At 46.7% G+C, this 64,096-nt stretch overlaps 1 protein-coding gene across 3 annotated transcripts; it reads left to right on the forward strand.

Annotated features, from left to right (window-relative positions):
- Positions 1 to 22,262: 22,262 nt before the first annotated feature.
- On the forward strand, positions 22,263 to 60,035 carry GMEB1 (glucocorticoid modulatory element binding protein 1). Of its 3 annotated transcripts, none has more exons than XM_073564094.1 (10): positions 22,263 to 22,419; positions 22,599 to 22,757; positions 34,111 to 34,190; positions 34,269 to 34,393; positions 34,988 to 35,091; positions 35,176 to 35,330; positions 35,441 to 35,569; positions 56,034 to 56,171; positions 58,869 to 58,991; positions 59,232 to 60,035. In XM_073564094.1, the coding sequence occupies exons 2-10, from the start codon at positions 22,630 to 22,632 to the stop codon at positions 59,759 to 59,761; spliced, it is 1,512 nt and encodes a 503-aa protein (XP_073420195.1). In that variant the 5' UTR covers positions 22,263 to 22,419; positions 22,599 to 22,629; the 3' UTR covers positions 59,762 to 60,035. The 3 variants fall into 3 exon arrangements, with proteins under 3 accessions (XP_073420195.1, XP_073420203.1, XP_073420210.1); XM_073564102.1 differs by having other exon boundaries at positions 22,273 to 22,506; XM_073564109.1 differs by lacking the exon at positions 22,263 to 22,419 and adding an exon at positions 33,820 to 34,005 and having other exon boundaries at positions 22,632 to 22,757.
- Positions 60,036 to 64,096: the final 4,061 nt, after the last annotated feature.

The raw sequence follows: 64,096 nt of genomic DNA on the forward strand, positions 1-64,096 counted from the left end.
CGGGGAGCGGGTTTATATGATGGTTTCCTCCAGTCCCTGGAAGCGGAGGGCCGGTCCTTCTGGGATGAATCTTCTGTGGAAGCGAAGGGGCGAAAGGACCTAAAACGGCCGAGCAGCCTTTTTGTTGAAAAACCTTCTAGGCCGGGACTGAGGAAGAAAGGTACTTTTACCACCAGTGGCATCTGAAATTATCTGATCCAGCTTGGCGCCAAAGAGCCTAGAGCCGTGAAAAGCCAGGTTGGTGAGCGACTTTTTAGAGGTGGTGTCCGCACTCCATGACTTCAACCAAAGGATGCGGCGTATGACTACTATGTTGCTGTTAGCTCTTGCTACACATCCGGCCGCGGCCAAAAGGGATTTACCTGCATGATTAATTTGATCTGCCAAGTCTGCCAGCTCGTCCTGAGGTGCTGCCGCTAAGATGCCCTTGCGATGAATTTGTGCCCAAGCTGAAATGACCTTGGCCACCCAGGCGGAGGCGAAAATAGGACCTGGATGCCTCAAAAATTGACTTAGCCACAGATTCTATTTGCCTGTCATAACATAGTAACATAGTTTTGAAGGCTGAAGGAAGACCTTATGTCCATCCAGTTCAGCCTATTTTTAGTGCAGCTGTTCTGCAGTGTTGATCCTGGGGAAGGCAAAAAACCCACAGAGTAGAAGCCAATTTTCTCCATAGGGAAAAAAATTCCTTTCCCTAAGCTGGGTCAACTATCTACCTATAATATTCTGTTATTCGTAACCTTCTATACTGTTACTCACAAGAAAAGCATCCATTCCTTTCTTAAATTCATTCAGTGAGTTGGCCATCACCACTTCCTCAGGAAGAGAATTCCAGAGCCTCACTGCTCTTACCGTGAAGAACCCTCTTCTATGCTGGTGCAGAAATTGTCTTTCCTCCAAACGAAGAGAATGCCCCCTTGTTCTTGTCATAGTCCTTGGTACAAACAGTTCATTGGAGAGATCTCTGTATTGCCCTGTGATATACTTGTACATATATATTAAATCTCCCCTAAGTCTTCCCTTTTCTAGAGTAAATAGACCTAATTTTGATAACCTTTCTGGGTATTGTAGTGAACCAACTCCATTTATCATTTTAGTAGCCCGCCTTTGAACCCTTTCAAGTCCGTCGGATCTTTAAGCGAATCTCCATCCGGGAGGGATAAAACCGTCTTTGAGGAAAGACGGGAAACTGGAGGATCTACCTCAGGAGCTTTGGTCCAGATCGTGACTAGATCCGCCTCAAAGGGATATGGCACATCTAAGTACTTATGGCCTGAAAAACGTTTCTCAGGGTGTTCCCAGTGATTGGCTAAGGAGGTGTCGAACTCCTTGTGATTAGGAAAGGTTCGAGGGGGAGGCCTCGCTCGCTTAAAAGAGACAAAGCATTCCTGAGGAGGTGCCTTATCTTCCTTTATTTTGAGGGTTTGGAAGATAGCTGATATGAGACTATCTACCATGTCCCGAGTTCTAGCCATGTTGTCCACCTCTGAGTCAGATCCGGATTGGGAATCATTGTCTGACCTATGGTCGTCTGCTGATGAGGGAGACGAGGAGCGTAGCCTGGGTGAAGCGGAAGGACCTTGCGAGCTGGAAGAAGAGCTAGACAGAGCCCGCTTCCTAGAATCTCTACCCGGCCTGTCTGCTTGAAGGTCATGGTCAGGTGCAAGCGACTCACCGTGAGGGGCGGTCGGCGCACAGGTGGCTGTAGATAGCTGAGGTAACCGTTCTAAGACCTGGACCAGAGACTGAGAAACTTTAGTCAAATCAGAGACTGACTGAGACATTGCAACAGCCCACTCAGGGGGTGGCGTGCTCTCATTTCGGGACTCGGAGTGCTCCTGGGGGGCAGACATGGCGGAAGGGCTGCAGGACAGGCAGAAAGGAGACGACTGACCTAATGCCCACTTCTTTTTACAGTGCGCGCAGGCGTAGTGAATAGCAGTGGGTCTGGAACAGAGATCCCTTGCAGAGTTGGGAATAAGTCTCTGCGGCAGTAGCACTAAGCTGACAGGGAACTGCCATGGGGAGCTAAGTGTAGCGTCAAACTATAGCAGCGTCGAACCTACCGAGGTTCAGATGCGGAGCAAACACCTTGTGTCCCCCAAGAAGAGATCCGGAGAAGGGAAAGAAAGTGATCTCTCAGAAATGCCAGAAAAACGCTAGCGGTGGGCGGAGCTTAACGGCTGAGCCGCATGATTGGATGAAGACCGAGGGGGGCGCGGCTAGAGGGGGAGACTGATGGCGCTGAAGAGAAAGCAGCCCCATGATGGGCTGAAAAAGGCACGAATAAAGCGTGCGCAGAGAGGAGGGAGAAGCTTGCCAAAGTGAAAGTTAAAGCGCGTCTCCCCCCGAGGCTAATGTCGGACGGGGTACCCGGCGCCCGCGATGCTGCGGACATATGAAAGAAGGTAACTGCTGCCCGCCGAGAAGAAACACCAGAGAACTCCCTCAGAGCAGAGCGATGGCAGGGGAGCCGCGCGCCCGGGGGAAAAGGGGGCGGGAAATTCAAACCGGCTATTATAGGAGCCAGTCCTGAAAACTGCCATGTGAACAGAACGCAGGGTGGGAGATTCAAACAGGGGCCAGCTCCCCCAGTGACTGCTACTAGATGCCTGTGTCACGCTGCGGTACTGAGGGGGTCAGCATAGGTCCAGGTGAATGCGAGGCTGTAGGGGACATTCAGACAGCTTACCTGATGTTCCTGAGGAGGGTGACCGCAGGGGCCCACTAATAGAGAGCAGGCCGCTGGGCGCGAAAGTCCTCTGTACCCGCACCATGTCCCTATAAACTGTGTTCCAAATTATTATGCAAAAAGAGTTTAGGAGTGATAAGGATAATTTTTTTTGTTTGTCATTTAAACTAATTGATGGTGATGTGTGTCAGGGCTCTTTATATCACTGAAAGCAATTGCAGATACCTGTGCAAATTAGTTTGGCAGGTGTGTCCAAATAAAGGCAAGACTACTTAAGAAGGCTGTTCCACATTATTAACCCCTTCACCCCCAAGGGTGGTTTGCACGTTCATGACCGGGCCAATTTTTACAATTCTGACCACTGTACCTTTATGAGGTCATAACTCTGGAACGCTTCTATGGATCCCGGTGATTCTGACATTGTTTTCTCGTGACATACTGTACTTCATGTTAGTGGTAAAATTTCATTCAAATAACTTGCGTTTATTTGTGAAAAAAAACGGAAATTTGGCAAAAATTTTGAAAATTTCGCAATTTTCCAACTTTGAATTTTTATGCCCTTAAATCACAGAGATACGGCACACAAAAAACTTGATAACTAACATTTCCCACATGTTTACTTTACATCAGCACAATATTGGAACCAAAATTTTTTTTTGTTAGGAAGTTATAAGGGATAAAAGTTGACCAGCGATTTCTCATTTTTACAACACCATTTTATTTTTAGGACCACATCACATTTGAAGCCACTTTGAGGGGTCTATATGATAGAAAATACCCAAAAGTGACACCATTCTAAAAACAGCACCCATTAAGGTGCACAAAACCACATTCAAGAAGTTTATTAACCCTTTAGGTGCGTCACAGGAATTTTTTTGAATATTTTTTTAAAAAATGAACATCTAAATTTTTTTCACAAAAAAAATACTTCAGGTTCAATTTTTTTTATTTTACCAAGGGTAACAGGAGAAATTGGACTGCAAAAGTTATTGTGCAATTTGTCCTGAGTACGCTGATACCTGATCAGTGGGGGGGAACGACTGTTTCGGCGCATGGCAGAGCTCAGAATGGAAGGAGCGCCGTTTGACTTTTTCAATGCAAAATTGGCTGGAATTCAGATCGGACGCCATGTCACGTTTGGAGAGTCCCTGATGTACCTAAACAGTGGAAACCCCCTACAAGTGACCCCACTTTGGAAACTAGACCCCCCCAAGGAACTTATCTAGATATGTGGTGAGAACTTTGAACCCACAAGGGCTTTACAGAAGTTTATAACGTACAGCGGTACAATTAAAAAATCATATTTTTTCCACAAAAATGATCTTTTCACCCCAATTTTTATTTTCTCAAGGGTAACAGGACCCTAAAAGTTATTGTGCAATTTGTCCTGAGTATGCTGATACCCCACATGTGGGGGAAAACCACTATCTGGGTGCATGGCAGAGCTCGGAAGGGAAGCAGCGCCATTTGACGTTTTTGGCTGGAATTGAGATCGGACATCATGTCGCGATTGGAAAACCCCTGATGTACCAAAACAGTGGAAACCCCCCACAAATGACACCATTTTGGAAACTAGACCCCCTAAGGAACTTATCTAGATGTGTGGTGAGAACTTTGAACCCCCAAGGGCTTCACAGAAGTTTATAACATAAAGCCGTACAATTAAAAAATCATATTTTTTCCACAAAAATGATCTTTTCACCCTCAATTCTTATTTTTCCAAGGGTAACAGCACCCTAAAAGTTATTGTGCAATTTGTCCTGAGTACGCTGATACCCCACATGTGGGGGTAAACCACTATTTGGGTGCATGGCAGAGCTCGGAAGGGAAGCAGCGCCATTTGACGTTTTTGGCTGGAATTGAGATCGGACACCATGTCGCGATTGGAAAACCCTGATGTACCTAAACAGTGGAAACCCCCACAAATGACACCATTTTGGAAACTAGACCCCCCAAGGAACTTATCTAGATGTGTGGTGAGCACTTTGAACCCCCCAGTGCTTCACAGAAGTTTATAACGCCCGGGCGTGAAAATAAAAAATTCGTATTTTTTCCACAAACATGATCGTTTAGTCACCATTTTTTTTATTTTCCCAAGGGTAACAGGAGAAATTGGACCCCAAAAGTTGTTGTCCAATTTGTCCTGAGTATGCTGATACCCCATATGTGGGAGAAAACTACTGTATGGGAACACGTCGGGGATCGGAAGGGAAGTAGTGACGTTTTGGAATGCAGACATTGATGGAATGGTCTGCAGGTGTCATGTTGCCTTTGGAGAGCCCCTAATGTACCTAAACAGTGGAAACTCCCCACAAATGACCCCATTTTGAAAACTAGACCCCCTAAGGAACTCATATAGATGTGAGGTGAGCACTTTGAACCCCCAAGGGCTTCACAGAAGTTTATAATGCCAGGGCATGAAAATAAAAAAATCGTATTTTTTCCACAAACATGATCAATTAGTCCCCATTTTTTTCATTTTCCCAAGGGTAACAGGAGAAATTGGACAGCAAAAGTTGTTGTCCAATTTGTCCTGAGTACGCTGACACCCCATATGTGGGAGAAAACTACTGTATGGACACACGTCGGGGCTCGCAAGGGAAGCAGTGCCATTTTGGAATGCAGACTTTGATGGAATGGTCTGCGGGTGTCAAGTGCGTTTGGAAAGCCCCTGATGTACCTAAACTATTGAAACTCCCAACAGGTGACCCCATTTTGGACACTAGACCCCCCCCACGGAACTTATCTAGATGTGTGGTGAGCACTTTGAACCCCCAAGTGCTTCACAGAAGTTTATAACGCTCGGACGTGAAAATAAAAATTTTTTTCCCACAAAAATGATATTTTTGCCCCCAATTTTTTATTTTCCTAAGGGTAACAGGAGAAATTGGACCCCAAAAATTGTTTTGCAATTTGTCCTGAGTAGGCTGATACCCTACATGTGAGGGTAAAACACTGTTTGGGCGCATGGCAGAGCTTGGAAGGGAAGGAGCACCATATGACTTTTTCAACTCAGAATGGGCTGGAATTGAGATCAGAGGCAATGTTGCATTTGGAGAGCCCCTGATGTGCCCAAACAGTGGAAACCCCCAATTCTAACTCCAACCCGAACCCCAACACACCCCTAACCCTAATCTCAGCCCTAACCCAAGCCCTAACCCTAACCCTAGCCCTAACCCTAATGGAAAAATGGAAATAAATACATTTTTTTAATTTTATTATTTTTCCCTAACTAAGGGGGTGATAACGGGGGGTTTGATTTACTATTTATAGCGGTTTTTATTTTTGGCAGCTGTGGCACGCTAAAAGACGCTTTTTATTGTAAAAATAGTTTTTGCATCACCACATATTGAGAGCTATAATTTTTCCGTATTTTGACCCACCGCGTCATGTGAGGTCTTATTTTTTGCGGGACGAGTTGACGTTTTTATTGGTACCATTTTCGGGCACGTGACTTTTTTGATCGCTTTTTATTCCGATTTTTGGGACGCAGAATGAACAAAAACCAGCGTTTCATGAATTTCTTTTGGGGGAGTGCGTTTACACCGTTCCGCGTGCGGTAAAATTGATAAAGCGGTTTTATTCTTCGGGTCAGTACGGTTACAGCGATACCTCATTTAGGTCTTTTTTTATGTTTTGTCGGTTTTATGCAATGAAAACTATTTTATATAAAAAATAATTATTTTTGCATCGCTTTATTCTGCGAGCTATAACTTTTTTATTTTGTCGCTGATGATGCTGTGTGGCGGCTCGTTTTTTGCGGGACAAGATGACGTTTTCAGCGGTACCATGGATATTTATATGCGTCTTTTTGATCGCGCGTTATTGCACTTTTTGTTTGGCGGTATGATAATAAATCATTATTTTTTGCTTCGTTTTTTATTTTTATTTTTTAAGGGGTTCACTAAAGGGGTTAACTAATGGGACAGTTTTATAGGGCGGGTCGTTACGGACGCGGCGATACCTAATATGTGTACTTTTATTGTTTTGTTTTTTTTTATTTTCAAAAAATGAATTTATTGGGGAATATTTTTTTTTTTTTTTACTAATTTATTTGGCGATTTTTTTAAAATTATTTTTACACTTTTTTTAAATTTTTTTTTTACTTTAATACATAGTCCCAGGTGGGACATCACTGTCCTGTGACAGATCGCTGATCTGTCACATCACAGATCACTGTGACAGATCAGCAATCTGTCACAGGCAGTGCACAAGGTTTCCTCATGCCTGCGCTTTGCAGGCACTGAGGAAGCCAGCTTCCTCCAGACCCCCGTCGCCATCTTGGATCCGGGGGCCTGGAGGAAAGGAGTCCCCCGCAGCAGCGCTGCACATTGCGCTGCCGTGGGGGGCTCAGGGAAGCACGGAGGGAGCCCCCTCCCTGCCGATGCTTCCCTTTAACTCCCGGTACACCGCGATCATGTTTGATCGCGGTGTGCAAAGGGTTAACGTGTCGGGGGCGGTCCGTGACCGCCCCTGACACATAGTGCCGGGTGTCAGCTGTGATAATCAGCTGACACCCGGCCGCGATCAGCGGCGCTCACCACGTGGGCGCCGCTGATCGCGCTAGACGTACTATCCCGTCCGTGGGCATAGGGGCCCGGGTCCCATGGACGGGATAGTACGTCTGATGTCAGGAAGGTGTTAAGCAGCCTACATTTTTTGCCAAAATGGGAAAGAAAAAGGATGTGTCGGCTGCTGAGAAGCAACAAATTGTGAAGTATTTAGGTCAAGGCATGACTACAATCAACATTGCCAAGACACTTCATCGTGATCATCGCACAATCAAGAAGTATGTAGCTGATTCTCAGCACACACGTGTGCGTGCTGATAAGGAAAAATTGAGGACTCTTTCCAACAGGCAATTGCGTCAGGTTAAAAGAGCAGCTGCAAAAATGCCTGGTCATAGCAGCAGACAAGTTTTTGAAGCTGCTGGTGCCTCCAACGTCCCCCGAACAAGATGCAGGGTCCTTCAGAGGTTTGCAGCTGTGCGTAAGCCATCCTGTCGACCACCTCTATCCACTGCTCACAAGCAGAAACGACTCCAGTGGGCCAAACGATACATGAAGACTGACTTCCAAACTGTTTGCTCACCGATGAGTGCTGTGCAACGCTCGATGGTCCAGATGGATGGAGTAGAGGATGGCTGGTTGATGGACACCCCATGAAAACACGGCTAAGGCGCTAACAAGGAGGAGGTGGAGTAATGTTTTGGGCTGGAATCATGGGGAGAGAGATTGTTGGCCCCTTTAGGATCCCTGAAGGGGTAAAGATGAACTCCATAATCTATGTGGAGTTTCTAAAACAGCACTTCCTGCCATGGTTCAAGAGGAAGAACCGTGCTTTCCGCAGCAAGATCATTTTCATGCATGATAATGCACCGTCTCATGCTGCAAATAACACATCTGCATCTCTGGCTGCTATGGGCATAAAAGAGGACAAACTTATGGTGTGGCCACCATCTTCCCCTGACCTCAACTCCATTGAGAACCTCTGGAGCATCATCAAAAGGAGTGACTATGATGGCGGGAGGCAGTTCACATCTAAGAAACAGCTCTGGGAGGGTATTCTGTCCACATGCAAAAACAATTGAAGCACAAACCATCCAAAAACTGACAAATTCAATGGACGAGAGAGTTCAGAAGCTTCTTTTGAACAAGGGGTCCTATGTGCAAATGTAACATCACCTAGAATAAAGTTTTGACTTGAAAACTGTTTGATTTCATTTTGTAATAAGTTGATAATGCTTATAATTTCACAATTGACCATTTTTTGGTTCAAAATAAAAATAAAAAGGTTGAAAACTCTGCTGTGCATAATAATTTGGAACATGCATTTTGAGTGTTTCTTATTTTTAAAAATATACTGTTTTCATAGGCAGTTTGTTCAAAAACATTGCAATTATACTAGAATATTAGATGACTGGAAAATAACAATGACTGCAATTCATATAGGTAATTTAGAGAAAATATGAGGAAATATTTTTTGCATAATAATTTGGAACACAGTGTAGTGCAGAAGACGGCGCCATTTCTTGCTGGAAGGAGGAATGTCACTGCTGGTGACCGCCGTTTTCCTCTCAGCCCTGTCCCGGGAGAGGGGTGAGGAGGGGAATTGGCTAGGACCGGCCACCGTCATCAGCCCATAGCACCCGAGGGTGATAGGGGAAAAGTCCTGCCTGCGGTCCTGAGAGTTGCGATGTGGGCACTACCACATTGCTCGCTCAGCCGCCTGATATGGGAAAGCAGGGTGAACTTACACCCTGTTTCCTGATGCTGAATCTGAAAAATATACGGAAAAGATTAATACACACACAACTAAAGCCTAAAAAGAAATCGCTAAGTGAGAATCTGGGAGATCCCGATCCGCCTCCTACAGACACTAAGCACAAACTGAGGTACTTGGTGCCTGTCGGTGGGTGTATACTGCCGGGGAGGAGCTAAGTTTTTTGTTTTGCATAGTGTCAGCCTCCTAGCAGCAGCAGCATACACCCATGGTAATCTGTGTCCCCCAATAAGGCGATAAAGAAATGAATTTTGCTCAAATACATAAAACATAACAGTGTAACAAATATCCCCGTGTGATCGGTGATGTCTGCGACAATTAAAAATTGAGAAATTCCATAAATAAGCATTAAAAAACCGGATGAGGGGACTAGAATGGATCTGTGTGAGGATCCGGGGAGCATCTCCAATCTAGTGGTTTCAGTGCTGAGCTGACTACACCGGAGGGGATTATCTGAGGTCCTCGCTCCAGTCCAGAAAATCGGATGTAATCGCCTCAGCACTGAACTGTCTAGACTCTAGTGCGGAGGGGCTAAACTGAGGGCCACAAAATATCACCTCCAATCTAGTCCCCTCACTAGGGAGCCGTCTAGAATGGAGGGGCTAAACTTAGGGCCACACAATATCAAATCCAACCTAGTCCCCTCACTAGGGAGCCGTCTAGAATGGAGGGGCTAAACTTAGGGCCACACAATATCAAATCCAATCTAGTCCCCTCACTAGTGAGCTGTCTAGAATGGAGGGGCTAAACGGTGGGCCACAAAATATTACCTCCAATCTAGTCCCCTCACTAGTGAGCCCTCTAGAATGGAGGGGCTAAATGGTGGGCCACACAATATCACCTCCAATATAGTCCCCTCACTAGTGAGCTTTCTAGAATGGAGGGTCTAAATGGTGGGCAACACAATATCACCTCCAATCTAGTCCCCTCACTAGGGAGCCGTCTAGAATGGAGGGGCTAAACGGTGGGCCACACAATATCACCTCCAATCTAGTCCCCTCACTAGTGAGCCATCTAGAATGGAGGGGCTAAACGGTGGGCCACACAATATCACCTCCAATCTAGTCCCCTCATTAGGGAGCCGTCTAGAATGGAGGGGCTAAACAGTGGGCCACACAATATCAACTCCAATCTAGTCACCTCACTCGTGAGCCGTCTAGAGCGGAGGGGCTAAACGGTGGGCCCCAAAATATCAACTTCAATCTAGTCCGCTCACTAGGGAGCCGTCTAGAATGGAGGGGCTAAACGGAGGGCCACACAATATCACCTCCAATCTAGTCCCCTCTGTCATGATCTCAGTGTGGGTTTGACTCGCACACATGGGGTTAATGCCTGGAACCAGTGCTGATGACTGGCATTTCTGGGGTTAAAGGTTGTGATCCCGATGCAGGCTTACCTGCACACCTGGGGCTATGATTGTGGCCTCTCCCTGGTTCTGGGAGAGGCTTCTTATAGCCTCAGGACGCTCCCATCCCTGTCAGTTATACTCTTGCCCTTGGCATTGTGTGGTGACCCCTGAGTGTGTTTGTGCTGTGTTCTGGTTGCTTGATAATCTGTGTATGACTCGGTCTGTTCTCTGGATATTGCTTTGGATTCTGCTTGGTACCTTCTATGTCTGTTTGGTTTTGACTGCTGCTTGGCCCTGACTATCCGCTCTGTCTCATCCATGGTACGTTACGGCTATCTCTGTGTATGAACCCTGTTTTGCCTGACTCTGAGTAATTCTGTATAGTGTCTTTCCATCTCACTAAGGCCTGTTTCACACTTCCGTTTTTGACCATCAGTCAAAATCTGCCGTTTTTGCAAAAAAACGGATCCGCCATTTTTTTTTGGCGGATCTGTTTTTTCCCCATTGACTTGCATTACCGGCGGATCTTGACGCATGGCCATCCGTCAATTTTTTTGCGTCCGCCGAGATGCCTGGACGGACCATGTAACATTTTTTCTACTGCAGGATCCGCATTTTTATAAAGCGCATGCCCGGAGGAAAGAAGTCAGGAGGAAATTTAACCCTGAAATCATTTCTGGCGGTTTCTTTAAAATTCTTCATTCGGCGGATCCGTCAAAAAAACGGATCCGGTGGCATCCGTTCATATCAGTTTGGAACGGATCCGCTTTCCGCCTTTTTGGCGGATTTTAACTGACACAAAAAACTGAAGTGTGAAACAGGCCTAAGCAGGACGCTAAGCCCCGCCCCCTTGCAGTCACATGACCGTAGGTCCCGTGTCTGCTTGCTAAACTTCAGCATCAACAGGTCCTGTGCATCGGTACTTTCTGGCTGTACCTGACCCTGGTACCCCTACAGTGCGGGTGAGTCCCTGCTCAGCGGAGGCTGCACGCCGGCGCTGACAGGATCCTGACACTCAGGACACGCGCACTGGCTCAGTGAGCAAGTACAGTGCGGTGTTCCTGACATTATAACTGACCATTAAGTTTTTGGTCTTTTTTTTTTTTTCTCTGCTGAGAAATATGGATCCCATACAATCTCTTGCTGAGCAAATAAAAAATCTGAGTCAGATGTTTCAGGGTTTATCTCTGGAGCAGCAAGCTCTGGCTCGTTCTCAGCAGCAGGTTTCTGAGACAGTGCGGGGGGTTTTAGCTGCTGGGTCTCTGGGGGCTGGGGCGAGTGATGTTGTTTTGGTGTCCCCAAAACCACCTGTTAAACTGCCTGATTTTTCTTCTGGGAACAAAAAGGAGTTCAGGGTCTTCATGGAGGGGTGCAAACTCTTCTTTAGTTTGAGGCCACGTTCCTCTGGGGACGAAAGTCAGAAGGTAAGGGTCATTATGTCTCTGTTAAGAGGGTCCCCACAAGCTTGGGCTTTCTCCCTTCCTCCCACTGCTCCTGAGTGTCTGTGAATGCGTTTTTTGAGGCCCTCGGGCACATATATGATGAGCCGGACCGAGTGCGATTGGCAGAGGACATGGTGATGAGGGTCTGTCATGGGAAACACTCGGCTGAGTGGTTTTGCACAGAATTCCGCCGCTTGGCCGCAGAGGTCTCTTGGGACGACGACGCACTCCGAGGACTCTTTTGCAGAGGCTTGTCCGAGCGGTTACAGGATGCCTTGGCATTACATCCCCCACCTAACTCTCTCGAGGGCGCCATGACCCAGGCCGTCCGGATGGACCGCAGGCTGCGGGCCAGGGGGGTGATGCAGGCCCAGACTCCATTGTTCCCTAGTGGAAAAGAGACTGTTTCTGTACCCATGGACGTAGGGGCTCTCTCCCTGAAAGAAAAGGAGAGACAACGCCGGAGAGAAAAGCAGTTATGCTTCTACTGTGGTAAAACGGGACATTGGAAAAGGGAGCGTCCTGATTGTCCATCCTCAACCCGGTTGACGGGAAACGACTAGGTCTGGGTAGTCAGCGGGGAGACTACTCAGACCCTCAGGTACCCTTTTCGTTGTTTTCTAAGGTGTTGGTTCATGTGGAACTGTTAGTGGACGATTGTTGCTTTCCCTCTACAGCTTTCGTGGACTGCGGATCATCCATCAATCTCATTGACTCCCAATTGGTCACACGCTGTAAGATAGGGACAGTTAGACTTAAGGTTCCGATCAAAGTGGTGGCCATTGACTCCTCCCCCCTCACTAAAGAGGGAATTCTCTTTATGTCTGACTTGTTTTCACTCAAAGTGGGCGCTACCCATGTGTAAAAATTAAGTTGTTTGGTTCTGGACAATCTACCAGCAGGATTGGTGTTGGGCATGCCCTGGTTACAACGCTATAACCCAGTCATTAACTGGAAAGCGGGGGAGATTGTTCAGTGGGGGTTTAATGATTCGATGTTATGTGATAAGTCTGCACTATTGGTTGAACCTGTTAAATCTGTATCAGTGTCATCTGTTGAGCTAGAAGAATTCGCTGAAAGAATTCGAAGATGTGTTCTCTGAAAGTGAGGCCAAGACGTTGCCGCCACATAGACCCTTTGACTGCGCTATCGAGTTAGTCCCGGGGGCTAAATTGCCTAAAGTCCGTCTGTTTAATTTATCTGGCCCTGAGCGCTTGGCCATGAAAGATTACATTTCGGAGAGTCTTTGCAAAGGACACATACGTCCCTCAGTCTCACCTGTGGCGGCAGGGTTTTTTTTTGTTAAGAAAAAAGATGGTGGTTTACGTCCCTGCCTCGATTTTCGTGAGCTGAACAAGATTACTGTACGAAATACGCACCCCCTTCCGTTGATTCCCGATTTGTGTAACCAACTTTCAGGGGCAAAATGGTTCTCCAAACTGGATCTTCGGGGGGCATATAATTTGATAAGGGTCCGGGAGGGGTATGAATGGAAAACCGCGTTCCTCATGACCGAGGGACTGTTTGAAAATTTAGTCATGCCATTTGGTCTTACCAATGCCCCAGCCATATTTCAGAATTTCATCAACGTGGTATTCTCGGATCTCATTGGTCGTTTTGTTGTCATTTACTTAGACGATATTCTGATATACTCACACGACAGTCAATCTCATTTGAATCATGTACGGACCGTTCTCCAAAGACTGAGGGAAAATCACCTGTATGGCAAATTGGGGAAATGTGTTTTTTGTTCAAGAATTGTCTTTTTTGGGATTATGTCCTGTGAGGGTTTTCGCATGGACCCCAAGAAGGTGCAGGCCATTGCAGATTGGGTGCAACCCCGAGACCTTAAGGGTCTTCAGCGCTTCTTGGGGTTCGCCAATTATTACAGCAAATTTATTCGGGGGTTTTCACAGGTGGTCAAACCACTCACAGATCTTACTTGTAAAGGTGCGGATGTGAGAAACTAGTCCTCGCTCGCAAAAGAGACCTTTGCGACCCTGAAAAGAAGCTTTATGTCTGCTCCTGTGTTAGTACAGCCAGATCCGTCCAAACCATTCGTCGTGGAAGTGGACGCCTCTGAGGTGGGGGTGGGGGCGGTGTTGTCCCAAGGGCCTGCCACTCTAACCAACCTCAGGCCATGTGCTTTCTTTTCCAAGAAGTTCTCTGCTGCGGAAAGAAATTACGACATAGGCAATAGAGAGCTTCTTGCGGTCAAATTGGTGTTTGAAGAATGGAGGCACTTTCTGGAGGGGGTCAGTCACCCAGTTACGGTGATCACGGATCACAAAAATTTGTCATACATTGAGTCTGCTAAAAGACTAACGCCCAGACAGGCCCGTTGGTCACTTTTTTTTTTCCCGTTTTCGGTTTACGATTACATTTCGTCCAGGGTCTAAGAATGTCAAGGCTGACGCCTTATCGCGCAGTTTTCAGCCGGTGTCGCCCCCTGAGCCACCGTCCTCCATTCTTCACCCTGGGGTTGTGATAGCAGAGGTCTCATCTGAATTGTAACGGGAGATTCAGGGGGCCCAGACGCTGGCCCCGGTGGCCAAGCCGGAGGGGAAGTTGTTTGTCCCAGAGCAACTTCGCCTGAAACTCTTGCAGGAGTTCCATGAATCCAAGCTGAGTGCTCACCCTGGTATTTCAGCCACATGTCTGGCGGTGGCTAGGATCTTTTGGTGGCCTACCCTTGGTTCGGACATAAAAATATTCATTGCTGGTTGTGGGGTCTGCGCTCGTTCTAAAAGCTCTCATAGCCGGCCAGCAGGGGAGCTGATGCCCTTGGCAGTGCCCGAAAGACCATGGACTCACTTATCCATGGATTTTGTTACCAATCTCCCTCCATCTAAGGGTAATACAGTGGTATGGGTAGTGGTGGACAGGTTTTCTAAGCAGGCTCATTTTGTACCCCTGTCCGCACTACCGTCAGCTGAGATGTTGTCCAGGTTGTTTGTGCAGCATGTGATCCGGTTGCATGGGGTACCCCTGAATGTGGTGTCTGATCGTGGTGTGCAGTTTGTGGCTAAGTTTTGGCGTGCTTGCTGCAAAAAATTAGGGATGTCTCTGTCCTTTTCGTCTGCATACCATCCTGAGAGCAATGGTCAGACAGCGCGCACTAACCAGTCCCTGGAACAGATCCTCAGGTGTCTAACCTCTGCTCGACAGAATGACTGGTGCGATGCACTGCCGTTGGCTGAATTTGCCTTCAATAGTCGGGTGAGTCAATCCACGGGTATGACTCTTTTTTGATCAATTATGGGTTCAGTCCTCATTTTGGTGAGTTTTCTCGTCTGGACTCGGGGTGTCCCGGGGCTGAGGGCTCTGTTCAGCGATTACAGAATACGTGGGCAGAAGTTCAGCGGAGTATATCTAGGTCTCAGGGCAGGTATAAGTTTTTCACGGACAGGAAACGAACACCAGGGCCCACGTTTCAGGTTGGAGACAAGGTTTGGCTCTCCACTCGAAACATTAAGTTGAAGGTTCCTTCAGCCAAGTTGGGGCCCAAATTCATTGGCCCATACACGATTGTGGAAAAAAATCAATCCAGTGGTGTATAAGGCTGTGCCTTCCACCCTCTTTCAAGATCCCTAACGTCTTCCACAAATCTCTACTGAAACCTTCTGAAGCAGTTCGGGGAGACTCCGAGTCTGCTGCTTCTCCTGTTTTGGTCGAGGGGCAGGTGGAGTACGAGGTTGGTCATATCGTAGATTCCAGGTTGGTACGGCGGTCGGTACAGTACCTGGTTCATTGGAAGGGGTATGGACCGGAAGACAGGTCCTGGGTACCGGCCCGCTTGATGCATGCTGATCGCCTGGTGCGGGCTTTCCGTGCTAAGTACCCGGGCAAGCCTGGGGGTCCAGAGGCCCCCCGTTGAGAGGGGGGTACTGTCATGATCTCAGTGCGGGTTTGACTCGCACACGTGGGGTTAATGCCTGGAACCAGTGCTGATGACTGGCATTTCTGGGGTTAAAGGTTGTGATCCCGGTGCAGGCTTACCTGCACACCTGGGGCTATGATTGTGGCCTCTCCCTGCTTCTGGGAGAGGCTTCTTATACAGTAGCATCAGGACGCTCCCATCCCTGTCAGTTATACTCTTGCCCTTGGCATTGTGTGGTGACCCCGGAGAGTGTTAGTGCTGTGTTCTGGTTGCTTGATTCTCTGTGTATGACTCGGTCTGTTCTCTGGATATTGCTTTGGATTCTGCTTGGTACCTTCTATGTCTGTTTGGTTTTGACTGCTGCTTGGCCCTGACTATCCGCTCTGTCTCATCCTCGGTACGTTACGGCTATCTCTGTGTATGAACCCCGTTTTGCCTGACTCTGAGTAATTCTGTATAGTGTCTTTCCATCTCACTAAGCAGGACGCTAAGCCCTGCCCCCTTGCAGTCACATGACCATAGGTCCTGTGTCTGCTTGCTAAACTTCAGCATCCACAGGTCCTGTGCATCGGTACTTTCTGGCTGTACCTGACCCCGGAACCCCTACAGTGCGGGTGAGTCCCTGCTCAGCGGAGGCTGCACGCCGGCGCTGACAGTATCCTGACACTCAGGACACACGTACTGGCTCAGTGAGCAAGTAGAGTGCGGTGTTCCTGACACCCTCACTAGGGAGCCGTCTAGAATGGAGGGGCTAAACGGAGGGCCACACAATATCACCTCCAATCTAGTCCCCTCACTAGGGAGCCGTCTAGAATGGAGGGGCTAAACGGAGGGCCACACAATATCACCTCCAATCTAGTCCCCTCACTAGGGAGCCGTCTAGAATGGAGGGGCTAAACGGAGGGCCACACAATATCACCTCCAATCTAGTCCCCTCACTAGTGAGCTGTCTAGAATGGAGGGGCTAAACGGAGGGCCACACAATATCACCTCCAATCTAGTCCCCTCACTAGGGAGCCGTCTAGAATGGAGGGGCTAAACGGAGGGCCACACAATATCACCTCCAATCTAGTCTCATCACTAGTGAGCTGTCTAGAATGGAGGGGCTAAACGGAGGGCCACACAATATCACCTCCAATCTAGTCCCCTCACTAGGGAGCCGTCTAGAATGGAGGGGCTAAACGGAGGGCCACACAATATCACCTCCAATCTAGCCCCCTCACTAGGGAGCCGTCTAGAATGGAGGGGCTAAACGGAGGGCCACACTATCACCTCCAATCTAGTCCCCTCATTAGGGAGCCGTCTAGAATGGAGGGGCTAAACGGTGGGCCACACAATATCACCTCCAATCTAGTCCCCTCACTAGGGAGCCGTCTAGAATGGAGGGTCTAAACGGTGGGCCACACAATATCACCTCCAATCTAGTCTCATCACTAGTGAGCCGTCTAGAATGGAGGGGCTAAACGGAGGGCCACACTATCACCTCCAATCTAGTCCCCTCATTAGGGAGCCGTCTAGAATGGAGGGGCTAAACGGTGGGCCACACAATATCACCTCCAATCTAGTCCCCTCACTAGGGAGCCGTCTAGAATGGAGGGTCTAAACGGTGGGCCACACAATATCACCTCCAATCTAGTCTCATCACTAGTGAGCCGTCTAGAATGGAGGGGCTAAACGGAGGGCCACACAATATCACCTCCAATCTAGTCTCATCACTAGTGAGCTGTCTAGAATGGAGGGGCTAAACGGAGGGCCACACAATATCACCTCCAATCTAGTCCCCTCACTAGGGAGCCGTCTAGAATGGAGGGGCTAAACGGAGGGCCACACAATATCACCTCCAATCTAGTCCCCTCACTAGGGAGCCGTCTAGAATGGAGGGGCTAAACGGAGGGCCACACTATCACCTCCAATCTAGTCCCCTCATTAGGGAGCCGTCTAGAATGGAGGGGCTAAACGGTGGGCCACACAATATCACCTCCAATCTAGTCCCCTCACTAGGGAGCCGTCTAGAATGGAGGGTCTAAACGGTGGGCCACACAATATCACCTCCAATCTAGTCTCATCACTAGTGAGCCGTCTAGAATGGAGGGGCTAAACGGGGAGACTACTCAGACCCTCAGGTACCCTTTTCTTCGTTTTCTAAGGTGTTGCTTCATGTGGAACTGTTAGTGGACGATTGTTGCTTTCCCTCTACAGCTTTCGTGGACTGCGGATCATCCATCAATCTCATTGACTCCCAATTGGTCACACGCTGTAAGATAGGGACAGTTAGACTTAAGGTTCCGATCAAAGTGGTGGCCATTGACTCCTCCCCCCTCACTAAAGAGGGAATTCTCTTTATGTCTGACTTGTTTTCACTCAAAGTGGGCGCTACCCATGTGTAAAAATTAAGTTGTTTGGTTCTGGACAATCTACCAGCAGGATTGGTGTTGGGCATGCCCTGGTTACAACGCTATAACCCAGTCATTAACTGGAATGCGGGGGAGATTGTTCAGTGGGGGTTTAATGATTCGATGTTATGTGATAAGTCTGCACTATTGGTTGAACCTGTTAAATCTGTATCAGTGTCATCTGTCGAGCTAGAAGAATTCGCTGAAAGAATTCGAAGATGTGTTCTCTGAAAGTGAGGCCAAGACGTTGCCGCCACATAGACCCTTTGACTGCGCTATCGAGTTAGTCCCGGGGGCTAAATTGCCTAAAGCCCGTCTGTTTAATTTATCTGGCCCTGAGCGCTTGGCCATGAAAGATTACATTGCTGAGAGTCTTTGCAAAGGACACATACGTCCCTCAGTCTCACCTGTGGCGGCAGGATTTTTTTTTGTTAAGAAAAAAGATGGTGGTTTACGTCCCTGCCTCGATTTTCGTGAGCTGAACAAGATTACTGTACGAAATACGCACCCCCTTCCGTTGATTCCCGATTTGTGTAACCAACTTTCAGGGGCAAAATGGTTCTCCAAACTGGATCTTCGGGGGGCATATAATTTGATAAGGGTCCGGGAGGGGTATGAATGGAAAACCGCGTTCCTCATGACCGAGGGACTGTTTGAAAATTTAGTCATGCCATTTGGTCTTACCAATGCCCCAGCCATATTTCAGAATTTCATCAACGTGGTATTCTAGGATCTCATTGGTCGTTTTGTTGTCATTTACTTAGACGATATTCTGATATACTCACACGACAGTCAATCTCATTTGAATCATGTACGGACCGTTCTCCAAAGACTGAGGGAAAATCACCTGTATGGCAAATTGGGGAAATGTGTTTTTTGTTCAAGAATTGTCTTTTTTGGGATTATGTCCTGTGAGGGTTTTCGCATGGACCCCAAGAAGGTGCAGGCCATTGCAGATTGGGTGCAACCCCGAGACCTTAAGGGTCTTCAGCGCTTCTTGGGGTTCGCCAATTATTACAGCAAATTTATTCGGGGGTTTTCACAGGTGGTCAAACCACTCACAGATCTTACTTGTAAAGGTGCGGATGTGAGAAACTGGTCCTCGCTCGCAAAAGAGACCTTTGCGACCCTGAAAAGAAGCTTTATCTCTGCTCCTGTGTTAGTACAGCCAGATCCGTCCAAACCATTCGTCGTGGAAGTGGACGCCTCTGAGGTGGGGGTGGGGGCAGTGTTGTCACAAGGGCCTGCCACTCTAACCAACCTCAGGCCATGTGCTTTCTTTTCCAAGAAGTTCTCTGCTGCGGAAAGAAATTACGACGTAGGCAATAGAGAGCTTCTTGCGGTCAAATTGGCTTTTGAAGAATGGAGGCACTTTCTGGAGGGGGTCAGTCACCCAGTTACGGTGATCACGGATCACAAAAATTTGTCATACATTGAGTCTGCTAAAAGACTAACGCCCAGACAGGCCCGTTGGTCACTTTTTTTTTCCCGTTTTCAGTTTACGATTACATTTCTTCCAGGGTCTAAGAATGTCAAGGCTGACGCCTTATCGCGCAGTTTTCAGCCGGTGTCGCCCCCTGAGCCACCGTCCTCCATTCTTCACCCTGGGGTTGTGATAGCAGAGGTCTCATCTGAATTGGAACGGGAGATTCAGGGGGCCCAGACGCTGGCCCCGGCGGCCAAGCCGGAGGGGAAGTTGTTTGTCCCAGAGCAACTTCGCCTGCAACTCTTGCAGGAGTTCCATGAATCCAAGCTGAGTGCTCACCCTGGTATTTCAGCCACACGTCTGGCGGTGGCTAGGATCTTTTGGTGGCCTACCCTTGGTTCGGACATAAAAATATTCATTGTTGGTTGTGGGGTCTGCGCTCGTTCTAAAAGCTCTCATAGCCGGCCAGCAGGGGAGCTGATGCCCTTGGCAGTGCCCGAAAGACCATGGACTCACTTATCCATGGATTTTGTTACCAATCTCCCTCCATCTAAGGGTAATACAGTGGTATGGGTAGTGGTGGACAGGTTTTCTAAGCAGGCTCATTTTGTACCCCTGTCCGCACTACCGTCAGCTGAGATGTTGTCCAGGTTGTTTGTGCAGCATGTGATCCGGTTGCATGGGGTACCCCTGAATGTGGTGTCTGATCGTGGTGTGCAGTTTGTGGCTAAGTTTTGGCGTGCTTGCTGCAAAAAATTAGGGATGTCTCTGTCCTTTTCGTCTGCATACCATCCTGAGAGCAATGGTCAGACAGCGCGCACTAACCAGTCCCTGGAACAGATCCTCAGGTGTCTAACCTCTGCTCGACAGAATGACTGGTGCGATGCACTGCCGTTGGCTGAATTTGCCTTCAATAGTCGGGTAAGTCAATCCACGGGTATGGCTCTTTTTTGATCAATTATGGGTTCAGTCCTCATTTTGGTGAGGTTTCTCATCTGGACTCGGGGTGTCCCGGGGCTGAGGGCTCTGTTCAGCGATTACAGAATACGTGGGCAGAAGTTCAGCAGAGTATATCTAGGTCTCAGGGCAGGTATAAGTTTTTCACGGACAGGAAATGAACACCAGGGCCCACGTTTCAGGTTGGAGACAAGGTTTGGCTCTCCACTCGAAACATTAAGTTGAAGGTTCCTTCAGCCAAGTTGGGGCCCAAATTCATTGGCCCATACACGATTGTGGAAAAAATCAATCCAGTGGTGTATAAGGCTGTGCCTTCCACCCTCTTTCAAGATCCCTAACGTCTTCCACAAATCTCTACTGAAACCTTCTGAAGCAGTCCGGGGAGACTCCGAGTCTGCTGCTTCTCCTGTTTTGGTCGAGGGGCAGGTGGAGTACGAGGTTGGTCATATCGTAGATTCCAGGTTGGTACGGCGGTCGGTACAGTACCTGGTTCATTGGAAGGGGTAAGGACCGGAAGACAGGTCCTGGGTACCGGCCCGCTTGATGCATGCTGATCGCCTGGTGCGGGCTTTCCGTGCTAAGTCCCGGGCAAGCCTGGGGGTCCAGAGGCCCCCCGTTGAGAGGGGGGTACTGTCATGATCTCAGTGCGGGTTTGACTCGCACACGTGGGGTTAATGCCTGGAACCAGTGCTGATGACTGGCATTTCTGGGGTTAAAGGTTGTGATCCCGGTGCAGGCTTACCTGCACACCTGGGGCTATGATTGTGGCCTCTCCCTGCTTCTGGGAGAGGCTTCTTATAGCCTCAGGACGCTCCCATCCCTGTCAGTTATACTCTTGCCCTTGGCATAGTGTGGTGACCCCTGAGAGTGTTAGTGCTGTGTTCTGGTTGCTTGATTCTCTGTGTATGACTCGGTCTGTTCTCTGGATATTGCTTTGGATTCTGCTTGGTACCTTCTATGTCTGTTTGGTTTTGACTGCTGCTTGGCCCTGACTATCCGCTCTGTCTCATCCTCGGTACGTTACGGCTATCTCTGTGTATGAACCCCGTTTTGCCTGACTCTGAGTAATTCTGTATAGTGTCTTTCCATCTCACTAAGCAGGACGCTAAGCCCTGCCCCCTTGCAGTCACATGACCATAGGTCCTGTGTCTGCTTGCTAAACTTCAGCATCCACAGGTCCTGTGCATCGGTACTTTCTGGCTGTACCTGACCCCGGTACCCCTACAGTGCGGGTGAGTCCCTGCTCAGCGGAGGCTGCACGCCGGCGCTGACAGGATCCTGACACTCAGGACAGACGTACTGGCTCAGTGAGCAAGTACAGTGCGGTGTTCCTGACACCCTCACTAGGGAGCCGTCTAGAATGGAGGGGCTAAACGGAGGGCCACACAATATCACCTCCAATCTAGTCCCCTCACTAGGGAGCCGTCTAGAATGGAGGGGCTAAACGGAGGGCCACACAATATCACCTCCAATCTAGTCCCCTCACTAGTGAGCTGTCTAGAATGGAGGGGCTAAACGGAGGGCCACACAATATCACCTCCAATCTAGTCCCCTCACTAGGGAGCCGTCTAGAATGGAGGGGCTAAACGGAGGGCCACACAATATCACCTCCAATCTAGTCTCATCACTAGTGAGCTGTCTAGAATGGAGGGGCTAAACGGAGGGCCACACAATATCACCTCCAATCTAGTCCCCTCACTAGGGAGCCGTCTAGAATGGAGGGGCTAAACGGAGGGCCACACAATATCACTTCCAATCTAGTCCCCTCACTAGGGAGCCGTCTAGAGCGGAGGGCCACACAATATCACCTCCAATCTAGACACAAGCGGAACGCCACCCTGGACTCGGCTGCACGTTTTCTGCAGGTCACGTGATTTACCACAGGACCGGAAGTGTCGGCGACGCGCAGTGTTGTTGTCACGCATGCGCGGCTGCCTGAGATCCGGGAATCTTGGGGTGTGGAGCTGCTGGCGTCCCTGGAGGTGGAGGCTTTCAGGTGATCTTCTAGGGGGGATTGTGTTCTAGTCTCCGTGCACTTGGCACTGGCTGGGCGCCCGAAGGAGGATGGCGGACAGTTGGGCAGGTAGACATTGTGCTGTAGTATGCCTGCACATGTAATGGGGGCTCTGTGAGGTGAGAAGTCTGCAGCTGAAGTATAATTGTATTTCTCGTCAGGTCACCAACTGGATCTAACCTGATGTGACACATGGCGAACGCTGCGGTGACTATCCCCATGGGGGATGTGGTGGTGATCCCCAGCGACTGCACCGAAGGGGAAGATCCAGAAGATACCAAGACGCAGGTCATCCTGCAGCTGCAGCCGATCCCCCATGGGTAAGACGATGGCCGACATTGCCGCTGCCTCCGTGTACGGACGCTTTATGCCACTGTGACTGCGAAAAACGTCCTAATGGCGGAGTGTGACTGTATGTTAGGGCCCCTCGTTATAGGGAGCCCATCGGGTCCCCAGGTGCTGTGAAATCTCCATGGTTAGGTTGTGCAACCTTATTCCTGCATTAAAATGATGTGTTTGTTGGAGTATTTAAATGCACCTACTTGTGCAAACTCCTACATACCGTCAGGCAATATGTAAGATCATACTGACTAGTCGGAGGGATGTTTCATCTTCTGGACTAATTCCTATAATCACACCCGCAGGGTAGGATTAGGCTGGAGATGTAAACACTAGCCCATCGGGCTAGGCCACATATATTTGTATATTGGCTGTGGCAGTATACAACTGATTTTGTTCAAATCGCTGCAGATACAAGAAGCAAGATTTACAAGAAGCACATTATTAATTCAGGAATAAGGTTGCACAACCTAATGGTGGCGATTTAACAGTTCTTGTGGACCCGATGAGTTCTCTTTAACTAAAGAAAATACCAGACATACAAATGACACTGGAAATTTTTAGTTGCACACAATGTGAACTAGGTTTCATTACAGCCCTGCCTTTGAATGTACTACCCATTTTCTACAGGTACTCAAGAGGCGTAGCTAGGGGGGGGGCAAAACTTCTGAGTGGGTCCCTAACCAGGTAACCTTGTTTAAAACTGGTGAAATAGTTCAGTTTTCCAGTCTTTTCTATCTGGCCCAGATTGGCATGACAACTTCTTTCAGCCAGGACTCAGCTGCAGAAATTACAACAGACACATTTCATATTTTCAGCACTGTCCCCAATGGGACTATTCTCGACCTGCACATACTTTTCATCATGCTGATCCCAATACTGAGCAGTTTCTGCACTATATGTCCCTATTACTGCACATACTGTGTAGTTCTGTGTGACCTCTAAATTCTAAAGCAACTCTCTAGAACAGGGTTCCCCAACTCCAGTCTTCAAGGCCCACCAACAGATCATGTTTTCAGGATTTCCTTAGTATTGCTCAGGTGATAATTGCTTCACCTGGGCAATACAAAGGAAATCCTGAAAACATGATCTGTTGGTGGGCCTTGAGGACTGGAGTTGTGGAACCCTGCTCTAGAATATAATGCCATGTGCACGTGCCCTTGAAAACAGTGCCCACGTTAAGTAACAGTGCCCTTCGTGTGCCCTTTTACCAGTCACAGTAACCTGAGTTCCCCTACAGCAATAAGTGCCCACTTTACATTTAATAATGTCCAGAGTCTTCCCTCTGTACAGCTCCCCTATACACAGTATGATTCCCCCTCATTGCATATATACTGACCCTATAGTATCCCTCAAACGAATGGCTCCAACACCATATGATGGCCCAGTCACTGTAATCCCCACATTGTATGATGGCCCCCTAGATAGCCTCCATATAGTATAATGCACCAGATAGTCCCCAATATAGTATAATGAACTCCCCATAGTCCTCAATATAGTATAATGCAATCCCCATAGCATGGCTGTAAAGTCAGTAAGCCAAACCTCCGACGACTCAATTTCCCTGACACCGACACCCTCATACATGGCTCATGTTTAAGTGATAAATTTACTGTAGTAAAATGGTAGCATCAGGCTTTTAATCATTATTATGATACAATAATCAAGCCATTTAGATAGAACATAAAATATATTTATTGGAATACAACTTTAGAACAAATTTCTTTTGCACATTTACAGTTCATTATACACTATGCAGTAAGCGGAAAAAAAACAGTTTTCAACAGAAACGTACTGAATAACATTTGTGCAGTCTATGAATTCTGAGAAATAGTATCGCCTCCATCAGATCCTCCTTCATAGATGACTTCAAATCTGACCTAATAATTTTAAGGCTAGAGAACAACCTCTCTACACTAAATTGGGTTGGTGGCAAAGTAGTAACCACATGGGCAACATCTCTAACAATTTCAGGGTATAAAGGAATTGCCTCATGCACAGTCAGTTTTTGAACGATTGAACTCTTCTACTTCTTTGAGAAAAAAGTGAAAAATGTTGCTGAAATATGGTCAATCTGTTTTCTATGGGAGTGGAATCTTTTTCCCCTACGGCAACGCTTTGCCTGCTCCATGTCGTCAAAATACTTGTCGAAATAAAACTCCTCATTTGATGAGGATGAAAAAACAGCAGCAGAAGCACTGGCAAGAACCGAGTCCTCTTGCTCTTGGCCGTCCTGTAGCCCACTCATCCTAACTGCTACCTCAATCAGAGCTTCTTTTCCTTTAGTAAGCTGTTGATTATCCTGCATTATACGATGACTCTGGTCCACATGAACAGCTATCAGAAGAATTTTATTTTCTAATAGCAGTGTCTCTCCGTTTCATTGAAGCAGCAATACCATCTATGATTAAACCTCCTCTTTGGGACAGGCAAAACAACAAGTTCTTCCACTCCTTTATGAAAATGCCAGGAGTTAAATCCTCAGCTTGTAACTTTTTAGTCACTGTAAATGGGTGATGAAGCAATTCCTTCAGTTGAGCCACCTGTACCCATTGACCTTCATGTAGTGTTACCTGAGGGTTGGCCATATCTACTAGGAAGGGTTTCGGCTCAAGTAATCGCTCAATCATTAAATAGGTGCTGTCCCACCGAGTGGCTTGAACCACAATTGCCCTTTTTCCAGCATGTCTCTTCAAGATGGGTTCTGGTAGCAAAAGCCAATTTCCTCACTTTGCTAATCAGAATTCCAGCATGTTCCTCTTGCAGACTGTCTCTTATTGCCAGCTCTGCAGCGTGTGCACAAAACAGTGCATGTGATGAATAGGAAAGAGGTGTGAAGCAGCTTCAACAAGATCATCTAATTGTAAAGAATCATTTTGTTGTTCTTCTGTAGTTATATCCTGTTTGTTCCTTCATTATCGGAACAGGACGGTGGCCTTCCATCTCCAACATACTGAATGTGAAATGTTCTTCTAACTGCTGTTCACCTTCTTTATTCTCATTCATCAGTTTAATTGTACTTATCATGTTTCAAGTATCACTTACAATAGCAAGAACTTGTTCTTTTGTGAGTTCATAATCTTGCAGAACTTTTTCCACTAAGGTCTGGAGAAACTGGCTGTTGTGATGAGTTTCAGTATCTTTTACTGCCAGCATCTAAGTAACAATTTTTTTTGTTGTCACGTATCGAACGTTGATAACAAAATAGTTAACTATGTGACGTGCAGGCATCCATTTTAAGAAACGAGTCTTTTTAAGATCTTCCTTTTGGTTAAGGGCTTCTTCATTCACTAATTTTCTAAAACTTTCTCGTTCCAGAGAAACACCAAGTTTGGGGGCCATTTCTCCATTAAGAGCTGGAAAAGCTGGTCGTGCTAATAATGATAATGGTATACTGTCCTTCGCAACAAGCTCGATGAGCTGTCTTTTAAACACATCTGCTGTCGTCGTTACAGTAACTTTGTCACTTACAAAATATCTTGTAACTGATGTTTGTGACACTCGTTCCTCCTCCTTTGCCTAGCGGGAAGTGCTGGGTGCAAGTTTCTTGGTGCTGCTGTAATCTTTTTTTTAATCACAGCTTTGTAAACTTCTGGGTGGCAGCGTTGTAAATGTGTTTTAAGATTAGAAGCTCTTGAAGGAGCATTTTTACCAGTGCCTGAGCATGCACTGATTTTGGCATCACAGCATTTGTTTTCCTCTGGGTCACTTATACACTGACACACACAATGTTTATCTTGAGGCACTGTTAAATGCTCAACTACAGCTGACTTCATAAGATGCTTCTTAGACATTTTGTAATTATGTAAATTTGCTCACAAAATATTGATGTTGATTGATTGAAAATAATCTTTGTCCTGTAAAAAAAACCAATGTATATTGTAATTCTTGCAAGAATAGGGAATCATGCACTGCATAATTTAGGATAGAAATAAAACAATCTTTGCATAAATCAATAGGACAGATCAGTATAAAGTTTGTAAAATATGTTGTTCGATAGCTTTACTCTGAACTTTCAATGTCAGGCTTATCTTGGGGTACAGCTCACTAAATGCTTCACGTCATATTTCCTCACAGTCTATGAAGAGGGAGGAAGCATGTTTGTTCTGAATCATATTCCAGAACACACACACAAATGTGTATGTCCTCATCTACCCTGTTACTGTATTTCCGGATATGAGATGTTAGAAAACAGTTTTTCCCCTTATATTGTATGTATAGTGTATATAAGTCATCATAGCAGCTAATTTCTCCAAACGTAAGCTAAGAGGAAAGACAAACTAAAACATCAAGCATACAGAGACAAAAAAAAAAAATATATATATATATATATATATATATATATATATATATATATATATATATATATATATATATATATATATTATTATTTTTTTTTTTTTTTTTTAAGAAGTACTTACCTTCCTTAATCAGGATTAAGCAGGACTGCTTTTCTGTTGAATCCAGAAGTTCTTAGATGAATGCAGGCATTCCTTTCGTGTGTTTTGTTGTTTTTGCTACTTATCATGAACATAACTGCAGCACAGATTCATCTCAGTCTAGACCTTAGATCAGGAATAGGACAGACATTGATCGGACATTTCATAACTTCCCAAATTCGTATGAAAAAAATATTCCTCACAAACTGCATTGAACTACTGTACCCAATTTATTATATTTTAGGAGTCAGAGTTGGTCTATTTTTTACCGACTCCACAGCCCTGCCCCACAAGCAGACTCTACAGTATAATGCACCCCCCATATGCAGACTCTATACTATAATGCACTCCCCCCTCATAGGCAGACTCTATACTATAAAGCAGTGGTCCCCAACCTTTTTTGCACCAGGGACCGGCTTGAACCAAGACCATTCTTCCATGGCCCGGCGGGGATGGAGGTGTGACAGGGGCGGGGCTTTGGTCATAAGGGGGCGGGGCTATGGACGCGGTTGTAGTTTAGCAGTGCATATTTATCATTTAATTATAACATTTTTAATGTGACTCAACTCACCATAGGTTTTGAATGAGTGGGAGCACCTGGCTTGTTTCTGTTTCAGTGGGAGCACTGGGCTACTTCTACTGATGACCGTCACTGCTAATGATGATTGGAACCTACAAGGAAATGGAGCATTGAGCACTTAAGAACAATTGTACTGGAGTACTGTACATGCTGATTATTTTCTAATCATCAGAAAATGTATGTGTGGTCCCCCCCCGTCCAGCTCTGTGTGGCTCCCCCTGTTGTATGCATGGCTCCCCTGTCCCATCCTGTATACATGGCTCTGCTCCCACTCTCCCATCCTGTATACATGGCTCCGCTCCCATCCTGTATGCATGGCTCCGCTCCCACTCTCCCTCCCTTGTATACATGGCTCCGCTCCCACTCTCCCTCCCTTGTATACATGGCTCCGCTCCCACTCTCCCTCCCTTGTATACATGGCTCCGCTCCCACTCTCCCGGCCTCCCTTGTATATATGGCTCCGCTCCCACTCTCCCGGCCTCCCTTGTATATATGGCTCCGCTCCCACTCTCCCGGCCTCCCTTGTATATATGGCTCCGCTCCCACTCTCCCTCCCTTGTATATATGGCTCTGCTTCCACTCTCCCGGCCTCCCTTGTATATATGGCTCCGCTCCCAGTCTCCCTCCCTTGTATATATGGCTCTGCTCCCATTCTCCCTCCCGTGTATATGGCTCCGCTCCCATTCTCCCTCCCGTGTATATGGCTCCGCTCCCATTCTCCCTCCCCTGTGTATATGGCTCCGCTCCCATTCTCCCTCCCCTGTGTATATGGCTCCGCTCCCATTCTCCCTCCCCTGTGTATATGGCTCTGCTCCCACTCTCCCTCCCTTGTATATATGGCTCCGCTCCCACTCTCCCTCCCCTGTATATATGGCTCTGCTCCCATTCTCCCTCCCCTGTGTATATGGATCCGCTCCCACTCTCCCTCCCTTGTATACATGGCTCCGCTCCCACTCTCCCTCCCTTGTATACATGGCTCCGCTCCCACTCTCCCGGCCTCCCTTGTATACATGGCTCTGCTCCCACTCTCCCGGCCTCCCTTGTATATATGGCTCTGCTCCCACTCTCCCGGCCTCCCTTGTATATATGGCTCCGCTCCCACTCTCCCGGCCTCCCTTGTATATATGGCTCCGCTCCCACTCTCCCGGCCTCCCTTGTATATATGGCTCCGCTCCCACTCTCCCGGCCTCCCTTGTATATATGGCTCCGCTCCCACTCTCCCGGCCTCCCTTGTATATATGGCTCCGCTCCCACTCTCCCTCCCTTGTATATATGGCTCTGCTTCCACTCTCCCGGCCTCCCTTGTATATATGGCTCCGCTCCCAGTCTCCCTCCCTTGTATATATGGCTCCGCTCCCATTCTCCCTCCCCTGTGTATATGGCTCCGCTCCCATTCTCCCTCTCCTGTGTATATGGATCCGCTCCCACTCTCCCTCCCCTGTGTATATGGCTCTGCTCCCACTCTCCCTCCCTTGTATATATGGCTCCGCTCCCACTCTCCCTCCCTTGTATATATGGCTCTGCTTCCACTCTCCCGGCCTCCCTTGTATATATGGCTCTGCTCCCATTCTCCCTCCCGTGTATATGGCTCGGCTCCCATTCTCCCTCCCCTGTGTATATGGATCCGCTCCCACTCTCCCTCCCCTGTGTATATGGCTCTGCTCCCACTCTCCCTCCCCTGTGTATATGGCTCTGCTCCCACTCTCCCTCCCCTGTGTATATGGCTCTGCTCCCACTCTCCCTCCCCTGTGTATATGGCTCTGCTCCCACTCTCCCTCCCCTGTGTATATGGCACTGCTCCCACTCTCCCTCCCCTGTGTATATGGCTCTGCTCCCACTCTCCCTCCCCTGTGTATATGGCTCTGCTCCCACTCTCCCTCCCCTGTGTATATGGCTCTGCTCCCACTCTCCCTCCCCTGTGTATATGGCTCCGCTCCCATTCTCCCTCCCCTGTGTATATGGCTCCGCTCCCACTCTCTCTCCCTTATATTTATGGCTCCGCTTGGCTCCCCCATCCTCCCCATCATACTTACCCTCACGTCGCTGAACTTCCTTCCCGTCGCTGCACATCCCTGCATCTCGCGGCGCTTCAGCTTCTTCCTGTGCGGAGCGGTCACGTGCTACCGCTCATTAAGGTCCATGAATATGGACGCTACGCCTATGGGAGATGAGTGGCGTCCATATTCATGACCTTAAATGAGCGGTAGCACGTGACCGCTCAGCGCTGGATGAAGCCGCCGCGGGATGCAGGGTGAGTATCAGCTGCTGCACCGCCCCTCGGCTCCCCTTGTGTCCGCGGACCGGCATGGGCACTGCAACGGCCCAGTGCTGGGCCGCGGACCGGCGGTTGGGGACCCCTGCTATAAAGCACTCCCGATAGGGAAACTCCATATAGTATAATGCACCCCCATAAAAATTAAATAAATCCAATCACCTCTCCTCCTTGTTCCTCCGCTGCTCCGAGTACCAGCACATCTCTGAACGTCAGGCTCCGAGTAATGATGTCATCGCGACCCCTGTCAGTGTCTGAGACGTCAGACGCTGAGAGGGGGGTGATGGGAGAGGGAGCGTGACGCTACTTCTCATCAATGTGGTCAGGTGTATCTGCACCTTGCTGATACAGTTGCACTTGCGATGACGGCCATGGGAGGTGCCCACTGATACCACCGGGCCTCCCAGCCTGCTCAGGGGCCCCATAGTGGCCGTGTGACAGAGCAGGGAGATTGATTCTCCCTGCTCTGCTACAGAATGTAACTGTATCCGCGTGCTGTGCACGCCAATACCGTTACAGTAGCGGAGCTCCAGGTGGGCCCCCTAAGTGCGCTGGGTGTTTGCTCTCCCGGTAGTTATTCTACAGCATAGGGTGTAGATGCAGCAGAGTTGCACATGGAATATCCGCTGCATATTACTGTATGAATGTTAGGAATGATATTTCAGTCTCTTGCACCTGCTGTAGGTAAAATCTGCAGAATAGACATATGCTTCATGCATGGTGTGTATTGAGTGTTTTATATTTGTCAGTAAGACATTTACCAATAATGCGTTGAAAATTCTGCTTGCATTAGCAACTAGGAATGATGTAAGTAACCAATCTACAGCATGTCAATTTATTCAGTGGATATCATTGCAGATTTCGCCATTTGCAATACAGAAGTAGAAATGTGCGTAAATTCTGCTGAATTTCCACCAGGGCTGTGGAGTCGGTAAGCCACAGTTGCGACTCCGACCCCTGGATTTTATCAGGCTCCGACTCCGACTCCGGCTCCTTCATAAATGGCCAATTCATAACAACAAATTTACTGTTGTAAAATATTAAACATCGTGCTTATTCAGTTTCTCACCATCATATAAGTAATCAGACCACTTAGAGCAAAAACTGCATTTATTAGAATACAATTAGAATATAGCAAATAACTTTTATAAACTTTTCTAAACTGTAAGTTAATATGCAATAAACACTTTTATGCAGTTAATAAGAAGAAATCTATAAATTTGTCCTCAGAAAAAGTATTGCCTCTGTCAGATCCTCCTTCATGGATGCCCTCAAATCTGATCTAATTATTTTGAGAGCAGAGAACAACCTCTCTACACTAACTTGTGTTGGTGGCAAAGCAGTAACCACTCGGGCAACATCTCTGACAATGTCAGGATACAGAGGAATCGCTTGTTGCACTGTTATTTTTGATGAACGGTCAAATTTCTCAATTTCTATTAGTGCACATGAAAAATTCTGCTGAAATGTACTGGCTGTGTTCCTTGATGGGGATGACTCTTCTATGCGGGAACGCTTTGCACGGTCCTTGTGATCCAAATATTTTTTTAAATTAAATTCTTCATCAGTTGATGATGAGGGTGAAGATGTGGCAGGACGACCAAATTCTTCTTGTTCCTCCTGACTGTTCTGCAACCCTTTCATCCTTACTGCTATTTCAAACAGAGCTTCTTTTCCTTTACTTAGCTGTTGATCTTCTAGAAGAATCCGATGCATTGGGTCTACATAAACAGCTGCCAAAAGAATGTTATTTTGTAATAGTAGCTCCTCTCTCCGTTTCATTGATGTAGCAATGCCACTTGCAATTAACCCTCCTCTTTGGGACAGGCGAAACATCAGGTTCTTCCACTCCTTTAAGAAAATACCTGGAGTTAAGTCCTGCTTGTAATTTTTTAGTCACTGTAAATGGGTGCTCTAGCAATTTTTCCAGCTCAGTCACCTGATTCCACTGACTTTCATTTAGCGTCAGTTGAGGGTTAGCCATGTCTACAAGAAAGGTTTTCATTTCAACCAAGAGCTGAATCATTAAGTAAGTACTGCCCCATCGTGTGGCTTGATCAATAATTGCCCCTTTTCCAGCACGTCTCTTCAAAATTGAGTCAACTTTAGGGGTTCTGGCAACAGTAGCCAATTTTCTCACCTTGCCAATCAGTGCAGCAGCATGTCCTTCTTGCAGACTGTCTCTTATAGCCAGCTGTAGCGTATGCACAACACAGCGCATGTGATGAATGAAAGAACATATTGACACAGTTTCAACAAGATCATCTAAACTATTATGTTGCTGTTCATCTGAAGCAACTTCAGTTTGCTCCTCAGTTACAATACTCTGTTCCTCTATTTCAAACATTTCTGTGTCTGTGGACCCAGAATGTTCTTCTAGCTGCTGGTCACCATCATTACTCTCATTCATTAGCTTAATAGTACTTATCATATTTGAAGCTTTGTCAGTTACGACAGAAAGAACTTGCTCTTTTTTAAGTTCATAGTCTTGCAGAACCTTTTCCACCAAGACCTGGAGAAACTCACTGGTGTGATGAGCTTTGGTGTCTTTTACTGCCAATGTCTTGGTAACTATTTCATTTTTGTCACAAACAAATCGGACATTGATGGTAAAATAGTTCACTCTGTGACGTGTGCAGGCATCCATTTTAAGAAACAGAAAGCGTCCCTTAAGAGTTTTTTTAAGTTCTTCCTTTTGTTTAAAAGCTTCTTCGATTACTAATTTTCTAATACTCTCTCTCTCCAGAGAAACACCAAGCTTGCGGGCCATTTCCCCATTCAGACACATAAAAGCTGGTCGTGAAAATAATTAAAGAGGCACACTATCCTTTACAACAAGCTCTATGATCTGTTTTTTAAATGTATCTACTGTCATTGTCACAGTAACTTTGTCACTGACAAAATATCTTGCAACTGATGGCTGCAAAGTTCTCTGCTCCTTTGTTTGGCTGGAAGAGCTGGGCACTGGTTCATTGGTTTGGATGCAGTCTTTCTCATCCACTGCTTTCAGTACTTCTGGATGAAAGCGCTGTAAATGTCTCTTTAGATTAGAAGCTCTGGTAGGAGCATTTTTTATCTTTGCCTGAATATGCACTCATCTTGGCTTCACAGCATTTGTTTTCGTCTGGATCATTTGTCATACACTGACAGACATAATGTTTTCTATCTTGAGTGATGGTGAAATGTTCAAATACAGCTGATTTAATGTGATGCTTCTTTGACATTCTCAGATTTTTAATTCTGCATTCACAATCCAAATGACAATTGTTTTTCCTAAAAACAATTGTACAAAATTATTGCCAGGTCGTACAACTGATATAGTGGTCAGTAATACTGTTATTATTCCTCATGTACTCTCAGTTAACTGATGCAAAGTTTGTTGAAAGGATAATACTTCTTACAGTCTTCCTCTTCTGAGTAGCAGGCAGCTGTGAGATGCTTGGAAGACGCACACCTAGTATGATCTAGTCTAGAGGAGGAGCTTTACTACTAAGAATTTGCAACACATTTTCACTTTCAGTTTCATACATTGTAAGTAGGGGGGTTGGGGCAGCATGAGGTTAACCAAGTATAAGATTAGATAAGGGCAGTGGAGAACAGTGACACACAAGAAGTAAGAAATTGTCTCTATCTCCAGCAGAACTGCTTATCACTGTTGTTCATAGTTTGATAGAACATATATATTTGAGTAACATTTATAAAATTCATATGAAACTTCAATTATGAAATATTAATACATTTTTTTTTTAAAGCTGGAGTCGGTACATTTCTACCGACTCCGACTCCAACCAAAACTAACTCCGACTCCGACTCCACGACTCCGACTCCGACTCCACAGCCCTGATTTCCACAATGAAATGTTGGAGGTCTGCAATAGAAAGCTCTCATGGGACACATGCACATAGCAGATTCCCAACCATAGTGAGCTGCTTTGCAGGGTAAACAATAAGGCACAGTTGAGGCCAGTACGAAATAAACAATTTATTTTGTTATTTTATATCATGGACCTCACCTTAATAACAACTTCTACTGTATTTATTCAGAATGTATGAGGAGATGGCTGACACGAACGCTGCTGTTGTATCATTGGAGACTCACACTCTGAAGATGGGAGATACACTGGGTAAGAAAAAGAACACTAATCCACTTGTACTCACAAGAGGAACATTTCAATTAAGTATGTTACTGTATTTCCATGTAGATGGTTCCACAGTGGATTTGAGTGATGACATTGACATTGCATATCCGATCACTTGTGGAGACAGCAAGGCAGTTTTACTCTGGAAGAAATTTGTATGTCCTGGAATTAATGTCAAGTGTGTGAAGGTAAATTTCTCGAAATGGTTTTGTTGTTGGGGGGGGTTGTATGAAAATACTAAATAACATATATTTTATGATTTTTACTGTTAAAGATTGCTCAAAGGGGTTATCCCAACATCACAAGTTGCCAATCCATCCCACCAATGTCGACCTATGCGGCTCTTCAGAATGGATGGCTATACACTCACACCACTGTTCCATACATAGAAATAGATGGCTTTCTTTACTCCTCTACACCCATTAAAAATGTAATTTAGTGGAAGAAATTATCTATAGGACCCCCTTTTTATTTACTTGCCTTTGTAAAAGTGAGAACCCTTGGAGACTAACTCTTTAGCGGGGTATACCTGCATGGATAGTGTCTTTTTTTTTTTTTTTTCTTCAGTATGTAATGTGTTTTTCACATATCATTGATTAAAAATGGAAAGACAACCATTAAGATAAATAGTACCCTTTAGTACATATAGCAGCTCTATCACAATGTACAATTGTCTTTTAGGATAGGAAAGATATGCACTTTTTACTCGTTTATTTCAACCTATTTTTCTCGTAGTTGCTGATATTAATGCTTTTTATCCTTTTTCACCCTTCTTTATTTAGTTTAATGAGCAGCTGATTAGCCCTAAGCACTTTGTTCATTTGGCTGGAAAATCAACTTTAAAGGATTGGAAAAGAGCAATTCGCCTTGAAGGAGTCATGTTACGGTAAGGAGTTTGTGAACACTTTCCTAAGAATCTTTATCATATTTCATGTAGTTCTGTGGTAATAGTATTCCCATTACATTGCAGAAAAATGATGGATTCAGGCCAGATTGATTTTTATCAGCATGAGAAACTCTGCACCAACACATGCCGAAGCACTAAGTTCGATCTGCTCATTAGTAGTGCTCGTGCCCCTGTTCCCGGACAGAGCAATGTTGTGCAGAGCCCACCCACAGGGGAAGGTATGCATTTACGTGCTTGAAGCTCCTTGTTGCTTCTGAAGATGGCATAGGTTGTAACAGAAAATATCTGGCACACATGTCTTGGTAATACCTGCTGTTTTAATCTAAAGGGCCTCTATCTATGGTGACTTTATCAGAGGAGACTATGGAAGATGGTACTATTGACTGGGGCTCAGGACTCACTGCTACAGTACAGATGAACAGAGATGACCGAGGCAAAAAGGATGAGGAGATATCTGGTAGGAAAATTCAGATTTGTGTATCCACTGTTTGTTTATTTTTTATTGGAATCAAGTATCGTATTGGAGTGCTTGCCATCTCCTATAGTAACATTTTAAGGGAAAGTCGTCAATAAATTCCTTGTTAAAGCATTGCATAATATAAATCATTGCTAGGACATACACAAATGCGTAGGATAGCAAAGAAGTAGTGGTATATTGCTAAGATGTAACCAACAAAAAAAATAGCACTCTGTAGTGCTACAGCATGCAAACATGAAATATATGAAATTTGATTTACATTACTACTCTGGAAAATAACAAAAATTGAGAATACTTAGTGCATAAATTGGCCAAATCATGTGTACCCGGCAGCAACGATAAGGCGATTCTCATTGCTGGGAACCTGCCTAATGTAAATCCTCTTTTTAGGCCTCTTTCACACGTGAGTATCCAGTACATGTGACCGTTTTCACACGCACCAGAGACACTTACACACGTAGACTCATTCAAGTGAATGGGTATGTGCACGTCAGTGTGTTTCCACAGTCCGTGTGTCCATTGGTAAAATCCGGTGACGTCCATTTTTTTAACAGCAGCACTGACCGAAAAACATCCCACACACGGATGACATCGGTTGTCATCGGTGTGAACACGTACCAACGCCTAGGAAGCAGCGGTACTGTTAGCGCTGTTCCAAGGCGCCCGATGCTGAAGACTGCTATCACTGTCCTCCCTTTTCCCTTCACTGATGACAGCACACCTGAGAGAGGGATCTGCCCCGCCAGGACATGAACCTACCGAAATATAAGGGGCGGTACCTCTCGCCCGCTTCAGTTGGGTTCCTGTCCTGGATGTGAATCCCGTACGGCGGCGATGCCAGTCATGGGAGAAAGGTCCCGGGTCCATCCCGGCGCGGGAAGAACAGGTTCCATACTTGTAGCACTGGCCGTCGGGCATCTGGAAGCGCAGTCCACGGGTCCCCCTCGGGCTTGGTGTTCGTTAGGGCTAGGGCTGAGATTAGGGTTAGGGGTGTGTTGGGGTTAGGGTTGGAGTTAGAATTGGGGGGTTTCCACTATTTAGGCACATCAGGTGCTCTCCAAATGCAACATTGCGTCTCATCTCAATTCCAGCCAATTCTGCGTTGAAAAAGTCAAACGGTGCTCCTTCCCTTCCAAGCTCTGCCATGCGCCCAAACAGTATTTTACCCCCCCATATGGGATATCAGCCTACTCAGGACAAATTGCAAAACAACTTTTGGGATCCAATTTCTCCTGTTACCCTTAGGAAAATAAAAAATTGGGGGCAAAAATATCATTTTTGTGGAAAAAAAATGATTCTTTTATTTTCACGCCCGGGCGTTATAAACTTCTGTTGAAGCACTTGGGGGTTCAAAGTGCTCACCACACATCTAGGTAAGTTCCGTGGGGGGGTCTAGTTTCCAAAATGGGGTCACTTGTGGGGAGTTTAAACAGTCTAGGCACATCAGACGCTCTCCAAACACGACATGACACCCGCAGACCATTCCTTCAAAGTCTGCATTCCAAATCATCACTACTTCCATTCCGAGCCCCGACGTGTGCCCATACAGTAGTTTTCTCCCACATATGAGGTATCAGCGTACTCAGGACAAATTGGACAACAACTTTTGGGGTCCAATTTCTCCTGTTACCCTTGGGAAAATAAAAAAATTGGGGACTAAATGATCATGTTTGTGGAAAAAATACGATTTTTTTATTTTCATGCCCGGGCATTATAAACTTCTGTGAAGCCGTTGGGGGTTCAAAGTGCTCACCACCATCTAGATAAGTTCCTTAGGGGGTCTAGTTTCCAAAATGGTGTCACTTATGGGGGGGTTTCCACTGCTTTGGTACATCAGGGGTTTTCCAATCGTGACATGGTGTCCGATCTCCATTCCAGCCAAAAAAGTCAATTGGCGCTGCTTCCCTTCTGAGCTCTGCTATGCGCCCAAATAGTCGTTTACACCCACATATGGGGTATCAGCGTACTCAGGACAAATTGCACAATAACTTTTAGGGTCCTGTTACCCTTGGGAAAATAAAAATTGGGGGTGAAAAGATCATTTTTGTGGAAAAATGATTTTTTAATTGTACCGCTGTATGTTATAAACTTCTGTGAAGCCCTTGATGGTTCAAAGTTCTCACCACATATCTAAATAAGTTCCTTGGGGGGTCTAGTTTCCAAAATGGAGTCACTTGTGGGGGGTTTCCACTGTTTAGGTACATCAGGGGCTCTCCAAACGTGACATGGTGTCCGATCTGAATTCTAGCCAATTTTGCATTGAAAAAGTCAAACGGCGCTCCTTCCCTTCTGAGCTCTGCCATGCGCCGAAACAGTGGTTCCCCCCCACATATCAGGTATCAGCGTACTCAGGACAGACTGCACAATAACTTTTGCAGTCCAATTTCTCCTGTTACCCTTGGTAAAATAAAAAAAATTGAACCTGAAGTATTTTTTTTTGTGAAAAAAAGTTAAATGTTCATTTTTTTTTTTTTTTAAATATTCAAAAATTTCATGTGAAGCACCTGAAGGGTTAATAAACTTCTTGAATGTGGTTTTGAGCACCTTAAGGGGTGCGGTTTTTAGAATGGTGTCACTTTTGGGTATTTTCTATCATATAGACCCCTCAAAGTGGCTTCAAATGTGATGTGGTCCATAAAAATAAAATGGTGTTGCAAAAATGAGAAATCGCTGGTCAACTTTTAACCCTTATAACTTCTTAAGAAAAATTTGGGTTCCAAAATTGTGCTGATGTAAAGTAAACATGTGGGAAATGTTACTTATTAAGTTTTTTGAGTGCCGTATCTCTGTGATTTAAATGCATAAAAATTCAAAGTTGGAAAATTGCGAAATTTTCAAAATTTTCGCCAACTTTCCGTTTTTTTTTCACAAATAAACGCAAGTTATATGAATGAAATTTTACCACTAGCATGAAGTACAATATGTCACGAGAAAACAATGTCAGAATCACCAGGATCCATGGAAGCGTTCCAGAGTTATTACCTCATAAAGGGACAGTGGTCAGAATTGTAAAAATTGGCCCGGTCATGAACGTGCAAACCACCCTTGGGGGTTAAGGGATTAATCTTTATTTCCAGGACGTCCCCCTGATAGCACCATGGAGGACGTCTTCCTCCTCCTTACAGGGACAGGAAAGCACACGAGAGGTTAAAAGGCCCCGTCCCACCCCTTTCCCTCAGTGTCTTTCCTGTCCCTGCACGGAGGGACATACGAGAGGAGCAGGAAGATTACCCGAGGGCGCAGGGGGATCGGGCGGCCGGTCCAATCCTTCCCCCTGTCATGATGCCCAGGGCCGACACTTCCCGGGGGGGGAGTCCCTCTGCCCCAAAGCCAGGAGCAGGACGTCGCTCCTGGAGGAAGCCGCTCCTCCCGGTGAGAGGCTCTCAAATCCAGGCCGCGCGGCAGTTGCGGCTGGAAGCGCTTGCCCCGCACGCAGCCGGCGGTGTGGGCGCCGGCGAGAGAGATCCCGGGGCAGCTGGAGCCGGGTCCCTGCAATGGGCGCCGCCATTGCAAGACGCTCGGGGGGGCGGGGCTTCAGAACAGGAAGCGGAAGGGGCCGGCGCGCGGCGATGACGTCACGCGCCGATTTGGAAACAGCGCGCCAGCAGCCTGGGACGCCAGCAGCCCGCCGCACGCCAGCAGCTCGCCGCAGACCAGGAGTTCACCGCACGCTAGCAGCTCACCGCAGGCAACAGCTGCTTCACTGGTATGGACCCAGAGGCGTCAGCCGACAGAGGGGTAAGTGCGCCTGGCGCAATCCAACCCCCACACGGCCTTCCCCGCAGCCCAGGACAACTGACCCGACTATCCCTGTTCTGTATCGTACAGGAGAAGGGTACCCCAGCCCCCCCCGACAGAGGTTAAGGACTCTGTAAAGGCCACATCTAAGTCTGTCAGATGCCCGGTTTGCAGGGTAAAGCTGCCAGACAACTATACCAAGACTCTCTGCGGACCCTGCAAGTCAAGGGTCGTAAGAGACGAGCAGCCGTCCCTCCTGGCCGAGATGCGATCCTTGATTCGGGAGGAAGTACAGGCCTCCAGATCCAGTCTCTCACGGCAGCAGTCCCCTAGTCCGGGGCCAAGCCGGAAGCGGCCGAGGTGGGAGATGGAGCTAGCCTCGGAGACAAGTTCGCCTGAAGGGTCAGACCCCCGGAACTCGGATCCCGAGGAGGGGGAGATCCCGACTGACAGGAGGGACCAAGGCAGGAAATACCTGTTTAAGTTAGAGGACACCGAGGACTTGGTGCAGGCGGTAAGGAACACCATGCAGGTAGAGGATGTTCCAAAACCGCAGTCCCGACAGGACCTGATGTTTGGGGGACTGGTCGCTCGGAAACAAACTGTGTTCCCCGTAATCGAACACATTTAGACAATGGAAGAATGGAAAGAGGCAGAACGGCGACTTGTACTGTCTCGGGACTTTAAGAGCCGACTGCCCTTTGACCCAGAGGAAACACGATTGTGGGAGGAAATTCCTAAAATCGATGTTCCTGTAGCTAGGGTAACCAAAAAAAAACGCCATCCCCTTCAAGGACTCATCAAGTCTCAGAGACCCGATGGATCGGAAGGCGGATATTCTGTTAAAGAGAACATGGGAATCGGCAGCTGCCCTTACTAAGGTTAACATAGCAGCCACCTCAGTGGCCAGGTCCATGTTCCTATGGGTGGGGCAGTTGGAAGAGCATTTATCCAACAAGACCCCTAGATCTGAGATCCTAGCTTCCCTCCCTCTGATGAAATCAGCCACTGCGTTCCTTTCAGCTACATCGGCCGAATCAGTAAGATTCGCAGCCAGAAACGGCTCCCTTTCCAACGTAGCTAGGCGAGCGGATTGGCTGAAGTCTTGGTCTGGGGATAACGCTTCAAAGGCAAAGCTTTGCTCCATCCCTTTTTCAGGCTCAAGGGTGTTCGGGCCAGCTCTAGATAGCATCCTAGAGCAGGTGTCTGACAAAAACAAGGGGTTTCCAGAAGGAAAACCCAAGCGTCCCCAGTCCTTTCGTAGAGGGTCCTTTTTCAGGAGACAGACCGATTTTAGGAGCCAGGGTAGATCCAACAGGGGCTCCTTTAGAAACACTCAGAGCCAAGGGGGGAGAAGCAAGGCCCCTCTTTTTGCGTCATCCTCCAGGTCTAGAAGGCAATGACGCCATAGGTGTCGGGGGAAGACTGCGACGATTCGCAGCAAGGTGGCGCCAGGTAACCCAGAACCGGTGGGTCCTCAGAACCATCACAGAAGGGTACAGCATAGAATGTTATTCCCCTCCCCCCGACAGATACATCGCCCCCACCGTAGTCCCGGAAGACTCTACCATGTGGGCAGACCTACAGGACCTGCTCCGGTCAGAGGTCATAGTGCCAGTTCCGCAGCAGGAGAGGGGAAAAGGTCATTACTCTTCCCTATTCTCCATTACAAAACCATCTGGCGAGGCCAGAACAATTATAAACTTAAAACCCCTAAATGCTTGGGTGGTATACAAAAGGTTTCGAATGGAATCAATACGCTCAGCAATTCAACTTATAGACAGGGATGCTGTCATGTGTACTCTGGACCTGAAGAGTGCATACTATCAGGTCCCCATCCATCCCGCATCTCAAAGCCTATTAAGATTCGCAATCAGTCTACCTTCCCGGACCTGCCACTTCCAGTTCCAGTGCCTTCCGTTCGGGCTGGCTTCGGCCCCCCCGAATATTTACAAAGCTGGTAGCAGAGGTGGTAGCCTACCTGAGAAAGCAGGGAGTCATTATAATACCGTATCTAGACGACTTTCTCCTAGTCACAGGATCAGAAGAGAGGCTCATCCAGGACAGAAGCCGAACGATCAGAACACTGGAGTATCTCTGGTGGCTGATCAACGACCAGAAGTCAGACCTAAAACCAGAAAGCTGGAAGATCTTCCTGGGAGTCCTTCTGGATTCAAGAGACAGAATATCCCGGCTACCGAGAAAAAAGCAGCAGACAATTCAAGACAGAGTCAAGGGACTACTGAGACACCGCTCCTCCATAAGAGGTGCAATGGAAGTTCTGGGTCTGATGACTGCTTGCATTCCATGCGTCAGATGGGCCCAGTCCCATTCGAGGTCCCTGCAAAAGGAAATCCTCGCAGGATGGAACAGGCGTCACGATTCTCTCGACGGGCCCATATTCTTACCAGACACAGTAAGAAGATCCCTGAGGTGGTGGATACAGCCCCAGAACTTACAGGTGGCGTGCTATGGACAACTTTGCCGTACGTGGTAATCACCACAGACGCCAGTACGTGGGGATGGGGAGCCCACGTAGAAGGGAGAATTTTTCAAGGAAGATGGCCGGTCAGCATCAGAAGCAGATCCTCCAACTTCAGGGAGCTCTATGCGGTCTGGGAAGCCCTGCGTCAGAACCGGTCGGTAGTGAGAAATCGACATGTCCGGATATTGTCCGACAACACAACGGCAGTCTCATTCCTGAAACACCAGGGAGGTCCGAGACATCGACCACTCCAGGCACTCGCAGGTCGAATATTCACCTGGGCAGAAGAGGTGGTCCTCTCCATAACGGCAATCCACCTAGAGGGTTCTCAGAACGTAGTAGCAGACTATCTAAGCAGACGACGGGTCAGCCCGACAGAGTGGGAGCTAAACGAAGAAATCTTCCATCAGCTTTGTCAGCGTTGGGGAACCCCCAGTATAGACCTGTTTGCAAACCGGAAGAACTCAAAGGTCGCTAGATTCTACTCCTTGAACCCAGCAGATCACCCGGAAGAAGTAGATGCCCTGAGCCAGGCCTGGACGGAACCCCTCTTGTATGCATTCCCGCCACTGGCGCTGATACCGGCGGTACTCAGGAAGATCTGCGAGGACCGCGCATCGGTGATATTAATAGTGCCATACTGGCCAAAGAGAAGCTGGTTTCCGCTGCTAGGAGCCATGGCAGTAGGAAACCCAGTCGAGCTACCCCTGAAGGGAGATATTATCCACCAGGGGCCGATTCGCCATCCAGACCCAGCAAGGCTACGCCTCTCGGCATGGATCCTGAAAGGGACATCCTGAGAGCAAAGGGCTTATCTGAGCAGGTCATATCCACTCTACTGGCCAGCAGGAAACCGGTAACATCCGCAATCTACAGAAAAATATGGAAGAGATTCTGCCTGGAAGGTGGCAGGTCCGACCTCTCGGCAGGTACCCCTGACCTCCCTAGTGTCCTAGACTTTCTGCAGTCGGGATATAATAAGGGGCTTAAACCTAGCACGTTAAAGGTCCAGATCTCGGCTTTGAGCGCCTTCTTCGACTACCCTTTAGCCTCCCATACTTGGGTGGTAAGATTCATAAAGGCCACGCAGCGTCTTCGCCCCACAATTAAGCAGCTCACCCTGCCCTGGAACCTCGGCCTGGTACTCAGATCTCTATGTAGGGACCCCTACATGCCTAGTGATAGAATGTCCATATCGACTCTCTCTCGAAAGACGGCTTTCCTCGTAGCCATCACCACGGCCAAAACAATAGGGGAGATCCAGGCCCTGTCCACCAAGGATCCATATCTCCAGATCAGAGACGATCATATAACCTTAGGATTAGATCCGGCTTTTATTCCCAAGGTAGCCTCTTACCAGAATATAAATCAGGAGATAGTGCTACCATCCTTCTGCAGCAATCCCCGCAATGAGAAAGAACAGCGTCTCCACTCCCTAGACGTAAGACGGGCAGTTATAAGCTATCTAGAGGCCACCAATGACTGGCGTATTGACTCAAACTTGTTCATCCTCTTCGGGGGTAAAAATAGGGGGAGAAAAGCCTCTAAGGCGTCCTTCGCAAGATGGATCACATCAGTAATTTCAGACGCCTACTAGGTCGGAAGGCGCCAACCCACCAGATACCTTAAGGGCCCACTCTACTAGGGCAGTTTCAGCCTCCTGGGCCGAGCACGCAGGCGCCTCAGTCGAGCAAATTTATAGAGCGGCAACCTGGGCCAGCCTGAATACATTTTGCAAGCACTACAAACTTGACGTGCTATCAGGCCAACATACCGCATTTGGGAGAAAAGTTCTCCAGGCGGTGATCCCACCCTGAGGAGGTGCTTTGGTACTCTCCATGGTGCTGTCAGGGGGACGTCCTGGAAAATAGGTATTAGACCTACCGGTAATGATGTTTCCAGGAGTCCATCCTGACAGCACGGGTAGTTCCCTCCCTGTTATGTTATGTTTTGTTAAGTTATGTCATATGATGTAATATGATGATACCATTAAAAGAGTTATAGCATTATCCACGCTGTGGTTCTTGTTAAGTCACTGAGGGAAAGGGGTGGGACGGGGCCTTTTAACCTCTCGTGTGCTTTCCTGTCCCTGTAAGGAGGAGGAGGACGTCCTCCATGGTGCTGTCATGATGGACTCCTGGAAACATCATTACCGGTAGGTCTAATACCTATTTTTCATTATTGACTTGATATGCTCGTGCTCCGGGGTGGCCTTTGGGTGGGTGGAGTATTCATGTGTATGGCTTCTGACAGGTCACTGAGCTGTCCCCTATTTTACATAATATATATATGGAGAGAATTTAAAAAAATAAAAACAGCTGCAGCAGGCGGGCAGCGGCACCTGTGCTTCTGCATGATCACATTTGTAAAGTGCATTTACTTCTTTTATGTGTTGCTATAAAGTTGTAAAAAGAATAGCATCTGAAAATGGCGGTGCCATCTTGCTAAAGGAAAAAAAAATGGCTTCCACTTGGAGGAGACATTTTTTTTTTCTCTAGCAAGATGGCACTGCCTGCACAGTAGCAGCTATTGGATCGCCGATAGCTGCCACTGCGCAGGTACGGTCTGCGCCATTTTGAGACTCTGTAAATAAATTTATTAAAAAAAGTGTCTCAAAATGGCGCCTGCCGCGCCTGCACAGTGGCAACTATCGGCAATTCAATAGCGCTGCCTGCGCAGTAGCAGCTATCTTGCTAGAGAAAAAAAAAAAATTGCCTCCTCCAAGATGGTGCCGCCTGCGCCGTAGCATCTATGGTTTCGCAAATAGATGCTACTGTGCAGGTGCGGCCGGCGCCATCTTAGTGGAGGCTGCTTTTTTTTATTCTAGCAAGTTGACACTGTCATTTTGAGGTGCTTTTTTTTTTTTTTTTTTTAAATGAATTTATAGCATCAGATAAAAGAATTAAATGCACTTTACACATGTGATCATGCTGCAGCGTCGACGCCTGCCTGCTGCAGGTGATGATTTCATTTTTTTCCCCTCAATATTCTGCATTTTATTTTTCGGACTATAAGATTCACTTTTTTCCTACAAAAATTTGGATGAAAATGGGAGGTGTGTCTTATAGTTCGGATGTTACTGTGGCTGGTGGGGGAGGGACAGCTGCGGAGGAGCGGGCCACAGGAGGCCGGAGTCGTCTGCTGCAGCTAACTCCTGTGCCCGCAGCTAAAGAGAGTTGAATACTCATTGCTCCCCACTCCCATAATCCCATCGACCTCTATGCACTGAAGCCGGGGCCAAGAGGTGGGAGGGACTATGGGCGTGGAGAACTGTGAATATTAATTTCTCTTTAACCCCTTCCCGACCAGTGACACAGCATATGTGTCATGAAAGTAGGTGCCAATCCGACCAATGACGCATATGCTGTGTCATGACTTGAAAGCCCCCCTGCGGATCGGGTGACCGGGGTCAATGAAAGGTCACCCGACCCGCAAGTACAGGGGGCTTTGTACTTCGCCCCCCCTGTGGCTGCGATCTCTCTGATCGGCTGTTTCACTTTTAACAGCTAATCAGATTGATAATAATAATTCATCAATGAAATTTGATGAAATGTTACAATCCAGCCGATGCTGCAGTAGCACCGGACATGGCTGGAGACACCGACCCGACCCCTCCCACCGGCTAACGGGCGATCTGCCCTCCGCCCCACCCAATGACAGCGGCGATTTGCTGACTCTTTCATGATCTGCTCCCCCCAGCTTCCGATACTTTCACAGTGATCAAAATAAAAAAAGTAAATAAATTCCCCCTTTATCACCCCCATAGGTAGGCACAAATAATAAAATAAAGAAATTATTTTTATTTTTCCATTAGGGTTAGGGGTGGAATTAGGGTTAAGGTTGGAATTAGGGTTAAAATTAGGATTAGGGGTGGGTTGGGGTTGGGGTTAGGGTTAGAGGTGTGTTGGGGTTAGGGGTGTGGTTAGGATTGGAGTTGAAATTGAGGGGTTTCCACTGTTTAGGCACATCACAGGGTCTCCAAACGCGACATGGCGCCACCATTTATTCCAGCCAATTTTGCGTTCAAAAAGTCAAACTGTGCTCCCTCCATTCCCAGCCCCGACTTGTGCCCAAACAGTGGTTTACTCCCACATATGGGGTATCAGGAAAAATTGCACAACAACTTTTGTGGTCCAATTTATCCTGTTAGCCTTGTGAAAATAAAAAAAATTGCGGGCTAAAAAATAATTTTTTGAGGAAAAAAAATGATTTTTTTATTTTCACACCTCTGCGTTAGAAACTTCTATGAAGCACTTGGGGTATCAAAGTGCTTACCACACATCTAGATAAGTTCCTTGAGGGGTCTAGTTTCCAAAATGGGGTCACTTGTGGGGGGTTTTCTACTGTTTAGGCACATCAGGGGCTCTGCAAACGTAACGTGACGCCCGCAGACCATTCCATCAAGTTGGCATTTCAAAACGTCACTACTTCCCTTCCGAGCCCTGACGTGTGCCCAAACAGTGGTTCCCCCCCCACATGTGGGGTACCAGCGTACTCAGGAAAAACTGGACAACAACTTGTGGGGTCCAATTTCTCCTGTTAGCATTGTGAAAATAAAAAATAGCTGGCTAAAAAAAATCATTTTTTGAGGGAAATTTTTTTTTATTTTCACTGCTTTGTGTTATAAACTTCTGTGAAGCACTTGGGGGTTCAAAATGCTCACCACACATCTAGATAAACTCCTTGGTGGGTCTAGTTTCCAAAATGGGGTCACTTGTGGGGGGTTTCTACTGTTTAGACACATCAGGGGCTCTGCAAACGCAACCTAACGCCCGCAGAACATTTCATCAAAGTCTGCATTCCAAAATGGCGCTCCTTCTCTTCTGAGCTCTCTCATGCACCCAAACAGTGGTTCCCCCCCACATATGGGGTACCAGCGTACTCAGGACAAACTGGACAACAACTTTTGTTGTCCAATTTATCCTGTTAGCCTTGTGAAAATAAAAAAATAGCTGGCTAAAAAATAATTTGAGGGGAAAAAAAATTATTTTTTATTTTCACTGCTCTGCGCTATAAACTTCTGTGAAGCACTTGGGGGTTCAAAGTGCTCACCACACATCTAGGTTCATAGATTGTAAGCTTGCGAGCAGGGCCCTCATTCCTCTTGGTATCTGTTATGATCTATGTGACTCTTGTTATGCTGTAATGTCTATTGTCTGTACAAGTCCCCTCTGAAATATAAAGTGCTGCGGAATATGTCGGCGCTATAGAAATAAAAATTATTCTTATTATTATTATTATTATTATGTTCCTTGGGGGGGTCTAGTTTCCAAAATGGGGTCACTTTTGGGGGAGCTCCAATGTTTAGGCATACGGGGGTTCTCCAAACACGATATGGTGTCCGTTAACGATTGGAGCCAATTTTCCATTCAAAATGTCAAATGGCGCTCCTTCCCTTCCGGGCCCTGCCGTGTGCCCAAACAGTGGTTTATGACCACATATGAGGTATCTGTATACTCAGGAGAAATTGCCCACCAAATTTTAGGATCCATTTTATCCTGTTGCCCATGTGAAAATGAAAAAATTGATGCTAAAAGAAAATTTTTGTTGGAGAAATTAAAATCTCAATTTTTTTCCTGTCTCCCATGACGGCACACATGAGAGAGGGGATCCGCCCAGCCAGGACAGGAACCCTACTGAAGATAAAAGGGGCAGTACCTCTCCCTCGCTTCAGTTGGGTTTCCTGTCCTGACAGGGACCCGTGTGCTGAAGACGGCGTGTCAAGATGTCTGTACCTGCCCACCCCCATGCCAGCGTGGAAGATCAGGCAGAACCTGTGCGCTGGGCCTCGGGGATGGAAGCGCCGTCCGCGGGTCCCCCGGGGGCTCAGTGTCCGAGCGGGCGTCAGCGCAGCATGGTCAGGGGTCCAGGGGCTCTTCCATGGCTGCCGCGCCGCCCTCCCCCCTCTGCCGATGTCCAGGAGATCCAGGAGGGGCGGCCGTTCCTGGGTCGCTCCCCTCTGACGTCACGCTCAAGGCACGCTGGGAATGGGCGTGCCCGTGTGACGTAGGGGTGGTGCCGGGATCCAAGATGGCGGCGCCCATGGGGAAAACGCTGGCCGGCAAAAGATCATCCCGGCGGCGTGGCAGAAGGGGTGAGGGGCTGTGAATGGGCACCAGAGGAGGCTTGAGAGTGCAGTGGATCCCTCTCGGATAGAGGGATGACCACAGAAGACGCACTCATGCCCAGAAAACTTCACAAGGCAAGTGGGGCAAGAGAGCAGCGACAGCAGCAGCAAAAGCTCTCGCCAGATGCAGTGCCGAGCCGCCAGCATACCAGAAGTAGCCGCTCAAGTGGTGGGAGCGGCAGTTGTAAACACGACCGGCATGACTCTGAGACGTCCAGAAAAAGCGTCACGAGTGCATCTGAGGAGCCTCCGAGATCGGTACCCTTGATTGACAGCGGTGGTGAGTGATCTACGTGAATGTCACCCTTATGGTAACGGGGTTCCAATTTTTCTGTTTGATCACTAGGGGTTGCTAGCGGCAAAAATAGAGCATGCACCCTATGCAGACACCCGCTGGCAGGTCAGTGGCAGAAAGATCTCTGCGCTGACTGTATAAACAAAGCCATACGGGATGAAATCCCTGATTTGGTGACTAGCCTTAGGGCTATAATACAAGAGGAGGTGAAAAGCTCCCTAAAGGCAGCCCTTAAAAGGGCGAATAAAAGAAGCCGTACAAGGGACTCAGAGGCCTCGCTAGTGCAAAAAGGCCGTGAAAAATCCCTGTCCCCCTCCACCTCCTCTTCCTCTACTCAGTCCTCAGAAGCCTCCTCAGACAGAGATATAGGGGGCCGTCCGTGTTTCCAAAACAGAGGACGTGGAAAAGCTGGTCAAAACTGTCAGGTCTACAATGGGCCTTAAGGAGTAAAAGTCTCCTAAATTATGGGAGGAGGTTATGTTTGGAGGACTGGAGGAAAAGGGAAAAAAAAAACGCACCTTCCCTGTAAATGATAAGATAAAGGCCTTAATTGACAGGGAATGGGCAAAACTCTGAGAGGTCGGGTGCCTTACGTTCTACATCAAAAAGGTGGTACCCATTTAAAAAGACTCAGAAACCTGGGAAAAAATCCCAAAGATTGATGGTGCCGTAGCTAAATCCTCAAAAAAAGTATTTATACCATTAGAGGACTCTGGCGTGCTGAAAGACCCGCTTGATAAAAAAGCAGATGGTTTCCTGAAACATATCCAGGAAGCATCGGCAGGTGGATAAAAACCAGCAATATCTGGTACTAGTACCGCTCGCGCCCTCATGGCCTGGCTACAACAAATAGAGGACCAGATCAGGGATAAAGTTCCTAGGGACGAAATACTGTCTAATCTGACACTGGTACACAGAGCAGTGGCTTTCCTAGCAGATACCTCAGCAGATGCCGCGATGTTAACAGCTAGAGCGGCAAGCTTATCAAATGCAACAAGGCAAACCCGGAGGCTTAAAGGGAGTCCGGGGGATTTGCCATCAAAACATAGACTGTGTTCCATTCCATGTGACGGCCAGTTCCTCTTCGGGAAAAAACTAGAGCAAATTTTGGGGCATGTGGCAGGGGTCATCCCACGGGATATAGGAAAAATTAGGACTTTAAAAGAAGGAGAGGATCGGGCTATATGTTTAAAGGGCCCTCTACTTCCTCCAAAAAAATCTCCCCAATGACATCAGGTCGGAGGTAGGGGGAGGACTTTTTCTCTTCCTTCCTGCCTGGGCAAAATATCTCCCCCAGTACATGGGTCCTGAGCATAATCAAGGACAGTTTAAAAAATAAATAAATAAAATTCACCCGTCCGCCCAGGCGAACCTTTATAATGACACCCCAAAGGAAAGCCCAAGAGCAACAACTGACCCTGGAGACGGAAGTCTTGGGACTAGTGCAAAAACGAGTCTTACAGGGGGTCCCAGTTCAAGAAGAAGGAAAGGGGCTTCTACTCCCCCCTCTTTTTAATACAAAAACCAGACGGCTCTTGGAGGACCATAGTTAATCTGAGGAGGCTCAATTAGTGGGTAGACAATTGCTCCTTCAAAATGGAGTCAATCAATACGGCCACAAAAATCCTGTTCCAGCACTGCCTCATGGCAGTGATAGACTTAAAAGATGCCTACTATCATATCCCAATCCACCGGGGGTATCAAAAGTACTTGAGAGTAGTAGGGCTCTATGTCCAAGGTCAGGTCAAACACTACCAATACGCAGCTCTTCCGTTCGGCCTGTCTACAGCCCACAGAGTCTTCACCAAGGTGATGGCTAAGGTAATGTCATTTCTTCGTTCCCGGGACATGGTGATCGTCCCATACCTGGACGACTTTCTTGTCATAGGGAGGTCGGAGACCCATTGCACACACCAAGTGAAGGAAGTGATATTAACGTTACTAAGGCTAGGATGGATAGTAAACATCACCAAGTCGGGACTAACACCAGTAAAGGTGCAATCCTTCCTAGGGCTAATACTGGACTCCGAGCGACAGCGCTGCCTCCTACCAGGAAACAATGTGACTAGAATAAGGGGCCTAGCTTGCACAGCAATACAAAGGCCAGCTATAACACTGAGGAACGCAATGTCCCTTTTAGGCTCGTTGACATCATGCATACCCGCGGTAGCGTGGGCACAGTACCACTTAAGACAACTGCAGTGGGAAGTTCTGTCAGCACAGAAACAATTGAAAGGGCGTTTATAGGGCGAACTATGTCCCTCCATGGAGGTAAGAAACTCCCTACTCTGGTGAACTATAGAAGAGCATCTAACAGCTGGTGTCCCGTGGCAGAAACCAATCGAGGACCTCATTACAACCGACGCAAGTGGCACAGGGTGGGGAGCACACCTGAGATCCCACTCGATACAGGGAACCTGGTCCTCACTAGAAAAGGATCACGGTTCAAATGTAAAAGAACTATGGGCAGTAGAGAAAGCCGTGAAACTTTTTCTCCCCTTGCTTCGGGGCCGCTACACCCGAGTCATGACGGGCAATCGTGCAGTGGTAGCTTACATCAACCACCGGGGGAGGGGAAAGAGATCTCGGGGCCTCATGAAAATACCAAATCTACTTTTCCAGTTAGCTGGACAAGATCTGTTGTCCAACACGGCACTGCATATAAGGGGTGTCGAAAATACACAAGCAGAATTCCTGAGTCGCAGACACCCAAGACAGGGGGAATGGTCCCTAAACCCCCAAGTTTTCCAACATATAGTTCAGGCTTGGGGCAAACCAGAAATAGACCTGTTCGCCACCTCACGCAACAGCGGGGTCAGGAAGTTCTGCTCACTGAATTCAAAAGAAAATCCCTTCGCAGTAGATGCCCTACAAATACCCTAGAAGTTCACCCCTGATAACAAAGATCCCCGTAGTAGTCCGGAAAATCGGGGAGGATCGAGCAAGAATAATTCTTATAGCTCCGTTTTGGCCAAGGAGACCTTGGTTCTCCCTTCTGGGACTCATGTCAGTGACGGATCCATGGATCTTACCAGAGGTTCCAGACCTACTCTCCCAGGGACCGGTGGTCCACTCTCAGGTGGGGGGGGGCTTCCATCTGGCAGCCTGGATTTTGAGAGGGCGCTACTGAGTCGCCAGGGATTCTCACCAGGGTTAGTCTCCACCCTGTTGAAAAGTAGGAAACCTATAACATCCCAAATCTACGGTAGAACGTGGAAAAAGTTCCTAGGCTTCCTGGAGGAGCCTTTGGGGGATGTAGCTCCAGTGGGACCTATCCTAGAGTTCCTTCAGTCGGGGCTGCAACCCGGGTTGACCACTGGCACCCTCAGGGTCAGGGTCAAGGTCTCAGCTATGGGGGCCCTGTATGGCTGCGGCCTAGATCGAGGCCGGTCATTATCCCAAAGATAACTCCCTGGAACCTGAATCTAGTCTTAGAGGCTTTAACTAAAGATCCCTTTGAACCATTACATGAACTGTCACCAAAACTACTCACATTTAAAACTGTATTATTGGTAGTCTTAACATTGGCCCGTAGAGTGAGTGACCTACAAGCTCTATCTATATGCCCTCCATATACGCAGATCTTGGATGACAGAGTGGTTCTAAGACCAGACCCGGCCTATCTCCCCAAGGTGGTCCAAAACTTTCATAGGACTCAAGAGATCTCCTTGTCATTTTTCTGTAATAATCCTAAAACCCTGGGGAGCAAAAGTTCCATACATTGGACGTAAAGAGAGCCATATTACAATAAATGTCAATAACTAGTCAGTAGAGGAAAGATCAGTCCCTGTTTGTAGCTTTTCTGGGTAGTAGAAAAGGGTACGGGGTAGCTAAGAGTAACATTGCCAGATGGATCAGGGAGGCCATTATGTTATCCTACTCTGCAAGTGGCGCTCCGGTTCCAGAAGGCATCAAGGCTCGCTCCACCAGAGCCGTGGCTGCCTCCTGGGCAGAGAAGGCTGAGGTATCGATTGAGCAGATTTGTAAAGCCGCTACTTGGTCCTCACCTTCGACCTTTTCTTAAGCACTACCACCGACTTGATCTATCTTCCTCTACTAACCTAACCTTTGGTAGAATGGCGCTGCAAGCGGTGGTCCCTCCCTAGGGTGTCTTATTCTACAAAAGTCTCTCGTGTGCCGTCATGGGAGACGGAAAACACCAAGGTTACTTACCGATAGCTGGTTTTTCCGGAGCCCATGACGGCACCTGTATATTCCCCCCCTTATCACTCCTTTGGTGTGCACTATAGTTTGGGTGCTTTTTTTAGTAAGATATAATGTGGTGATAGTTTTACCATGTGTACTAACCCGGGGGGGCCTCTCATGCTCTGTAAACCAACTGAAGCGAGGGAGAGGTACCGCCCCTTTTATCTTCAGTAGGGTTCCTGTCCTGGCTGGGCGGATTCCCTCTCTCGTGTGCCGTCATGGGCTCCGGAAAAAACAGCTACCGGTAAGTAACCTTGGTGTTTTCCTTCCACATTGCTTTAGTTCCTGTGAAGTACCTGAATGGTTAATAATCTTCTTGAATGTAGTTCTGGGTATCTTGAGTGGTGCAGTTTTTAGAATGGTGTCACTTTTGGGTATTTTCTGCCATATAGACCCCTCAAGGTTACTTCAAATGTGAGGTGGTCCCTAAAAAAAAAATGGTATTGTAAATGTTGTTGTAAAAATGAGAAATCACTGGTCAAGTTTTAACCCTTATAACTTCCTAACAAAAAAAAAATGTTGTTTCCAAAATTGTGCTGATGTGAAGTAGACCTGTAGGAAATGTTATTTGGTAACGATTTTGTGTCACATAACTCTCTGGTTTAACAGAATAAAAATTTAAAATGTGAAAATTGTGAAATTTAAGCCAATTTCCTATTTTTTCACAAATGCAAAAATTATCGACCTAAATTTACCACTATCATGAAGCCCAATATGTCACGAAAAAAACAGTCTCAGAATCACTAGGATCCATTGAAGCGTTCCGGAGTTATTACCGCATAAAGGGACACTGGTCAGAATTGCAAAAAATGGCCTGTCATTAAGGTCAAAATAGGCTTGGTCATGAAGGGGTTAATAGCAGGCACAGTGTTATCAGCAGTTGCTGGGCGATTACATGTGCCCGCTATTACAGAGAATGAATATTCACTGCTCTTCACTTCCATGGGCGTGGGGAGCAGTGTGACCACTACTCAAAGGAATGAATACTCACTGCTCTCCACGCCCATGGAATTGGAGAGCAGGGAGTATTCATTCCCTTTAATAGCAGGCACACATGATCACCTGGCAGCTGCATCTAACATTGTATTTATTCCAAACAAAAAAGAGGCAATTATATTCACCCTACAATTACTATAATCATAACTTATTTAAGTAGACACAATAGAATATATACCCAAAATAGACCACTTAAAAATCAATCTTACCAAGATATTGTTAAATTGAAATTTTTTTTTATTATTATTAGTTGGAGACACCAACAAAAAATATAAAAGACAATTATATTAAAAAAAGCATATAAGAGGAAACAGGCCAACATACACTATTAGATTGTAATAATCCATGACCAGGCAATATAGTTTCTCCAAAAATATCCAATGCTCATGTGCAAACTATTATTATTATTATTATTATTATTATTATTATTATTTATTGTTAGAGCGCCATTTATTCCATGGCGCTTTACATGTAGGGAGGGGTATACATAAAAACAAGTACAATAATGTTGAACAATACAAGTCATAACTGGTACAGGAGGAGAGAGGACCCTGCCCGCGAAGGCTCACAATCTACAAGGGATGGGTGAAAATACAGTAGGCGAGGGTAGGGCTGGTCATGCAGCGGTTTGGTCGATTGGTGGTTACTGCAGGTTATAGGCTTGTCGGAAGAGGTGGGTCTTCAGGCTCTTTTTGAAGGTTTCGATGGTAGGTGAGAGTCTGATGTGTTGTGGTAGAGAGTTCCAGAGTAGGGGTGATGCGCGAGAGAAATCTTGTATGCGATTGTGGGAAGAGGAGATAAGAGGGGAGTAGAGAAGGAGATCTTGTGAGGATCGGAGGTTGCGTGCAGGAAAGTACCGGGAGACAAGGTCACTGATGTATGGAGGAGACAGGTTGTGGATGGCTTTGTATGTCATGGTTAGGGTTTTGTACTGGAGTCTCTGGGCAATGGGGAGCCAGTGAAGGGATTGACAGAGGGGAGAAGCTGGGGAATAGCGGGGGGACAGGTGTATTAGTCGGGCAGCGGAGTTTAGAATAGATTGGAGGGGTGCGAGAGTGTTCGAGGGGAGGCCACTGAGCAGGAGGTTGCAGTAGTCAAGGCGAGAGATAATGAGGGCATGGACTAGGGTTTTTGCAGATTCTTGGTTGAGGAATGAACGGATTCGTGAAATATTTTTGAGTTGAAGTCGGCAGGAAGTGGAAAGGGCTTGGATATGGATTATAAACATACTATACCAATAATATATCAAGTGTCATTATATACTGATTATAAACAATTCCATAAAGTGCATAGTGCATTTCTAAGTATAAAGTAAATCTAAATCATAATAATAACATAAGATAAGTCTCAATCATGATAAGCTTCACTCCCTGAGGAAGCAAACGTGTGAAACGCGCGTTGGAGTGTGGGGTCACAGCGTCCACATACAGAACATGAATCCAGGTTGGTTAAAGTAACTTTTGCTTATCATGATTGAGACTTATCTTATGTTATTATTATGATTTAGATTTACTTTATACTTAGAAATGCACTATGCACTTTATGGAATTGTTTATAATCAGTATATAATGACACTTGATATATTATTGGTATAGTATGTTTATAATAGTTTGCACATGAGCATTGGATATTTTTGGAGAAACTATATTGCCTGGTCATGGATTATTACAATCTAATAGTGTATGTTGGCCTGTTTCCTCTTATATGCTTTTTTTAATATAATTGTCTTTTATATTTTTTGTTGGTGTCTCCAACTAATAATAAAAAAAATTTTCAATTTAACAATATCTTGGTAAGATTGATTTTTAAGTGGTCTATTTTGGGTATGCATCTAACATTGTGCCCACTATTAAAGGTCAATGAATATTCTCTAAAAAAATTAACTAATGAAAAAATGCAGTTTTTTTGTAATTCACTGAAGTGGCAAAAAAAAATAATTCAGATTTGGTCACTTGACATGGAATGACACAGTCGTTCTTTCGCAGATCCTGTGAATAAGAATTTGAGGGGAGGAGAGGAATATCAGAGAAAAAGTATAATAGAAAAATAGAAACATGTGCACCACTTTTGCATTTTTGACACACTCCTGGTTTTGGCTTTCAAATGTCAATTCTTTCTGCGGATTCAAAACCGCAGCTTTTCTGCAGTTGAAAAACCGCAGCATGTGCGCTGCAGAATGTAAATCCCATAGACTTACATTGTACTGTACACTGTCTGCAGAACTGCTGCGGATCCACAGAGGCCAAATCCACAGCAGAATCCACAGCAGAATCCCTGCAGTGTGTGCACATAGCCTTAGACTGACTTTGCCCTCATAAAACAGCCATTTTTATTTCACATTAAAAATAAAAATTTTCCTCCCTTATTTTTTTTTCGTGTGCAGACACATTGTTTGCAAAAAAACGCACAAGCTTGTGAGCAGCATCATACATTGAATATTTGTTCGCTCTCTGAATACTGCACTAGAGCATGTATGTGAAAAGCCCATGTCTGAACGAGGCTTATCATTTATCCTGTTGCTTGATAAGAAATGCAATATATAATTACCACGCAGGCATATTGTAGAAGGAAAACTTTGTACATGTTCTCCTTTCAGAAGAGACTCTGCTTTTCTGGAAAGGGATCTCTGATGTAGGACTTATGGATGAAGTTATCTGCAAAGTCCAGAATGAAATTGAGGAGATTTTAAGTGGTGTCCAACAGAGAATAGGCCAACAACCCTTTCAGATTACAGGTGAGTCAAACTGATCCAGGAGGCGACATGCTACAGAGTGGAATTATTATTATATCATTAAAGGGAAGGTGCCATCCAAAAAAATTTTTTTTCAGCAACTGAAAAAATGTAAAGAATTAATGCTTACATTTTCTTAAAAAAAAATTATCATTTGTTTTTAATTTTGTAAAATAATTTTAAAAAGTTTGGCATTTCCAGCTACTGAAATTTGGCACAAAAACCTAGTGTACAACTAACTCACATTACTGCCCTGCAGTAATTAGGGGCGGAATCTGCTGACATGGGTGTGATGTCACTCCTCTCCTCCCCTTCTGGGTGTTTGCTAAGGGAAAAGAGAGGATGACATCTAGGAACACAGTGAGCAGCCATTTTGATGGGGCCTGCAAAGTTACTGACTGTCTTTGTATACAAAGTCTGGATCAGAACAGGTCACCGATCAGCAGACATGTTTCCTGGATTTCTGTGGAGCAGACAAGCAGACGGTCCATCCATGTGTATAAAACACAGCGCTCTATGTACAATCCCTGGCACCGAACAGGGTGCCCCCCACAGACCACCACACTGCTCTCCTGAAATACTCTGTGCTGCTGTCACCCTGCTCCTTCCCCCATATATCTCCCTCTGTGACCCCCCCCCATAGACCAGCAGACTGCTCTCCTGAAATACTCCTGTGCTGCTGTCACCCTGCTCCTCCCCCATTTATCATGCCCCTGTCGCCTCGCTTTCACACATCGCCAGGACAGGATCTGAGGAGAGGAATGGGGTCTTTGGTCACCGAGGATGGCAGGCAGCAAGGATTTTGGGAGCAGGGTGACAGCAGCACAGAGTATTTCAGGAGAGCAGTGTGTTGGTCTATGGGGGGCACAGAGGGAGATATATGGTGGAGGGAGCAGGGTGACGGCAGCAGAGTATTTCAGGAGAGCAGTGTGTTGGTCTATGGGGGGGCACAGAGGGAGATATATGGGGGAGGAGCAGGGTGACAGCAGCAAGAGTATTTCAGGAGAGCAGTGTGCTGGTCTATGGGAGCACAGAGGGAGATATATGGGGGAGGAGCAGGGTGACAGCAGCACAGAGTATTTCAGGAGAGCAGTGTGCTGGTCTATGGGGGGCAGAGAGGGAGATATATGGTGGAGGGAGCAGGGTGACAGCAGCAGAGTATTTCAGGAGAGCAGTGTGCTGGTCTATGGGGGACACAGAGGGAGATATATGGGGGAGGAGCAGAGTGACAGCACAACAGAAATCCAGGAAACATTTCTGCTGATTGATGGCCTGTTCTGATCCTGACTTTGCATGCAAAGATCCCATTCCCCTCCTCAGATCCTGTCCTGGCGATGTGTGAAAGCAAGGCGACAGGCGCAGTCCGGGGTGACGCTGAAGCAGGATGGGGGGAAATGTAGCCATACAGTTACGATAAAAGTGAGACCCCTGTCTTCAGCTGCCTCACCAGCCCTCCCCTGACTGCACCTAACTATTACCCCGACCCGTGTGCAGGTGCTCAGCAAGGACCACCATAGAATGGGTCCCCTTTTAGCAGATAATAACGCCATATACTTCACACATAATGCCGCCATATAGATCATACACAATATCACCATGTAGATCACACACAAAACCAGCAGGGTGACAGCAGCACAGAGTATTTCAGGAGAGTAGTATCACACAGGATAGGATTAGATACACGGCCCAGCAGACAGTATCACACAGGAGAGGATTAGATACACGGCTCAGCAGTCAGTATCACACAGGATAGGATTAGATACATGGCTCAGCAGTCAGTATCACACAGGATAGGATTAGATACGCAGCTCCGCACACAGTATCACACACAATAGTATTAGATACATGGCTCAGCAGTCAGTATCACACAGGATAGGATTAGATACACGGCTGAGCAGTCAGAATCACACAGGAAAGGATTAGACACATGGCTCAGCAGTCAGTATCACACAGGATAGGATTAGATACACGGCCCAGCAGAGAGTATCACACAGGATAAGATTAGATACACGGCTCAGCAGACAGTATCACACAGGAGAGGATTAGATACACGGCTCAGCAGTCAGTATCACACAGGATAGGATTAGATGTCCAGCAGATGGCCAAGTGTTTTGAAAGAGCAGGGAGCAGCTCCTCCTATGTTTTGCAAGTGCAGGGGCTGCAGCTGGTCGGGTGTTTTGGAAAGAGCAGCTCGGTCTCCAGGAGCTCATCCTGTATCCTCTCCTGCAGCTGGTGTGTGCAGAGTGAACATCCAAGCCCTGTTATGCTGGAACAGTACAGCATCTGGCATAACAGGGCTTGCAATAGAGTGTAAATGGAGCTAAAAGGAAAGCACTGGGCTCTAATAAAATGGCGCCTGGCCACACCTACAGCTGTGAATTGAGCTGCCCACAGAGGCGTGCCCAGTTCATAGCTGATGCTGCTGCAATGATACAGACAGGGGTCGGCAGCTGACTGTTGTCTCTTATGCCCAGGGACTGCCGTAAATGAGCATGGAAAGTGTCGTTCAGCAGCCAGAAAGGTAAGATGGCAGCCCCCAGTGGCTGCATTAATACAGTAAAAAAAACACACCACTGAGTCAAGCTTAGGGGACAATATCTTTTTATACTATTTTCTTTGTTACATTAAATTATAAAAAACACGGCACCTTCCCTTTAACATTTAGGCTAAAAAAATAACCTGTCTGTGTCCGGCTTTTAGATGCCACTGTACTCAGTAACATTGCTCAAACTTTTGGTCTCCTGGATGTTGTGAAAAAAGTTCTTGGGCGAAAAAGGAATCGGGCAGATCAGAGGGAAGAACAATATGATTATACACTTGCCGGTAAGTGTTTTCAACAAACTGTAATTTATAGTACAAAGGATTCTGCATTTGTTGTCTGCACCTGATGAACTTGATTTTGGAAAGCTGCATTTTTCAGTATCCCATACTCCCTTCCCTTAGCTGAGATCTGTTCCTAGTGTTGATTTTACAAATAAAAATTGACAGACACACTTCAGAGAGTTCAATGTGAGAAAATCTTGAAATTGACTGAAATATGAAGATGCATTTTTTTTTTTCCAGATCTTGAAAGGCAGCTTGAAGAACAAAAGAAGCAGGAAGGCAGTCACTCTCCAATTCTTCAGAATGTGGTCCTAATGCCTGTTAACACTCCTAAACCCCCCAAGAGGCCTCGACTTCAACGGCCAGCATCTGCTGGTACTTTAAGTACTCAGTCATCCCAGCCGCATTATACAGTGCTCTCTCCACTCACATTAGCGCCAGTCGGACAGCAGTTTTCATTAGGTGGTTTACGGTATACCACTGTACTAGGCAAAACTGGGGGAGGTGATGCCCTTACTGTATTAGCAACAGAAATGCAGGATTCAGGGTCTTTAGGTGCAGTTATGAGTCCAGTAGAGCTTGTTGCAATGGATTCGGGACTTGGCCAGGATGGAGTTGGAGAAGAGGGGCAGACTATCATTCAGATAGACCCAGCACCGGACCCTGAAGGTGGATCTAAGGTGATGCAGCTTGGTGATGGAAAGGTTCTAGGGGTTGGACACACTGATGACCTGCATAATGTGGAAATTGTGGTGTTAGAAGATGAATAGCAGCCATAGAACGGAGATTGACCTAGATCTAGAGTTAATTGAAAATAAACTTAATTTATTATATTAGAAACCCTTTTTTATTACTTTTTTATGTTGGCTTAATGGCAAAAGCAATGTTAATAGGTGAGCTAGAGGCTTTGCCTTTTAAAGAATGGACCTTTCAGAAAAACCTATGAATATAAGTGCAGCCTGTGCTGATTCTGTATATAGTGTGTAAAGATATGAATGTCAAAAGCTAATTTTTTTTTTTATTAAAATAACAAATGTATTGCTATATTTTGTAATGATGTTTTATTTTATATACTGGCATTACCATGGAGGTGGTAAATCCTACCAAAAAAAGGATAGAAGGATCATTCATTTCAATAAGCAGAAAACACTTGTCTGCAAGGATTAATGGAAAAGCATCTTGTGGAAATCTCTCTACGACTCCAGACTGTCTTCTCCTGTCAGTCCCCTGGTCGAGCTCTTCACCGTTCTCCGTCTTCTGTCCTGAGTCTTCCTCTGCTGAGTCCTCCTGGGACTAACCTCTCTGGAACCCCAACCTGTCCAATTTATCCCCTCTCTCACTGGGAATTTCCCTCCTGGGTTCCTGTCTCCCCGCCCCCCTTGACTAAGCGGTTTCCTAAGCCCTAAGCTGATGTTAAGTCCTGAAATACACTCCCCCCTGCCATCTTGTGGTCAATTCTAGGTACTGAACTCCCTTTTGTGTCTTTCCCTGCTGTTACCTTTCTGTCATTGCCAATCCCTGTCTACAGTGCACACATCGTCCCCTCCTACTTCCAGTCAAGTCTTTCCATCAAGTCACCTTCCCCACATATAGGCCAAAGAAATCTCCTCCCTGATCCATCTAGCTTTTGGAAACTCTTAAGTCCCTTGCTAACCTGAAAGGATACAAATAAGGAATTGTCCTTCCAAGGGTCAGTCACTGAAATGTAATTAGAAACCTTCTTACATCTAATGAATGGAGCCTTTCTTCCTTTTGATTAGTGAGGTTAGGGTAGAAAGAAGGGAGAACTACTTCCTGCAGTCTGTGAAATTTTGATGCCACCTTTGGTAGATACAGGGAATCTGGTTTCAAAACAACTCTATCCTCCCTAAACTGAGTTGTCTAGAGAGGGCCTGCAGGTCACTAACCCTCCTGGCAGACGTTAGCGCCACTAAAAGTTTTGAAAGATAGAATTTTTATCGGGGCTGTAGCAATAGGAATATATATAAGAATTAGGGCGCACCAAATATTATAGCCATAACGGGAGGTGCAAAACCAGTAGCAAAAATGACGATCAGGGAAAGGAGAAAAGCGCTACCGTAAGTATGCACACTACACCATAGTATATGAAACATTAGTGAACACAGCTTTTATTGGCACACAATATAGACAAGTGCAAGCTAAAACAATTAAAACATGGACTCGGTACTGGGTACCTGCCAAGGCACGGAAAAAATGCATGAACAATTAGTAGCAAATAGTGTGGAACAATTAATAGACAATATATAGTACAATGTCCACAGGGGAAAAAAAATATGTACAGTCATAAATGAATGGGGCCCTATGAGTCATGTGAGTATATAGCTCACAGCATGAAATAAGAAAAAAAGTAAACCATGCATGGGGGACACATAATTGTAATTGAGGGGCTGCATAAGGATCAGAAAATAAATAATCCAGAATAATATAAAGGCCAGAAAAAATAAGACCAATGAGATTTATTGAACAATGAACCCTAGTCCAAGGAGCAAAAGAATAAGATGTAGCTCCCAAAAACCCCAAGACATGAATTATGGAATCAACCCAAATAAAGGGAGCGGTTTATCAAAATGAACCCATCCGTGCACAGCTGTAGCAAGCAGGACCCATAAGGAGAGCCCAGGAGAGTGGCCCCACGCGTATCGCCGTAACAGGTACGGTTTCGTCAGGGGAGGTTCAAGTGGGGCTTCCGTCAATGCTGTTAGCACCAGATTTAAATCTCAGGACTAACTTCTGTTTAAGGATGGGTCTGGACCTAGCCGCTGCCCTAATGAACCTGGCTACCCAGTAATTGCCTGCTAAATTACAATTGTACAGGGCTCCTAAAGCTGATACCTGAAATTTAAGAGTGCTTGTGGCTAGACCCATCTCTAACCCCCCTTGCAGGAATTCCAGTATCTGGTTAATGTTAACCTTTCTCCAAATCTCTGCCCAAGATTGTTAGGAACGTCTTCCAGATTCTGAAATAAATATTTGTCGTGGAAGCCTTTCTTCTTTTTAGCAAGGTATTAACTAGGCCCTGAGAAAACCTCCTCTCCCTCAGTAGTGCCCTTTCAAATTCCAAGCCGCTAGATGTAGATTAGACGCTCTCGGATGGAAAATCAGACCTTGGGAGAGGATATCTGAGAACTCTGGAAGGACCCATGGCCTGGTGATGGACATCTTCCTTATCCAGGGAAACCACGGTCTCCTGGGCCAGAATGGGGCTTTCAGGCGCGGTAGGAAGGACATCATGTGATGTCAGAGAAGGGCAGCGCTAACCGCATGCCCAAGAAAATATATTACAGCGCAGGTGCCAGCATTTGAAATGAACGCTGAGGAGGCGGAGCAAATACTGAAGGAGGAAATGAATGATGGATGTGAGGTGTCGGTGTCAGAGGGGGAAAGACCTGCCCCCCGGTCAAACTTCTGGTACATCTGGCTAATTTTAAAGACGCTTATTTCTGCGGTGGAAGGGACGCTAAATAAAAGAGCCACCTTGACAGAATGCAGCATTAGTGCTGCACAAAGTGGCTCTTTTACTTAAAAACGCCTGGGGAGTGACAGATTCCCTTTAAGATCTAACACTACCATAAAACAATTTTCAAAGAGCAGCTTTATTGCTGATTTTACTGATTCCATTTTGAAGGAACGGATCAGCAGGAATCTATTGAGTCTTTTCAAGTTGATAATAGTTCGGAATGAGCCGTCTGGTTTCTTGACCCAGGAAGAGGGGGGGGAATAAAACCCCTTACCTCTTTCTACAGCAGGAACTTCTTCCAAGACCCCCTTCTGCTGTAGTTCCTGAACCTCAGATTCCAGCGCCAGTTGCTCTGCAGACGAAGAACGGATGGGAGTTAATAGAAACCTATCCTGAGGTGTCCTCTGAAATTAAAATTTAAGTCCTGTTTTGCTGACACTAAGTATCCATGGACTATTTTAAATTTTTGACCAGGCTGGGTAAAAGGCTGACAGCCTCCCTCCCACATGGTCCGGCAGTCATTGCGGTTTTCTGCAATACCAAGAGGAACTGAATATATGTCCTCTACCTTTTCTCTTGTTACTGTCCCATCTGCTCTTTTCCCTGGCCAGCCTTCTACGGTTAGACCACCTTCTGCTGAAATTATGCCTGTATGAAGGCGAACCATTTTTTACTGTCCCCTGCCTTCTCCAAAAGTTCATCCAGTACTGGGATGAAAAAATGCACCCCTTCACATGGAATGTTGCAGTTTCGATCTGGCCTGAATGTTCCATGGCCAATATTTCAGCCACAGGCCCTACGAGAAGCATTGGAAAGGGCCGCAGACCTTGCTGCTAATCTTACGGAATCTGCAGAAGCATCCGATAAAAAGGCCGCAGCTCCTTGGATCATAGGAAGGGAGGATAGAATATCATTTCTGGAGACCTTTTCTTTAAGCTGCTCCTCTAGGCGGTCTAGCCAAACCATTAATGACCGGGCTGTGCAAGTGGCCTCCACCGCTGGCCTAAGGGACCCTGCCGACGTTTCCCAAGTGCCTTTTAGAAAAACGTCTGCTTTTCTGTCTAACGGGTCATTCAAACTCCCCATGTCCTCAAAAGGTAAGGAGGACCTTTTGGACGCCTTAGCAACAGCTGCATCGATTTTTGGGGCCTTATTCCACGCTGATGTGTCCGATTCCTCAAATGGATATCTTCTCTTAAAGGCTGGGGGTAGAGAACTCTTCCTCTCAGGCTTTTTCCACTCCTGTGCAATCAGAGAATTGATTTTTTCGATCCAGTCCCTTAAACATCATGTCATGCATGGACCTCTCCGGCCAGGGCTCCACAATACCCATCATACTGTTTACTGCCTTCACTAGCCGATTCACCCGGTCCAGAGGGAGACAGGAATGACCTGAGTGGGCTTCTGATGATGAAGTGGTTGAGGGGGATGAATCTGACATTACCTCCCCCAAGTCACTCCCTGAAACTGACACCAGAGATTATTATTATTTATTTATATAGCACCATTGATTCCATGGTGCTGTACATGAGAAGGGGGTTACATACAAATTACAGATATCACTTACAGTAAACAAACTAACAATGACAGACTGATACAGAGTGGAGAGAGGACTCTGCACTTTCGG

This window comes from Dendrobates tinctorius, unplaced genomic scaffold (assembly GCF_039654945.1).
Source record: "Dendrobates tinctorius isolate UK_male_01 unplaced genomic scaffold, ASM3965494v1 ptg000015l, whole genome shotgun sequence".
Taxonomy (NCBI): domain Eukaryota; kingdom Metazoa; phylum Chordata; class Amphibia; order Anura; family Dendrobatidae; genus Dendrobates; species Dendrobates tinctorius.

What these genes read in the sequence shown, in the direction of transcription:
- GMEB1 (XM_073564094.1), top strand. Translation starts at nt 22,630, where the DNA reads ATGGCGAACGCTGCGGTGACTATCCCCATGGGGGATGTGGTGGTGATC. An exon ending in CTGCAGCCGATCCCCCATGG is followed by an intron (nt 22,758 to 34,110) that starts GTAAGACGATGG and finishes GTATTTATTCAG; the next exon opens with AATGTATGAGGAGATGGCTG. An exon ending in TTAATGTCAAGTGTGTGAAG is followed by an intron (nt 34,394 to 34,987) that starts GTAAATTTCTCG and finishes TTCTTTATTTAG; the next exon opens with TTTAATGAGCAGCTGATTAG.